Genomic DNA, 66,449 nt, shown 5'->3' on the forward strand with positions numbered 1-66,449 from the left:
TATGTTAATGTGTAACTGTTGCCACTGTCTGAGGTCTGCGGTCTGAGGTCTGAGCTCTCAGGTTTGAGGCTTGGGGTTTCTGACGGCTGCCAGTCAGTCTCAGCCTCAGCCTCAGTCTCAGCCTCAGCCTCAGTCCGGCACTTGCTGACTTCAGTTCATTTGCATAAAATGTCTTAATAAAGATTCTGATTCGATTCCTTGCCCGTGTGTGCGTGTGTGAGTGCCTTCGGCAAGGCCTAAGCAAATGGAATAATTGGCTTTTATCGCGTCCAATTTGTCGCCGCTTCCAGCACAATTTCATACGAGAAGAGTGTCCTCCCGAAAAATGGTAACACAATCAATTGTTCAGGCCCGAAATATATCAAAAGACTAATCAGAACAGCAGCATGTAGTGGCAAACATAATTCCATAAAATCCCAGTACTCTCCCAGTCTCACCCCTTCCCTTCCCTTCCCTTCCCTTCCCATCCCTTCCTTTCCCATGTATCATGACATTATACCAGGGCTCGGCACCCATACAGTGCAGTACGCTTGTGTGTGTAGCTAAAACACGAAGATGCCTACGCCGAAACCGGTTTCTTACTTTACACTGGGCGAAACAAGCTGCAATTATTTCGTGTTGAAACTTTCAAGAGAAACACAAATTTTAAGCAAAACAATAAAAATTTTAAAGAATATATGACAAAAATGAATACAATTATTAAACACAACTGCACGTAACATAATCGCGTATTATGCATTGCGCATTGTCATCTATAATTTGGAAAAATAAAAAGTTTTGTTGTTACTTCTCATTGAGCATGTTTTCTTACAGTGTGGCATTCAATAGTTGCGTAGCGTGATCTTGCTTTGTCGACGGCTGATCAGCAACTGATGCCATTTTCGTTCTGTATCTGGTGTGAAAACGAGACAAAAAGTGCCGAAGTCGCATTGCCGAAGCCATACGAAGCTCTGCTGCTTTTTTATGCTGTCGGTGTACCGGCAGCGCAGCAGCAGCGCAATTTTACGCACCCCAGGGATAGGGCCGTGCCGAGCCCTGCATTATACACATGTTTCTGTGTGTATGTGGCTCCGTGGCTCCGTGGCCTTCCCCGGAGTGCAGTTCATTATGATTCCCTGCCACAAATGAGCACCAAAAAATTAAATTGCAGTTTTGGTTACGACTGTGGAGCTATGCTTCGCGGATAATTTACTGCACAGTCAACCGGTGGACACATTGTCCTGCGCAGCATTCGAGTAATTTCACCTTTTTCCCATTTCCCATTTCCCGTTGTTTTCCTTTTATTTCGCATGGCAAATTCTGGTCGATGCAAACATTTCCAATTACCGAACATTACTGCCGCCCCGATTTAAGGCACAAATATTTATTGCCAAGTTATGTTCTGCACTTTTCGGTTACACACACACACACACACACACACACACACACACACACACACATGTGTGGGCAATTAAAGCTTATTGTTGACTTTCTGCACTGGTGGCTCCAAAAATTGTCGTGTGGGTGGAATGAACGCCGATGCAAAGGCGTTTCGGGGCGCCGCAACACTGCACCTCTTCTGTCTGCACTGTCCTTCCCTGCTGCTGGTTCTCTATCCGTGTCTTTGTCTTCATTGTGGTGAGTATACCCTTGCAGAGGCATTCCAAGCAAGGCAGAACTGTCTCTTGCTCAAGCAAATATTTACTCTAATATGTGTCTGAGTGAGACACTCGTGGGGACTATGTTTATATCGATGTGTGGAAGTATCTGACGAATAGTTGAGCCAAAGTTGAGCTTCCTCTCAGTGAAATAATTGCTCTGGCGGAGTATGTGCGGCTTCGGTGAGTGGAGATTTTTGATGCGCCGCTCCTGCTTGCTGGCCAGTTGGTTCAGCTGCCTGCGTGTGGCACTGCAAAGGTTGCCGGACAAGCGCTGCATACGAAATGCGTTGCAGCCGTGGCTAAGGGCTAAGGGCTATCGGGCAGGCGGTTGGTTGTGGTTTTTGTTTTGTTTTGGGGTGCCTGGCCAAGCGGATGGTCGTTGTTACTACTACTGTTTCTACTACTCTGGCATTTCGCTCACGTAACATTCGTATAACTTTCCATGTATCTGCATTCGCACCTAGCCCTCTGCTAACCCCTGCCTGCCAGCCCGCTCCATTCATCTCACCACCTTTGGGGCACCACGCACAGAAGTATCTGTGGTGCAGTACTATTAGGGCGGCCATTGTTTGCCAGTTAGCCGTGAGTACCTCAGATTGGGATCAGAAGGGAAGGGTGGGAGTGCATGCTGCTGCTGTCAACTTATCTCATTACAAACGATACTTCCACATTCCTTTTCATTTGTTTCCCTTCCGATTTGTACTCTACATAATGTATAATGTGCATACATACTATGTACATATGTACATACATATGTATCGGCGGGAGAGACGCCGATAGAGTTTCAAAAAGTTGCAAAAGGGAGCCGAATGTCGCGACATCGCCCCCTTTGGCTTTGTATTTAATTACATATTACTTGTAACAATAAACTTAGCCCCTACATTTATGTATGTGTATGTATACCGTGGCATATTTTTAGGCGCAATTTTGGAACATGTAAAAATCATGTAGAATCATGTAAATGAACTGTCTTCAGTGTAGTTGTGGGCATGGACCTTGCTTTCTTCGTGTCAGTTCGTGTTGGTGCTGCTAAAATCAATGAAAATCTTTGTGTTGAAAACTTTAAACAAGAATTGAACGTATTTCCATAGGATTCAGATTGCCTGTCAATCTGCCGTGCGGGAGGCTCTTCAACATCTTCCCGCCCGTTGCCGTTGGTTGCCCATCATTTAAGTGACTAAACATTCGCCGTGCTCGTCGAGAAATACGAGCATAAGCCCCATGGCTGTTTTCCACCTTACTGTGGAGAATGAGGAAAATTATTAACAAAATGTATAAACGCATAAAAAAAGGAGGGGACTGCCGCCTATAGGGAGACGGCGAAACAAGAATATTTCCTTGCTTATATTGAATTGGAAGCTTTCGACAATGACGGCAACGGAAGGATTTCCCCCTACCCCCCCACGGATGTCTGCGCGTGACTTTGTCTTAGCATTACCCAGGCCACATGCCGCATGCCGCATGCCGCATGCCCCAATGCCGTCAACAGTCCAGGGCAGAGTCCTGCCACGTGTTTATTTTGCCAACATGTGGCAAAATTATTTCCGCTCAAAAATCCACTTCCGGCAACCTCCTCTATTCATACCACACTTTCTCTCTCTCCCTCCCCTCCCGTCCCTCTCTCGCCGTCTCTCTCTGCCTTGCCATCGTCCCCTCTCTATCCCCGTACACCCGCCGACTGTAATTTTTTGTTTTGTTTCTGCTTATCCGCTCTTTGTTTTTAGGAAATTGAAAAAAAAGCGAAATCTTTTTTGTTTTCAAAGCGTTTAAGGGATTGCACTGCTACACGCTGACTCTTCCAGCGACGGCATAATGCCGACCACGCACACATTGACGAACGAGCGACATTCTGTCGGGAAGATGGTGCCAAGATGGAAACAAACAGCGCCAGTAAGGTATCGCGTCGGTGTTTAGCCTTTCGTGTGGCTCAAAAGGGCATCGGCATGAAGTAAATCACAGACTTCCAGTGGGGGAGTGAAGGGGCCTGCAAGTGACATGCGGCGGATTCGGTGGAGAACAAATCAACTTTTCCAAAAATGTCAGCGAGAGTACATAAATAAAAGACCAGCACAGAGAGGAAAGGGCATTGCCTCATGCCCGTCAGCATTGTCTCGAAAAATTGAATCAAGTTTTCCTTTGAAAAAATACGCGCCTCATCTTTCTCTGTGTGTGGTGTGTGTGTGTGTGTGTGTGTGTGTGTGTGTGTGCGTGTGCTCACCTGTTGACTATTCCTACCACTTCCTGGACCAATGGTTGCCCTCTCAATCACTGGGGCCCCCAGAGTTCAAGAGTTCACGTTTAGCGTTCAGCGTTCAGCGTTCAGCGTTCGAGCGTTTCGAGGATTCCTGTTCCCTTCTTCCCTTCCATTGTTGTGGAGGAGCTGCGCCTTGGGAAGCAACACCACCCCCGCACAGGCCAACTACCCTGCCAATGGCATTGGCTTCAACCGCCACAAGCACCAGTCCAACCAGCACCTCCCTCTCATCCACCCCCAGCCTTATGTTTGTCCTGGCCCCAGACAAGCTAGAGACAAAAGACATTCCCATTTGGCTTGCCGCTGCCATTAATTAGCCAACGGCGTCGGGCGGGGGCTACCTTGCAGTTGGGGCATGGCAGCAGCTGTTTCGAAAAGTGTACCCATCTTGTTCCCACACATTTGCCCCTCAAAGTGTGCCCTTGGAGTCGTGTCGTTGAAAGTTGCTTCGACAGTTTTGTTCCCATTGAGGCAACTGTGCCACAATCTGTTCTGTTCCCATACATTTCGACGAATTCCATTCTGCCCTGTTCCCAGGCATAGCTCTTCCCACCCCAGTGTGCCCAAACTCTTCCCACACATCAACTGTGCCCAGTATTTAACGTATTTCTCTTAACCGCTCTCTTAAGCTTTTTAGCTGGGAACAGTTGTACATTTCTTTGTATGGGAACAGCATAAAACTGACAACAAAACAGATTGGGGTGGGCACAGCTTATGTGGAACAGTTACCCAAATGGGCACGGAACAGTTGTAGGGAACAGTTGAAGGCAACACCTTTGAGGGGAAAACATCTGTGAACAGAAGTTTGTGTACAGTTTTTGGAGTTCACTTTTGTGTGGGAAGCGATCCGGGTGAGGTGAGATTCAATCGGTTTTCCGGGTTAAAAAAAACGCTCGAAAATATGACAGAAGACTTTCAGAAGCTGGGAGTAAAAGGGGCTCCGGGAACACAGGGCCTTAGAAGTTACCAGAATCCTCATGCTCCATAAACCTGACTAATCCTCGAAATGCATGGGAAATGGCTCGAGCGCTTCTTCCCGCGAAGAGTAACCAATTCCGCGGTTAAACCCTTAGGAGGGTGTGGTGGTGACACACACGCTTCGGGATGGATCGCCAGAGCACCGCCAAATAAATTCGTAATTGAGTGAGACTAGAGAGAGTGCTGCTCTTTGTTGTCTCTCGTGCCTCTGTCTCTAATTTGCTGATGATTTCGCAGGCCTTATCACTCAACTTATCGACGTGTTATCTCTGGCATAGCGCCGTCATTTCCCCTGGGGAAAACCTCGCCCTCGAACCACACTCCTTATCGGGCCTCGTCATGCGCCGACAATGCGCCACAAGCCCACCCCCCGGTGGCTCTGCGCCACTTAAAGTGTTAACTAAAAACATTTCATAAACATTGTACATGAAGTGGATTGTAATTGTTTTTCCTCGCTAGCATTTAAACTCCCCCAAATGGGATTAAATTTGCTCTTCTATTTATTATTTGTATTTATTTTTCGCTGTTGTGGCTTCGTCGCAGGTTTTTATCTGAGTGGATGCATTAATGGTTCGACCACTGAATTAATGCAATCAAACAACACTACTCGACAAAATCCATCTTTTTTTGCCATCAGAGAACCAGACACACTTCTTCTGAAAGATTTGGGGCATTGTTTAATTGTTAAATGAATTATGGCAGAACTTAAAAAAAACGAGAAGGGACGTGTGAGACGCTTCTTACGCGTCACAACTTTTATACCCGGCACTCAGTACTACATCTGCAACTTAGCGGTTATTTGTCAAATTTTAAATTTTTTCTTCATCTGTCATCTACATCTACAACACTTCTCACACCAACACGCTCCTTTAGCTCGCCCCCCTTCCCTAGACCCACACACTGCAGACTCACGGCAGAGGCAGAGCCAGCGGCAGAGGCAGAGCCAGCGGCAGAGGCAGAGCCAGCGGCAGACGGCCAATGTGCTGCTATAAGCTGCGGGACAGGGTGGGTTTGGCCACTGAAAATTTCTTCATTGTGGCTATAATAATGATCCAATTGGATCCCAATTTGGTGATCTGATAGATATGGTCATTCCCTACGGAATGGCGTTTTTAGTTTTCTGCTATCTTAAAAATTGTAGATTTGGGAAGGGGGCGTGGCTCTTTTTTGAAATACACTTGTAACAGTGTGAGCACACAGAAGTATGGATGCAAAATTTGGTGGCTCTAGCTCTTATGGTCTCTGAGATCCAGGCGCTCATAAGGACGGACGGACGGACGGACGGACGGACGGACAGACGGACAGACAGACATGGCTCAATCGACTCGGCTATTGATGCTGATCAAGAATATATATACTTTATGGGGTCGGAGACGTTTCCTTCTGTGCGTTACATACATTCACTTTGTGCACAAATACAATATACCCTATTTACTCTTCGAGTGCCGGGTATAAATAGTGTTCAGAGGTTCGTTTTTGCACATAACTTAACATCTGGTTGTTGGCCGTTGTAGAAATCTGATAAATGCATCTGTAAAGGACACATACCCCAACGCTTTTAGAAAAAGTTGGTTTGTCTGGAAGCGTAAATAAAAAGTGAAGTTTGTCGAGTAGTGTAGGTTCAGCCTGCATTGTCCAGCCAGCCGGCTGTGCATGGGCACATGCGATTGCACAAGAATTTTGTTGAAATATATTTAGTATCTACAAATGTTTGAGTTAGGCAGCTAAAAAAGCTCCAAGGAAATAATCACACAACTTATTTAGCTTTTCTAGTTTTGTACTTTTTATTTACATTTTACATTTTTTGTTTGTTTTTTTTTGTATAATTTGTATGTATAATTGATATAAGGCTTTCTTTTGGAATATAATAACAATTGTTTGGTGGGTACAACATCAAGGACTATGCCTGAGGCTGGTTAAGGATACATTGAAGGTAAATTGATATACTTTTGTGGCAGCTGTCGCCGCAGTCGCTTAGGCCCGCCAGCCCCATGGGCTGTCATGTCCATGAAGGGGAACGGATCCACGATGAAGAGCGTTCCTATAATGGGGGCCATGCTCGAAGTGTGGGACGGGTCCACGAGGCTGACCATGGCCAGGATTTGGAATGGATCCACGATGGGGACCCGGACCGGGACCATGCCCGTGACCGTGCCCGTGCCCTTTGCCATGTTTCTGATGTTTCTTGTCCATGTCCTTGGCGTTCTCTTTCCCGCCTGAGCGCGATCCAGAGCGGGACCGGGAGCGAGAACCCTTTCGTTCCTCCTTCTTTTTGTCACAGCGCGAACGGGAACGGGAACGAGAAGGGGAACGAGAAAGACTACGCCTGCGTCCACGGCATTCAGGAGGTGGACCAAAGCTGGGAGACCGCGGGGGACCATAGGCTGGTGCTCCTTCAAAGCCGACAGCTGGAGGCCCTCCATAGCGTCCATGAAAATGCCAAGCGAAATCGGGTCCAAGATTGAGTCCAAAATTAGGTCCGTGGTGAAATCCATGACGACCGTGGTGGGGTCCACGATGTGGGCCGTGGTGGGGCCTGTGATGAGGGCCGTGGTGGGGTCCACGATGAGGGCCGTGGTGGGGCCCGTGATGAGGGCCGTGGTGAGGTCCGTGGTGGGGTCCGTGATGAGGACCGTGGTGGGGTCCATGAATCCGTTCTCCACGACTCTTTCTGCGGCACTTATTCTTCTTTCCCTTCTTTTCGGTGTCCGAGTGCCCGCTGGAGCTAGAGCTGGAGCGGTGGCCATGACGGCTCCTGCGACGCGATCCCTTGCGTCCGCGTCCGCGCCCGCACTGGATCAGTTCCGGCTCGCTGTCTGAACTAGAACTCGAGCTGGAGCTTGAGCTGGAACTGGAGCTGGAGCTCGATCGGGCTACTCGACGGTCATGTGAACCAAATTGGTGGCCATGTCCGTGTCCGTGTCCGCGTCGCTGATGCTCTCCGTGCTGATGTCTACAATCTCCACGGAATGGTGGTCTAGAGATCGATCGCCCCCTTCTTGCCGCGCTGTGTTCCAGGGCCCACGGCAGGCCCGCCGACCGAAAAAACCGGCACTGCTCGGCCCAAGGTGCTAGCCAGGCGGCACGGCGATCGAATCCGGACGGACAGGCGGCTGCCCAGTCACGTGGCCCGAAGCCATGAGGACCAAAGTGCTGGGGTCCGAAATGGTGGGGTCCAAAATGATGGTGCCCGAAGTGATGGGGTCCGAAATGACGGCCACCGTGGCCATGACGACGATTACCATGTCCGTGTCCGTGTCCGTGTCCGTGTCCATGGCCGTGGCGTCCATGAGAGCGACTGCGAGATCGGGAACGATCGCGTCCATGGTGGCGATGATGGGGGCCTCCGTGAGGGCCATGAGGGCCATGAGGCCATCCGCCTCCCCAGTGCTTGCGTCCCCAGCCATACGCATAATAGTGCGGCGCGTCCTCCGAGCCGGAGCTGGAGCTGCTCGAGGAGCTGGAGCTCGAGCTGGAGCTGGAGCTCGTCGAGCTGATGCTGTCGGAGCGAGGACGGCTGGTGGTGGGCACCTCCGCGTCGTCGAGTTCCACGTCAGGCTGCTCACCGAGGGCTGCACCTTCGGACTTCCTGCGCTTCTTCTCCTGCTTCTTGGCCTTCTTCTTGTCCTTCTTCTTGTCCTTCTTGTTCTGCTTCTTGGACTTCTTCGGCTGGGACTTGGCACCCTCTGCGGCCTCCTCCTCGGCCAGCAGGACCATAGCCTGCTCCAGCATGCGCTGCACCTTCGAGACCTTCCTGATGGCCTGGCTGAAGAGCGTGTCCGATTGATGCCGATGCTTCTTGGCCTTGGACTGCTTCGAGCCCTGGGCCTGCTGCGAGGACTGCGGCAGCTCCTCGTCGAACTCGATGTCGCAGTCGAGCAGCTCCACGGACTGTGGCTGCTGCCCCTGCTGGCCCTGTGGCTCCTGCAGTTTCCCTAATTCACTCATGTTGCTGTCTCCCTTGCACCAATCAGATGTACCTCAAGGTTTCAGTTATAGGTATGTGTGTGTGTGTGTTGTTTTGGCTTTGTTTTGGCTTTGCTTTGGCTTTGCTTTCGCTGTCGTCGCAAGCTTCGAACTGGTAATGAATGCTTGCCGGCCGGCATCTTTTATACTCTCCCAGAAAGCTGCCGCTGACAGGCCGCAGAGAGCCGTCAAAGCGCTGGAGCGTGTAGCATTGCTAACTGCGTAGCAGACAGCAGCAGCAGCAAGCGGTGAGAGGGGGGAGAGAGAGAGAGAGAGAGAGAGAGAGAGAGAGAGAGAGCGATAAAAATAGCCGACGGCGTCGGTGAATACCCCCTGAGCACACACCGCTCCCCCCCTGGTTCCATCACCCGATTGCAAGTTTCGCTATCAGCTACGTGGATTTGGCGTCGTCGTTCCCATTCCCATTCCCATTCCCGTTCCCGGTACACGGACGCACCCACACAACCTCGACACGACAAAAAAGCCACAAGGCCAACGGCGAAGCCAAAGCCACTCTCTGGTCGGGCCTCTTTTCGCAACGTGATGAAATTCCCCCACCAAACTATCATCAAGCGGATGAGTGCAATTGGCAGCGAAAGAATTACGCAAAACCATGAAAATATATTAACGTACAATATTAGTCATCAATATGGGGTGGACGGGAAGTCAAAGCTGTAAGGATCGCTCCTCTGGAGTTTCCCAGACCCAAGTGAGAGCTCCTTAAGAGAAATATTTGTCTCGGCATCGTACATACATCATAACTAAATAATATCAATCAAAGAATATGCACATTATATGTACACAAAAGCGAAAATATGTAGGGAAATATCATTAGAGGGTGGGGCCAAGGATCATTGGGCATCGTCATACAGGGTTGGCATATTGTTTGAGGATGGCTGGGATCATTCATATTAATCAACATAAAGCTCCGTGATCCCTCTGTACAAGAGATCACTCATGCGTTTACTTGATTTAATGCAGAATCAAGAGAAATGCTCCATGATCCCTATTTGTTATATGGATCACTCATGCATTTGCTTGACTACACATACATTTGAATACGTATATAAGTTCTGTAAGACAGGATCAAGAAAAATGCTCCATGATCCCTCCATCCAGGCGATCATTCATGCATTTAATGGATCGCAAAGTCTTCATAAGTTCATTAAAGGGTTTGTTCACGTTTTATGTGTTCATATTTCAATGATCTGATCACACACTGATTAGTTAATTGGTAGTCACTCAATTACTTCATAATTGGCTTTGCGTTCGTTTCACACATCAGTATTCGAATAAGTTGAAATTGAATTCTTGATCAGTAGACATCAGCCACAACATTTCTTAAGGATTCCACATTAAGATTCATTTTCACAGATCAATTAAAATATCTACACTAGCAGCTGTAGCAGCGATCTACATATAATGCGTAGAAATCTCATTGATTGATTTCCAAATCTTTTCACAACAAAAGAAACGTATTCATTAGCTTTAGATATGTATCTCAGCATCTCTCAGGAATAAACAGTACACAAGTGGTATGGAGATATTGCAGAGATATGTATTTTATTATTAGCACAAATATCGACACAATGGAGCGATCTTCTCTCCTATATACTGCAAAGATCACTTGTTCACATTGATGTAGCGATCACACAATCGGTACTGGGCAACACAAAACTTAAGTCTACTCGGACAAACAACTTCTTCCACTTAAATATGCGAATTTCATCATATCTCAAAATACATCTTGGCTGTTTTTGTGTATCACTCATAACATCTACACACATATCATGCATATGTATTAATGAAACACCTTCATATGGGGTAAGGGTCTGGGGGCCAACTTCAACACAGAAAACATAAAAAAAAGGCAACCACTGGGACTTGTTTGTGGGGCGACTTTAACTTTGGCGCACGGCAGCTTCACGACTGATCATCAGTCGAGCTCGAGAGAGGGAAACGAGAGTGTAATTTCTTTGCGTGAAACAGGCATGTCCGGTTTCATCATGATCGGGGGGTTGGGGATCATGGGCAAGGGACAAGGCAGGGGAGTGCAGGGGTTGAGATCAAACACAAAATTATTCATTTATTTTTTGCAAATTTCCATGAAATCTGCTTTGTATTTATAATATGTAGAGCGTTTATATGAATCTCTGGCACTGGGCACTGGTCTTTCTTTTCTTCAATAGACTTTTGTTCTATTTCATCAGAATTTTTCTTTGTTACTTTTGCATTCTCTTTTTTCTGCTTTATTTTTTTTGAACACGTCGCCAAATTGAAATAAAAACTGTACTCGGGTGGGGAGCAGCTGCTCTGGAGCGGGAGGTATCGTCAAATGAAAAATCAAACACCCCCGACGGGGACAGGGTCCAAAAAGCCCCACGTAAGCCCCAAGTTGAGTGCAAGCTCGCCGGTTGAGCTAATGAGCCTCAATAAAAGCTGAGAGAAATAGCCACAGCGCTGAGAGAGTTGTGCCATCCCTCTCCGTGTTCAAGCTTCCGAATGATAAAGTCACGCCAGAGCGAAAGCTCTGCGAGAGAAAATGAATGCCACCGATATGGAGAGAATGAGAGATTCTTCATTGGCACACTTTGGTTCACATTTATAGGACCAAATGTACATACATACATAAGACAAGTTGGCCTAACTTCAGCAAATACTCTGTAAAATGTCTATTTTCAGGAATTTTGAGGTGATCTTAATTTTCCTTTGTTGATTGATGCTTGCACTCCATAAAGTAAAAGTAAAAGGCCGAAATGTAACGGTAAGGAACTGTACATATTTATTTATACATATCATTGAAATAATGGCCATGAAACAGAAAGAACTTTCAGTATCTTTAATGCATAGTATTATTGATTCGGAGATTATGAATTACATATATCAAGGGAATATTTTAGCACCTTCACGAGAAAGGTTCGAGAGAAAATTAAAGCAAGTGGGTTACTCGACAGCCCAACCGCAGAATTATTTTTATTTCACTCAATACAAAATCTTTATTACGAGCATACACACACACATACATATGTACATATGTATGTACATACATATACAAATAAATGATTCCCAAAAATGTTTCACTCCCGTTTCTCTGCTCTTAAATTGTGTTCTTATGTTATGTTGCACCCTTTAGTACGGCCATTTCCTAGATGCCACAGATGACCTTCAGATTGGGCAGGTTCTGGGTGTTGCGGCAGTAGCGCTGCCAGCCATTCCAGTGACGAAACCCGTCCGTAGTCTGAATCCTCCTGGCACAGACGGCCGCCTCGCGCAGGCTCTCATCGAGCAGCTCTGCAAAAGGCAAAGAAGAGAAGAAAATACAAAAGGAAGGAGCGTCAGGGAAACAGTGCGAAATTGTTCGATTCGTTATCACCGAATGACAGACTGTCACTCCAGACCTTCGCACTTGACGTTGCAGATGCCACCGCGTCTGCCCTCCTGGCAGTATCGACTGTTGATCTGGAACAGGCCCAGGCTTCGGGATCCATTGGGGTTCGTGGTGGTACGAGTCGTCTCCAGTTCGCTCTCGTGCTCCAGCAGACAGATCCCTGTGTGGTGGGACAACATGCCATAGAATGGTCGTATCCGCCAAAGCTCTCTTGAGCCAATCAATACCAAATTCTACTCACAGTTGGACAGGAGGCTACGCTCGAACCCGTGCTGGTCGAGCAGCTTGCGGGCCAGCTCACAGCGGAGATACCGCTTGGCCAGTGCCCCGGGACCACACAGCACACCCAGAACCAGAACCAGATAGAACAATGCAAGCGCCGCTGCTCTCATCGTGCGACTGACTCAGAGCTCCAGCTCTGACTTAGCTCTGGCTTTGGCTCTGTTGAGTGTGGCATCTGATTGCGAGTGTGAACCTGGCCACCTCCGGGTCGGTATGGGGCAGATGCTGGATGCCCGATAAGCGGCTCCGCTTTGTTGTCGTTTCCAATCTTATGCAATGAAAGGGGGGGGCGGGCACTCCAACGCACTCCAGCGCACTCCGCACTCAAAGGCAGTCTACAATCTACGATCAAGATCGATCAAGATCGGGATTTCCTAGAATTTATTTTACACTCAGATTCATATTTCACACAATGGGAATATCTCCAACGAGTACATGAAGTGTAGAGTGTTATTCCGGTTATACCTGGTTATGCATGCTTCGTTCATTCATTAATAGATATGTATGTACATACATAGATACATGCATACATACATATGTATCGTTCATTTACCATTCCTCTGAATTCCACTTCCACAACATTTTGTTCTTAAGTGCAATTTGGGAACAATGGCTACCCTCGCCTGGCTCTGATATTTGCCGCACATCATGCGTACTTTTTTGTCTGTGGAATACTTTTCAGTCTGCCTTCGAAATGGCAGCGGCAACACAACAAATGCATCTCAAATCGTTTCTCTCTTTATTATACATACGAGTCCATGGAAGGTTAGGTATTACTTTAATTGTAATTAAATCGATAGTTAACCCTATGTGTAATATAAATGGTGTGTTGTATAATTAATTATGCAGTTTCCCTATCGTAAAAGTCTCTCTCGTTGCCGCCTCTCGAGTTCCACCGATCTTGCAACTAGCTCTGGCGCTGCGACACACTGTAAGTAATATTACTCCGGAATTGTAAATATCTACGATTGTGTATATGTGTGCATGCATGTATTTATATGTTGTGTAAAGTATGTATTTTGTATGTTGTATATATGTATGTATATAGCCCATTACATATAGAGTATATAAGTATTGTATTCAGTGTTGTATATACCGCGATACAAGTTACATTTATTGGCAGAAGCGAGCAATTGGTTGTTGTTTCACATTCGTATTTCGTATTGCAATAGATCCCCCTCATCCCCCTCCACACCCCAACCCAGCCAAGCCAATAGTCATAGTTTCCCCATGGGTTTTGTTTCGATTGTTTTCCCTATGCTCTCTTCAATTCCTCATAGGCTTTTGTTTTTTCGTGGCTCCACGCGGCACTCTGACTTTTGACTTCTCTCGGGGCAATGCTCTTGGATGATGATTGGACCACAGACAAAAGTTAACCAACTACCTTAGAACTAATAAACATTGCAATTTTTCTTAGTCAACCTCCTCCGTTTCTTTCACATCTTTTTTCAATTTTTTGTTCAATTGTGTATCCTTTTTTTGTTGGTTTTGAGTATAAAATATATATCATTATGATCTATTCCTATAAGCAAGGAGAGTGGTTCTTCTACCAATCCACTCTCACTGGAGAACGTTTTCAATGCATTTCTACTAAAGCTGTTTCCCCCCACCACCCCTCAAACGCCAAAAAAAACAAATGGGACAAACGGGATCTCGACATGGTTAAACCTTCGTGGATCGGGGATCTATAACAAATGCATTTGGCGTGTGTGTCGGTTGGTCTTCGCCATACTCTGGCCCTCAAGTGTTCATTTCCTTGCCTACTTCTCCATTTCTGTTATTTTTGTGTCTTTCTCCTAAAATAATCGTTCTCTCTCTCTCTCTCTCTCTCCCTCGTTATGTCTGGCTACCCCCTATTTTCAAAAAATGCAATGTTTCAATACAAAACAAAACAAATAAAATAAAAGCTTGGAGGGAGAGAGAGAGATAGAGCTACATAAAAAATAACAGGATGCATAATTTCTTTTCTTTCGTTTCCTTTCCCCTCCGTAGTGCCTAATAGTAGTTCTCGTTGTCCCTTGGGCTAGTCCCAGTTCCAGTCTCCTCCCCCTTAGTAGATGCGCTCGTAAAAGAGCAGATAGGCCTGGGCCTTGAGCGCTGCGTCCTCGCTAACCTCATGGACACGCGAATCGGATACGTAATACCATTTCCCTGGCGGCGCCTGGACATTGGCAGCCTCCTCCTCCTGCTGCTCGTGCTGGCCCCCATGGCCGGTTGCGCCATTGGGATTGGTATTAAACTCTTCCGAGGTAGATGAATTGCTGCTGGAGTTGCTGGTGAAGTCGTCGCTGTCGTTCATCGAGTTTAAGTGCAGGTCGCGCGCCTTCTCCTTGGCCAATAGCTCCTCCAGCTTCTTCAGCTGATCGTCGTCCTGGTCGAGCTCGGCCTTGCTGCCGTGCGGCAGAAACTTCCAGCGTTTGTCGTCTGGCGTCACCTTGGGCCGCACCTTCACGTAGGCGGTGTAGTGGCCGCCGTACATGCCACCCGAGTGCTCCACCACCCCGTACAGGGCGTACAGGAGCTTCTTCTGTTTACGATCAATATTGGGCAGATTCTTCACCTTGGAGCCGCAGAAGGCGGCAATATCCAGCATGTTCGGATAGCTAACCGGACGTGTCAGCTTTCTGAAGATGCAGCGCGGCCCCAGCTGGAAGCGCTTCAAGTGGAGGATGAGCACGGCCGGCGGGCTGGACACCAGAAGCTGCTTGGTGGCGTTTGTGTTGACCGACTTGGCCTTCGGATCGTTGCCATTCAGTCGCTGGGTGCAGCTGTCGCATCCCACCTTGTTCTGGCCCGTCATCAGTTCGACGGCGGTGAAGTTGTTGAGGCAGGACTGCACGGAGCACTCTCCGTCCTCGCACTGGTACCGCGGCGCTATCGTGGTGCTCCAGTCCGAATAGCTGTACGTTCGCACACGCTTGGCGCGTGCTGCTGCTGCTGCTGATGCTGCTGCAGCTGCCGCTACCCCTGCCGCCGCTGCTGTTGCTGCGACTCCTTCGGCTGTGGCCGAAGCTGCAGCTGCAGATGCCGCTGTGGCCTCCAAGTTGAATTCACTTAAAGCCAGCTGGGTAGCTACCTCCTGCAGCTGGAACGTGGCATTTGTATCCGCATTGGCTTCACCGGCCACTTCGCGGACGACTGCACTCGTTGGAAGGTCTAATTCAATCGAGATTTGGCGTATGGTGGAGGCTCCTTCCTCGCTCACGCCCGCTGTGACTATGTCCGCAGAGGCTTGGCTCTCCTCCTCCTCCTTCGCCTTCTGCTGCTCTGTACCGCAAGCCTCGTTATTGTTGACGGTGGTGGTGCCGCCGGGCAATGGACTGGTGGCTATGCCAGAGTCTGTGGAATGTGGAAGGGGAATAAGTGGATAAAGGATAGGGGTTTCCCCCCCCCACCACCCTCAGAGCTTAGCTTACCGTTCTCATCCTCTTCGAGGGAGTCCTTGTCCATGTTCTCGGGCGTGTCGTCCCGCTTCTCGCCCAGTGGCTGGGCATTCCCGTTGGTGTCGGTGAAGAATCTGCTGCTGCTGTTGCTGTTGCTCCCTCCCTGAGCAGATGATGCGGATGAGGAGCCGCCGGTAGCCCCACGGACCTTAGGCCTGTCCCCGGGTGTTGCCGTTTCCTCCATCAAATTATCCTCGACATCGGCGTCCGAGTTCTCCGATGTGGTGGAGCTCGATGACATTAGCTCCTCCTTGGGCGGATTCTGACCATCGCTGGTTGTCTGGCCATCGCCGTCGCCTCCCCCCGTCGACGTCACTCTTCCTGTGCCGTCAACCAGCTCATTGTTTTCATCGGCATCGGCATCCGCCAGGCTTCCCGTTCCATTTCCGTTCAGCTTGAGGGTGAGCTTCTGAGCCTGCTTGTAGCGATTATGTTTGGCCGCCCGCTTGGCCTTGCGCTCGCGCTCCTTCTCCTTCTTCACCTGCGACTTGGACGGACCGACTGGTTCCTGCTGATTGGCGTGCAGGTAGAACGAGGAGGAGGAGGAAGCCGCCGAGAACGGGTTGCCATCCTCGGCCGTCGTGAACTTAGTGTTTATCTTGGTCGGGGACTGCGACTGGTTCTGCGTTTGTGTCTGTGACTGGCCGACGATGGGGAAGGGCGAGCTCTCGGGGCTGGGCCTGCGCCGCTGTGGTGGCTGTGGCTTTTCGACGGCAACGGGCAGAGACATGTCCAAGAAGTACTCGTGCCGCGACGAGACGCTGTGGCATTCCTGACAAGTCAGCGTCGAGACGAGGAAGCCGCGGAAGACCTGTTCTGGTCGCAGGATGCGGTCACCGGCCTGGTTGCCATACATCTTGCACTTCTGCCGCATCTCCTCCGACACACTGTGTATGTCCTGGTCCTTGTAGCCGAGGTTCTGCAGAATGACGCGCTGATAGCGCTTGAGATCCTCGTTTCGCACACTCTCCAGCAGCTGCCGCAGCAGCTCGTGGGCGTCATGCTGGTCCCCGCCCGTGAACTGCGGGCACTTGGCGCACAGCCTGTCGAAGAGCTTGCTGGGGGTAAAGACACCACCACCCGCCTGCAACTCTTCGAGGGCATTGGCCAGTGCCGAGGTGAGGCCGCCCCAGGAGGAGAGGGTGCCTCGGATGATCGGCAGCTCGGTGGGGCCCTTGCCCTTGAAGTCGAACGTCCCTCCGGGCAGCTCGAATCTGTGGAAGTGATGGGAAGGTATTGTAATTAGCCATATAATTGATCCAACTGCTCCTCGCCCTTTGGCCCACTTACTCTTCTCCTGGCTCCGACAGCTCCCGGAGCACACTGAGCAGGAACGGTGTCTGGGCGAGGCACTGCATCACGGCATTGAAGAAGCAAGTGTTGCCCAAATTAGTCAGTCCACGGACACGCGGTAGTCGCTCAAGTTCGCTCCTGGGTAAGCCCGAGCTACTTTGATTACTGCCGGCGGCGGCGCCAGAGTCGATCCTCTTGGCCATGCCCGGAACAGGGCTGCTGGCGGTGGCTCCTGGAGGTGGCGGCAGAGGTATGGCTGTTAGGTTGCTTGTGAGGCTGTTCCCACCGCTTCGGCCGGTGCTGTTGCTGTTGCTGTTGCTCTCCTCGAAGGAGCCACCCGTAATGGGCACAATGGGCTTAAGCATCTGTAGGGCCGATGTAAGTTTCAGTTCGATGTCGGTGATGGAGGGCGGACTGGAAGTGGCCCCAACAGTGGCCTCTACGGGTGGATCGGCGGGCGGCTTCTGGGCCAGGCGCTTCACCAGCTCGACGCACTCGAGCAGGTTCTTGCGGGAGTTGGGGATGACCTTGTTGTCGCAGTCATAGCACCATATCTCAAAGAATCTAGTGTTCATGGCCAACGCATGCGAGTCCGAGTGTGGTGTCTGCAAGAGAACAAGAGTCAAGAGTGTCCAGCAGAAGCTGCAGAAACTGAAGGCAGGCGGCCATGCTCTTCTCTTACCTTGTAGTGCTGGAGGGCGTGCTGTTTGCGTGACCGCCCGCACAGCTGGGTGCCGCACTTGAGGCACAGCCATAGCGTGCTGTCGACCTCGAAGTCGCAGGCCACATCTCCGCCGGAGCCAGATGCAGCGCCCTGGCTCTGGCTCTGACTGACTTTTTGGCACTGCGAGCAGTCGTACACCAGACCAGTGGTTTTCAGTTGACGCCGCAATCGGGCCGCATCCACCGATTTCTTGATGTGCTGACAGCAGCTGGACATGGGACTATTCGCACCCAAACCGCCAACTCCTGCAGCTCCTCCTGAGCCGCTGGCGCCTGCTGTCTGGCCGTGGCTATCCTCCTGGCCCGAGTCCGTTGAACTGGCATTGTCGTGGTTGTCCATCTGACGCTTCTTCCCCATGGCGAGCAACTGCTTCGCTCTAGCCCCCTTTTTGGCGCGCTCTGTAAGGGAGTAGGGAGAATGGGTTAACGTTTGATTAGATATGCGCTTTCCTCGATGGGGTCTTTGTTGTAGCGGGAGCTTGCTGTTTTCATTGTTTTCATTGAACATTCCCCATTTTGTCGACATTCTGCTCTGATATGATCTGACACTTTCATGTCACATATCAATTCAACTTTTAACTTTTCAGTGTGCTGTGTTTTAAGTTTTGATTAGGGTATCATGGCCGTCGTGACGGAATCTTTCGTCACACGTTGTCTTTGAGGTTAAGTTCATTTGCCCGCTGCTGCTGCTGTTGCTGCCATATTGCGCACACGCCCCCCTTTCCGACCCACGGTGGACGGACGCTTTGTTGTCTGGCCCGAAGAGAGGCTCCGCCAGGCGGAGGGACACTCAATTCAACCTAATTCCTGCACAATTCGTACGCACACTCCACACGGCCCACAGCCGCGCGTCGCTGCCAGCCGAGGCAGTGGCAGAGCAGAGGCCAAACTCTGCACCAGCACAAGCCGAGAAGCATTGCTTTAAGAAATCTATTATACTTTTTGTTTCGCTGAACGCTTTGGATTTTGGCCGCACTTTTTCCACTGCTTTGCTTTGTTATGGTTTACCTTGAGTTAGTCGATGCAAAATGCGTTGCACATTAAGCCTTCCTATATGTATAGTTGCTTGGTTGGTATGTCTCTGTGTGTATTCTGCGTGTCAATTATCTTATACCGTCTGGCCTTTAGAAATATACCGAAATAAACCTGCTCATTTTCAGAATATACTGAAAATGGCACAACGTGAGAGTGGTATTTATTTTGCTGTTGGCCTATATTTGCGTCAATCAGGTATAAATGGCATGCGCAACTGCTATCGATAACAATACTTGAGTATTTTTTGCAGTATTTCACAATACCATTCGAATTGCGATGGCTGTTCTTCCGCGAATGGTTTTCGACTGGATTTATATCGTGGCAGCTGCTTGTACCTAATAAATCACGTTGAGTTCTAACAGTTTTGGTAATTATTTTCATACTATTTACTACGAGTTTTCTTTTTAACAATCTTTGGTACATCGAATAAATAAGTAACTTAAGCACAACAAAAAACTAAACTCGTTAAACTTAAGAAATATAAATTGTTTGTTTCACCACTTACGCGAGTACCCTCATTGTCTTTTTTAAAGAGGTCCTGGATTCATATTTTAAAGCCCAGTAGGAAACAAATTGAAACAAATTACTTTTCAGCAATGCGACAGTTCAATGAACGTTTTGACAGGCTTCCAGTCTGTGCTGCGATCTGCTACTTGTCAAGCAAGGCAGGCCATGCTTTACACAAGCCCCAAGGATTTCATTCAAAGAAAGTAAAGCCTCTCGTGCTCCAAGGACTCCTGTGCGGCCTGATGTGCATTTGCTGATCGTACCACCAACGTTAGTGGGCCATCGCGTAGCTTCTCGATCAAGGGCATTATCGAACTATCGCATCGATCGCGATAACGTGCCACCCACCTATATAGCAGAGCATTCAAAGACCAAGAAATCCAAAGAAAAAGTAAGGTGTGCGTTGAACATAGTGCGTGAATGAAGACCGTGAGGGATACTTGATGTCTGCGGTAGTGCCGTCAGTTTATTCAATGCGAAGAGCACTTTCCGTGGACAGCGACTATGAAGCCGAGGAAGAGGCGTCCGCGTCCGCATCGACATCCGCATCAGCGTCCGCCCTGCGTGTGCAGCTAGACCGCGTTTTGCGAAACACCAACGGCAATGCCAGCAACAACCACATGCTGTATGGAGCCAGCGATAGCTACAGCTGTGCCAGCGAATCGATGTGGAATCACGAGGCGGCTGTGGCGCAGGCCTTTGCATCCGCCGCTTCTGCTGCGGGCTCTGGCTCTGGCACTGCCACTTGTACGGGAATGTCGCCCATGATGTCGCGGAATGCCAACATGCCTCCGGAAATGGCATTCGCTGCCACAAAGTGTTTGCGAAGGGGGTATCCCTGCAAAGGTGAGTCCCATGCCCTCACGTATTGTCTTTCGAGTGTGTCCATTAATCTGCTCCCGCAGGCGAGCGCGATCAAATTGCCAACAAGCAGGCGGGCAACAGCAACAGCAGTAACCACCATGGGGGAGGAAATTCCGATGACCTGCGTCTCACCAAGATCATACGTCGCCTGCACACGGAGACTAATAGCGCGGCAGCGCTCGAGCTGTGCAGCAAGTTGGCTGTGGCCGTCCGTACGCCCCTGAACATGGCATATATGGCGCGCTCCTTCGATCTTGTGCTCGAGAGCATGCTGATGCTGTACAAGCACTGCGCCCCGCCCGTCCTCGAGGAGTGCAGCAAGACCCTCGGCCTGATGGGCTACCTCAATCGCCTGGCCTATCCCATCTACGAGGAGTTCATTGTGAAGAACTATCGCACCTGCAAGCGCATGCAGCACTACCTGATAGTCGCCCTGAGAACCACACTAAGGTGCGAGCACATCATCGATCGATCGATCCTTATCGATTTAACTGAACAACCAATTGCTTCTCTTCCATTATGTTCCACACAGCCTTGACACGAGCTGCGATCTGCACTTGTATTCCGAGAAGATGATGCTGATGCTTAAGGATTTTCTGGAGAGCGCGGAGAGTGCCGACAGCTTCATGGATGTCAGCAGCGCCATTGTGCAGTTCTCGCACAGCTATCGCCATCCCTTCGAGTGCCACTTCACCGACGTGGTGGACATCATCATCGGCTGGCAGCTGGAGCAGGGACAGCCGAAGCGCCTAAGGTCCCACTGCGCCCAGGTGCTCGAACAGCTGACGCCATACTTTAGCAAACAGATCGACTTCAGCTACGGCCTGCTGGCCCAGTTTGTCGAGGACATTACGGTGCTCGAGGACGAGCACGAGCAGGAGAACGACCGCCAGCGGACGGGAAGCTGGTCGGAGCGGCTGGGCGCATTTGTGGGCGCCTTTAATACGCTGCTCAAGTGCGCCGTCCGCATGCAGATATTCCAGGGCCATCCCGACTGCGAGTCGATTGTCAAGGTGGCCGTCGATCACATCACCAGAATCATGCCAAGTGTCCTCCTCCACCCAGATGCGGATGCAGACGCCCTGATCAACATCAACGAGCTGCTGTCCATCTGTCTGCTTCACAACTGCGGCGGCACCCTGCCGTCCGAGCACCTGGAGAAGGTGCTGCTCGGCCAGTTCGAGTCGATGGACCACCTCAGCGAGCCCCAGCGCCAGAGTGCACTCTATCTGCTGCTCTGCACGGTGCGTCGTCTGCGTGTCCGCCTGCCCGCCAGCCTGGTGCAGTTGATCTTTCAGTCGGGCCCCGACGGTCACCCCTATGTGGCCGCGGTGCGTCGCCAGACGGGCGGTGCGGCATACAAGATGCTGCTACGCACCTGCCAGGAGACGCTGCTCATCAAGAACGTGCCTCTGCTGCAGCAGGCGTATGGGCATCTGGTGAAGGACATCGATGTCTGCATCCAGGAGCTGCGAGAGCCAACCCCCAGCCAAACCCCTTTGGGCTGCGATGAGGCCGAAATAATGCTCATCTTCCATTTGGCCGCACTGGCGGCCCTCGCCAAGCAGACGTCCGCCATCATTGGGCTGTACGCCTGCCAGCCGTCGATCCTGAGACTGCTGATCTGCAACTGCCGCGCCCAGGACGTGGGCCTCTGGGCCAAGCATCCGACCACGCATCAAGCGCTCCTCGGCCTGCTAGTCGTCCACTGCCAGGCGAACCACAACTTCCGCACCAACTCCACGCTCTTCCGCGAGCCCGATCCCTCCAAGGAGAACATCTCGCCGACGGCGCACAGCTTCGAGTGCATCCTCCGCTTCCTGGACAACATCCTCACGAAGGCCGGCCGCCTGGCCACCGAAAACCTCAAGCAGTTGCTGCAATGGACCCAGCTGCTGCTGTCCGAGTGCCGGGAGCAGGCGCCGCTGCTGCTGGAGCAGGAGCACTTCATGGCCATCTGCCACAGCATTGGCGGTGTCGCCGCCAAGTGGCGTCCCCTCGAGAGTGCCGCCTGCATGCAGGCAGTGCTCGACTTTGGCCCCGAGGCCCTACGCTCCAAACAGGACCTGGTCGTCCTGTATCGCGAGACGGCACTGCAGCAGCTGCAGGTTCTCACGACCAGCGGGCACGCCCCCTATGCCCAGATCTACGCCCACCTGCCGCTGCACATGACGCTGTTCGAGTCGGGGCTGCAGGGCCGTCGGGTGTGCGTTTGGCAGCAGAAGATGAGCCAGTGCAGCGCCGTGCGGGACAACGTGTTCCAGCAGTTTGTGGAGCACCTGCAGCGGCCGGAGCAGGAGCAGCTGACGCACTGCCTGCGTGAACTGTTCGTCCGCAGCTACCAGGTGGCGCCGCCCGATGAGCGGCAGGAGAAGCTGTCACAGTGCACGCGCCGCTGCCAGCGCCTGGCCGCCGCCTGGCTGCAGTTCGAGGCGGCCCGCTACTGCGTCGATCAGCGGCTGCGCACGACGCTCGGCAAGCCGCAGGAGACGTTCCTGGGCTTCGAGGCGGTCATCATGCGTCATGCCCGCCTTCTCAGCGGCTGCGCCAAGGAGGCGGAACGCTCCTCCCTCGGCGGCCTCTCGTTGGAGCAGCTCACGGCCATCCAGGTGAACCTGTCCATGCTGCTGGGCTTCCTCGATGCCCTCGAGAAGCTCATCTACAATGCGGCCGAGGGCAGCGCCTTCGCCCTGCGACCACCCGAGAAGCCGGTGGCCGCCTTCTTTCGCCTGAACAATCCCACCTGCACGTCGTGGTTCAATCGCATCCGCATCGGCGTCGTCATCATAGCCATGCACATCCATCAGCCAGAGCTGGTCATACGCTATGCCCAAGTGAGTGTCGCTGTCGCCATTATCCAGCGGTTTTAATTCCTATTCCATTCCCATTCTTTCAGCAAATTCTGATGACGACAAAGACGCAGGATGCCACGTACAGCCAGGCGCTGGTGTATCTCGCTTGGGCCTGGATCAGCTGCCAGGAAGCGGACTCGCTACGAGGCCTGTACGTGTGGGCGCGAGCCAAGTGCAGCAGTGGGGGCAAGTCCTACCAGTGGCTGCAGCATGCGGCAGAGCAGGCGGCCGGACGCAGAGAGGCTGCGTTAAGCGGCTACCAGAGCGTGCTGGCCGCTGAGGGCGAGGGGCAGGAGCTAGAGCCGCACACGCATCAGTTTGTGCTCGCCCAGATGATGCAGTGTCTCCAGGACACGGGCCAGTGGTCGCTGCTGGTGGACATAAAGCAGCACAAGCTGCTCCGGCCCGAGGACAAGGAGCTCAACCCCTTCCTGCAGTGCCGCAACGTGGATGTAACTGCACTGGAGCGGCTGCTCGCACGAAACGAAAACTGCTCCAGCGCCAACAACTCCGAGGAGCTCGACCTGGCCCTGCAGCAGCTCAGCCTGTGGCCAAGCCACTGGGAGAGCGGTGCGAGCCACAGTCACAGTCACAGCCTCAGCCACGGCCATGCCAGCTTCTCCAATTTCCATGTGCGCCGCCGGCTGGAGGACATAATGCTGCAGAAGACGCTGGTGGAGCAGCAGCCGATACGCCTGCCCGAGAGCCAGGCCTGCCACCTGATGGACCTCCATTGGCGCGAGAGCCTGCTGAATCCCAGCAGCGACAAGCGTGCCTGCCGCGAGCTCATCCTCCTCAAGCACATTGTCCAGGGGCTCGCCAGTGGACAGGAGCTCAGCCTGCTGCCGCTGATAGAGGAGCGGCGGCGTCCCACGAACATCTCCAGCGACATTCTGATCCGCTGCCTGGCCTGGACGCAGCTCCTGCGCCAGCACTGCGCCCCCGGCAGCTGGGAGACCCTCTGCCTCGATGCAGCGGCCGCAGCCCGTGACGAGGGCAACCTGCAGACATGCCAGTCGCTGCTCACCCAGTACTATGGCCAGCCGCTGGAGGAGATCACCCTCAGTGGCAGCGACATCCTGGACACGCAGAACGCGGAGGTGCTGCGCAGCCACAGCGAACTGGCCAAGTGCCTGCACCTCCAGCAGACGCAAACGCCGTGCAGCAGCTCGGATCTGGGGCCAGCCATCAATGTGTGCGCCTCCCTGTGCCTGAGCCTGCACCGGAGGGGCAGCCACACCCACCAGGATATGGGCGCGGGCCTGCTGCTGACCCTCTCGGAGTGGATAAGCGCGCGAAGCAGCTGCAATGGGAATGCCATGGCCCTGGCCCCTAATCTCCAGTCGCCCGCCATCGACCAGCTGCTGGAGGAGCTGCCCGAATGCCCGCTGACGCGCGGTTCCAGCTCCACCCAACTGGTGGCCATTCCCCAGGGGGAGCGTCTGGTGGCTCGCCTCATCCATGCCAGCCTCGAGCAGCGGCCCAACTGCGAGGAGGCGCTGATCGCGTACGGCAACTGGTCCTATCGCTGGGGCAAGAAGATCGTCGACAGCGGCAGTGTGCTCTCCCAGTCGGACGTGGCTGCCCTCAGTCGTGCGCTGGACCGGCAGACGCCGCTGGAGAGCGAACGCCTCAACGAGCTGCTGCAGGCGCTCAGCATGGAGCAGCCGCCCGCCGGTTGCGTCGAGGTGTGCCCCGAGGCGGCGAAGATACGCGACGACGAGGCCTCCAAGAGCTGCCTGCGTCGGCTGAGCCTGCTGGAGTGCCAGCCGGACAGTGTGCTGGACGAGATCCTGCGCATCTGGCGACAGGCCATTGCCAACACGTACGACTTCTACAAGGATGCGGCTCGCTCCTACTTCCAGTATCTCAGCATCAAGGCGGGAGCGTGCCAGGGAACGGGGGCATCCGGTGCCGGCTTGAGCAGCTGCCAGAAGGGGGATGCCAGACTCCAGGTGGACGACAGCAATCTGGTGACCACAACGCTGCGCCTACTGCGGCTGATTGTGAAGCATGCCAGCGGGCTGCAGGACGTCCTCGAGCAGGGACTCCGCACCACGCCCATTGCCCCCTGGAAGGTGATCATACCGCAGCTGTTCAGCCGCCTCTACCATCACGAGCCCTACGTCCGGAAGAGCGTGTGCGCTCTGCTGTGCCGCCTCGCCGAGAGTCGCCCCCAGCTGGTGATCTTTCCCGCCGTCGTTGGTGCCAATCGGGAGAAGCAGCAGCAGCAGGAGAAGGACAAAGACAAAGATAAGGAGAAGGCGAAGGAGAAGGCGAAGGAAAAGGATGAGCCAAAGGATAAGAAAAACTCGTGCTATGGCTACCTGCTGGGCGCCCTGTCCAAGCAGGCACCCGAGGCCGTGCAGCATGTCCAGCTGATGGTCGAGGAGCTGCGGAGGGTGTGCCTGCTGTGGGACGAGTACTGGATACACTCGCTGGCGCACATCTACAACACCTATGTGGGGCGCGTGAATGCCTTTGCCACGGAATTCAAGCCGGACGACCACGAGGGCAAGAACAACCGCTTCAATAGCTGGCGGCCGCAGCTGCTGCTCGACTTGGAGGCCCTTGTGGCGTTCACAGCCCGTGCGCCGGAGACCAGCTACGAGCGGAGCTTCCGCAAGCGATTCGATGTGCACATCAAGTCCACGCTGGAGGTGCTGCGAACGCGACGCTACCCGGAGGCCTGGGAGAAGCTCAAGCAGCTGTATCACACGCTGCAGGCGAACATGATCCGAGGCACGGCCATGACCCTCAAGATGCAGACAGTCAGCCCCGTGCTGTGCGGCATCGGCCGCATGCGCATCTCCATGCCCGGCCTGGACGAGCAGGAAAGCTACGGCGGCGACCAGGAACCCGATCAGGTGCACATCGAGAGTGTCGAGGGCACAGTGTGCATTCTGCCCACAAAGACAAAGCCCAAGAAGGTGGCCTTCTACGGGAGCAACGGGCAGCGGTACACGTTCCTCTTCAAGGGTCTGGAGGATCTGCATCTGGACGAGCGCATCATGCAGTTTCTGTCCATCTCGAACGCCATTATGGCCTGCCGCAGCGACCAGCCCCGCCCCGGCGGTGCGACCACCTATTATCGCGCCCACCACTACTCGGTGATCCCGCTGGGACCACAGTCGGGCCTCATCAGCTGGGTGGATGGCGTCACGCCGCTCTTCGCCCTCTACAAGAAGTGGCAGCAGCGCCAGCCGGCCCCGTCCCCAGGCGGTGGCGGTGGCGGTGCCCCCTCGCATCGCTTCACAGACCTCTTCTACAACAAACTGACGCCGCTGCTGGCCAAGAGCGGGCTCAGCGTGAACGATCCGCGCCGCCAGTGGCCAATTGCCGCCCTGCGGCAGGTCCTCGGCGAACTGTCGGATGAGACGCCCAGCGATCTGCTCGCCCGAGAGCTGTGGTGCCAGTCGGGAAATGCCGCCGAGTGGCGCCAGTCCGTGCGCCGCTACTCTGCCTGCATGTCCGTCATGTCGATGATCGGCTATGTCATCGGCTTGGGGGATCGCCATCTGGACAATGTGCTCATCAACCTCGGCAGCGGCGACATCGTTCACATCGACTACAACGTCTGCTTCGAAAAGGGCCGCACGCTACGCATACCCGAGAAGGTGCCCTTCCGCCTCACACAGAATTTGATCAATGCCCTCGGCATCACTGGCATCGAGGTAAGTTTTATTCTTACCCTTATCTATAATTGTCCACTAGAACTTTCGACCATTTTGGGGCATACTCCCTTTTCTCCTGCACCACTCTTGCGGCATATCTTCCTCAAATGTGTCACAACAGTAGATAGACATTCAGTTCGAATCATGTACGATTCCCATTGTAAAGCGCTTCCCTAATGAGGATAAGTCTTTGAAGTCAGACTTTGCAGAGCTTCAGTCTTCGGATCTCTATCTTAGACATTCTATGGTAGATATTGGGATACCTTTCCCATTTTATAGATCAGTTATGTTGATCCAAAAAAACAACAACAACTTTGAGCGAGACTCAAGAGGAGCATTCTCGGGCATTCTCGGGCATTCTCGGGCATTCTCGGGCATTCTCTTCTTTGTTTTTCGCTTGTGCGTGGCTGGCTGGTGCGGGTTGCCCATACAAAATGGCAGAGCAATGGCAGCAGCTAGGAGCAGGTGCGTTCCATACTAGATATGAGAACTTCATAGAAGTTCCTAAGTTATGAGTTCAAGATCCTCTTCGGTTGATCTTCAAGTTAAGATCCAAATATGAATTTATTTGCTCGGGTGCTTTATTGAGAAAGTTCACTGAGTGGCCGGGTGGGTGGAGGGAGGGGACTGAGACGGAGACTGAGTGGGCTTGGACTTACAGTCGGTTTTGATGGCCGTGTGGTAGGCAGCCGACGATGAGGCGGAGGAGCAGGCCGCCTCCATCTCCCCATCGATACGATGCTTGCTGTACGGCGGCAGATGATCGGCCTCCTCGTCGCCAGCGCCGTCGACGTGGCAGAAGCGCGTCGACTTGCAGCAGAGGGTCTGGGCGAAGGCGCGCCGGAAGCCGGAGTTCTTCCACGAGTAGATGATCGGATTGAGAGCAGAGTTGGCGATGGCCAGCGAGAAGGTGGTCTTGTAGATCATCGAGCTGCTGCGGCAGATGCTAAAGAGCTGGGCGATTGCGACGCAGAAGTACGGCAGCCAGCAGAGCGTGAAGCAGCCCATGATGAAGACCACAATCTGGACGCTCTTCCAGTCCGGATGCAGCAGGCCCCTGCTGCTGCTGTCCGTGTTGTAGACCACGCATGTGGCATGCCGCAGCCGCTGCGCCTGCTTGGAGGCCTCGCGCATTATCCGCCAGTAGACCATCAACATGCAGATCCAAATGATTACGAATCCGGGCGTAATAACCCCAGCCACGTACCCCGGGGACAGGACCTCGTCGAACTCGCAGGCCTGCGCCAGAGTCCAGCGGTTCCAGAACACCGGCATCAGTGCCACCAGGGCGCCCGCACACCAATTGGATGTGATGATGGCATACGCCACACGACGCGTCATGTATCTGCCATAAGCAATGAGAAATGAATGAATTCGAATTGAAGGAAGAGATGGCAAGAGTGTGATCGGAGCGTGTGAGCCGAGCCGTACCTTCTGTAGTGCAGCGCATAGACCACGGCTATGTACCGGTCGACGGCTATCGAGATGAGCGTCAGCATGGAGACGCAGCAGGCGCAGATGAACAGGAAGAAGCGCAGCAGGCAGGGTCCCCGCATGGCGCCCAGGTCGGAGCCCATGTAGAACACCAGGTGGTAGGGCAGGGCCAGGCCCACGCAAAAGTCGGATATCGCCAGCGAGAGGATGAACAGATTGGAGATGACGGAGCGCAGGTTGCGGCATGTGCGAACGGCGACAATTGTGAGCACATTCCCGCCCAGAATGAGCACAAAGAGCAGCGCATTGATGGCCAGCCAGAGCAGATGGACCGCACTCAGGCCGGAGGATTGGAGTCCTGCTGCTGCTGCTGCTGCTGCGCCTAGCTCTGCTCCTGCTCCTGCTCCTGCTCCTGCTGTATGATCATTCTCCTCCTGCATGAGCGAATCGTTCCATTTGGTGGCATTCTGTACGGCATTCCACATGATCGGATATGATTCCCCCACAAGGGCCATGAGGCGGCCGCAAAACAGAACACAGAAAATGCCCCGAAATTACGTTTACGAGAGCAGATCCAAACGCACGCGACGCCAGTGGGCAACCATCTGGCAGTGGGCCAGCAGATAGAACAGAAACCGCGTACGTCCATGGGGCAAGGACTTCGGTTCTTCGGGTGCTTCGTGTCGCTATTCAGTGCAGATATTCGTGGGCGTCGTTTGTTGTTGACGTTCCGCTGGCTCTGGCTGACTCTGACTCTGACTCTGACTATGGCCAGTGGCTGTCGCGGTGTCACCATCGTCATCGCTGATGATGATGAGCATCATTAATACACAACATCATCATCATCAGTATTGTGCACTGATAACGACAGAACGACAGAGATCCGCAGCGTGAGAACCGCAATCCGTCGATAAGCCCCCGGGCCAGAGCATAGAACATCAGGGAACAGCAGTCGAAAAGCCACCGAAAGCCATGGAGCTGCAATGGGCGATGGGCGATGGGAATGGGCAAATAACAGCAACAGATCCGCCGCTGGGGGGTTTCACAGATTAGCCTTTGGGTCTCTGGGTCGTCGTCGGTCCCCAAAAAAACAAAACAAAAATAGAACGATAAAGTTTTTCGGGGTTCTTCAATGTGCTCCAGCTCCGGTGATACAATCCCCAAAATAACTGAGCACTCGCACCGGGTTGATGGTTAGATTTGTATGTTTGTCTCCCCAGCAGTTGACAAGTTCGTATCCCTGTCAATATCTAGTGATATCTATGCGCATTAGCTCTGTCGAGTCTGTCGCACCCACTGGGCCTTTTGCATGTGGCCCACACCGTGTTGTCGTGTGGCTAATTTGCAGATGGATATTCCTCCCCCCGCTCGTACCTCTCGTACCGCTCGTACATATATCTATACGTACAGCAGCTCCCCTCGGTTGACTTAAAAACTGCATGAACATATTGCGAGATATGAGAAAGATCCAAGATCAATCGCAAACGAGAAGGGACGTGTGAGACGCTTCTTACGCGTCACAACTTTTATACCCGGCACTCAGTACTACATCTGCACTTTACCTTTACCTTTCATCTGTCATCTACATCAACAACACTGCTCACGCCAACACGCTCCTTAAGCTCGCCACCCTCTCCTATAGACACACACTGCAGAGTCGCGGCAGAGGCAGAGGCAGAGCTGTGTCAGGCAGAGGCCATAAACAGCGCGAAGCGGAGTGTGAATGCTGCGGGACGGGGTGGGTTTGGCCACTGAAAATTTCTTCATTGTGGCTATAATATTAGTTTCCTGCTATCTGCAAAATTGTAGATTTGGGAGGTTTTCGCCCTTTTGCGGAGGCGGAAGGGGGCGTGGCTCTTTTTTGAAATACACTTGTAACAGTGTGAGCATACAGAAGTCTGGATGCAAAATTTGGTGGCTCTAGCTCTTATAGTCTCTGAGTACTAGGCGCTCATCAGGACGGACAGACGGACAGACGGACAGACAGACAGACAGACATAGACTCGGCTATTGATGCTGATAAAGAATATATATACTTTATGGGGTCGGAAACGTTTCCTTCTGTGCGTTACATACATTCACTTTGTGCACAAATACAATATACCCTATTTACTCTTAGAGTACCGGGTATAAAAAGGGAAAATGCGTGTCACGCATCATGCAGCCGTGCAGCAGCGCCACTCGGTCGCTGACTTTCCCCCTAAGTATACGCCCATGATCCCAGAATGACGGATGATTTGATCACCTCGAACCCTCGAACCCTCGAATCTGCAAGGAGATCGAACCCATCTATTATTTCAAGTACAATGTGCACATGGATGTAGGCATAGAGTACAAATGTTTCAAGTATCTGCGATAGGTAGATGGGTGCAGAGATACACAGCCAGATAGATACGGGGGCCATGTGGGGCAATCAAGAAAGAATCAACCGAGAATGAGGCATGCCATGAGGCTAGCGGGCGGTGGCGGTGGCGGTGGCGGTGGCTGGGGCTGGGGCTCATGCGGGAGCGGCACATGTGGCCACAAAATCTGAACAATAGATACAACAGATATAGATATAGATACATGTAGACTCCCTGAAAGGCGAGAACGCGATTCGTGGCGGAGCTTATCGCATGAATTACGGGCCAATCTGCAATTGTAAATAGCGATTAGAATCCCAGTCGTGGTCCTCCGCTGGCGGAGAGGCCCACAGCGGGAGAGGAAGGGAGGAGCTCCCTTCCATGTAGAACATGGTTATGGTATGGTTCGATGGCTGATGGTTCTGGTTTATAGGATACCACCCATAAATACATATATCTGAACCGATTGTCGCGGTTGTGTTTTATCCGCTTTGGATACAGTTTTATGATCTACTCGTACTCGCTTCATTGGTCTGCATTTATGGGGTGTGGGTGTGGGTGTGGGTGTGGCGGCGGGGGCGGTCATTAAGCAATATTAATTATGGTTGTGTCATCATCCATTGCAGGGCGCCTTTCGTCTGGGCTGTGAGTACGTGCTGAAGGTGATGCGGAAGGAGCGCGAGACCCTGCTGACCCTGCTCGAGGCCTTTGTCTACGATCCCCTGGTGGACTGGACGCTCAATGACGATGCCCAGACACAGCGTCGCTCCATCAATCCGAAGCAGCCGGAGAACGGTGGCGCCAAGTGCCACAAGAACAAGGACAAGGCCCAGAGGCATCGCGCCCCTGACTGGGAGGCCAAGCGTCCGCTTTTCACCGAGAAGCTCGCCCAATTGCACAAGTTTTGGTCCACCAATGAGTGAGTAATCCGCCCATGGGTCGATTGATTTATGATCTAACTTCCTCGTCTTTTCCTTTTAGGGATGAAATCCTACTGCAGCTGCAGGAAGTGGCCCAGGAGCTGGGCAACTTGGAGGCGGCGCAAGCGCAGCGCCTGGCCGCAGAGAGGGAGCTCGAGGAGCTGAACGAGCGCAGCGCCTTGGTGGCGGAGATTAAATCCCTGGGGCCGGCCATGAAGAGCCACAGCTTCAACACGGCCCCGCTGCGTCTGCAGCAGACGCGCAAACACTTGACCGCTCTCATGGAGCTGACGGTGGAGCGGCGGGCGGACTTTGCGTTCGTCCAGTGCCTCCTCGCCAGCTACAGCCTGTGCCTGCAGCCGTACCACCTCTCGCAGCTGCACGCCCAGCTGCAGTCGCTGCACCCAGTGGAGGGCAGCTGGCACGAGGAGCACCTCGCCCTGGCAGATGTACTCCAGATGTACGTGCCCGGAGCTCTGCTCGCCGGCATCGAGAGCACGCGCACGCAGGTGGACTCACTGCTGGTTGGCATCAACGAGGTGGCTCGCCACTGCGCGGATCTTATGCAGCAGTATGCGGCCGTTATGGCCTTCTATCCGAACCAGTGCCACCGGCAGAACCTCATGGTGCGCTTCCACGACAGCTATGCGGCCTACCTGCAGCTGGAGGGGGCCGTCGATTTGGCGGCCAACAGCCCCTCCATCAGCACGCAGAGCGTGACGAATCTGGCCGAGACGCTGGAGGTGGTTTGGCTGCATCTCGGCTGCCAGCTACACGACTCCGCCCAGCGGTTGTCCGTCAAGCAGGTGCAGATCCTCAGTCTCGTGTCGCCGACGTCAACGGCCACCTTCCTTCAGCGGATTCAGCAGTCCGACTGCAGCCTGTTGCTGCTCAACTCTTGCCTGATGCGCACCCTGGACATGGCCAGCGCCTCCTTCCGCTCCTACGAGGCGCAGGCCCTCGACGAGCAGGACAAAGAGCTGCTGCAGCATCAGCTGCGCTACATCCACGTGATTCGGTCCATGTGCCATGGTGTAATGGGTGCCAGAGGCACCAGCGGCGGCGACAATGACCAGCAGGAGCAGGACCTGTATCTTGGCCAGCTGGAGACCCTGCTGGCAGCCCTCATGCAGCTGCAGCGCCTGTTCGCGTACGACCTGCCCGCGAGCATATTCCGGCAGCTGCTGCTGCAGCCCAATCTCGATCAGCTGGAGGAGCTCTCCAAGCTGGGGTCGAAGAGGCTGCAGCAGCTCTACAGCGACTCTCTGGAGCTGGCCGAACAGCGGCCCAAGGAGACCAGCGAGCAGCAGCGATTCATGCTCTCCCTGCAGCCGATCCACCAGCAGTTCCAGCTGGTTGCCACTTTGCTCGATGATATGCGAAGGTGCTTGAAGCAGCGGATCGAAGACATCAGTGCCACCCATGCCCAGCAATACCTGGTACGCCCTACCCTCCCGCCATTCACCTGAACTCCTGAATTAGTTATTCGAACTAATTTGTATTTCTGTTCTTTTTTGCAACAGGAACTTGTCCTCTTTAAGGAACACAACCTGGAGCTGAGCGACAACTGCTTCTTCCGCGTGATCCACCAGACCTTGGGGGCCAGCAGCAGCTGCGATGTGCGCGAGATGGCGCGACCCATGGGCACCCTGGTGCACTGCATACAGAAGAAGTGCCTGGAAGGATTGCTGCCCCTGGTGGCCCATGATTACTACAAGGGCTACGGCTCCACCTGCAAGCCGCCAGAGAACACCTTTACGTCGCTGGATGTGGAGAAGGCCGATCATTTGTGCGGTGGCCTCTTCATGGCGCTGCAGACGGATGCGGGGCTGATGCAGCAGGAGCAGGAGGTGGCCTTGATCAGCCAGCAGATTGAACTCCACTCGCTGGTGGGCTCCGCCCAGTTCTGGGGCTACTCAGAGGCCCTCGGAGCGCAGCTGCGTGGCGGCCCGCATATCATTTGCCGCCGCAAGCTGGTGTCGGACATTGGCCAGAGCTGGGGCGAAATGGTGCGGACCGTTGATGGGCTGGAGCAGCTGCTGCTCGGCCTGGACGCACAGCTGGGGCAGCTGGAGGCGCTGCGGAGTAACTGGAACCGCAACCACATCGACAGCATGCTGCGCAATGTGCAGGAGCAGCGCCGACAGGTGGCAGACCAAGTGGCCCTCGTCCGTCAGCTAAGCGAGGGAGCCAGTGCCGTCTGCCACTTGGAGCAGGTCGTGGCAGATGCGGTGGGATCCGGATTGGAGATCCAAACCTTGCACAACCATCTGGAGCAATGGCTGGGCGCGTTCGGCAATTGGAAGGCGAGCTGTGCCAGCGTCAGTGGTGTGGAGCAGGCAGTGGTCGAGTTGCTGGACCCCGAGGATGGCATCGACGACTACTGGCTGCAGAATGTGCACGGCCTGATCGAGGAGCAGACGTGCAAGGTGCAGCGCGAGTTTGCCATACTTTCCGGAGAGCAGCAGGCCAAGCTGCGGTTCATCTGCACCCTGCTCAAGGAGACGCAGGTAAGTCTCGAGCCCTGTGCTCTAGTCTCTCTTCTGATTATCTGATTCTCCGATTCCCCACAGCGTCTGCTGGAGCATGCTCCGCGCTTCTTTGTGGGCAACTTTTGTTCCAATGCGAAGGCCATGGGGCACGGGGGCAAGGGTGTGCCCGCGGATGTGCAGCAGCTGTGTGACCATCTGCGCGACAGCCAGCTGCTGTTGCAGAGCTTCCTCGAGCACCTAACTGCCCTGCGCAAGGACCTTTGCGCGGAGCGGCACATCCTGCCGACGGAGCTGGTCGCCGGCTGGCGGAGTGAGCTGCAGCAGATCCAGGCCATGGCCGGCCAGGAGGCCAGCGAATACTTTAAGCGGATCAAGGAGCTGCTGCTGCAGGTCGCCGACTCTGACTCCCTCACTTACGACACCTTTACGCACACCAAGGGTACGCGCTGTTCCCACGAATCCCTGTCCAAAACTAAAGCTATTCTCCCTCTCTTGCATTCACCCCCCTAAAGGAGCCGCAAATCTACACGAACAGAAGCGCAATGCCTATGGCGTGTCCGTCTGGAAGAAGATACGCATGAAGCTGGAGGGCCGCGACCCGGACGGCAGCCAGCGGAGCAGCATTGCCGAGCAGGTGGACCATGTGATCAGCGACGCCACCAATCCGGACAATCTGGCCGTCCTCTACGAGGGTTGGACGCCTTGGGTCTAGGGCCCGCCAGGATAAACGGCCGCAATTTGGCCTTACTGACATACAACAAACGCACTCCCCAAAGCAGGGGGCAGACGACTACATTCAACATTTGAGCGGTAACTCTTTTGGCCTTCTGGCCTGACCTGGCCTGGCCGGGACGGGACAGGTTGGGCATCCTCCAGCCTGTAGCCTATAGCCAGTAGCCAGTACCCAGAAGCCAATAGCCAGGGAAGACTCCCCCAGTGCCATGGCGGACAGGATGACACAAGCGACACAAAGCGAATTGTGTTGATTCGATACCAGAAACAGGACTCCTCGACAGCTTATCCCCGTTCAAATGGACGGTTAAGGGGGAGGGGCGTACAAGCAGGACACATTTTCTGCCCCACCAATGGGCAGAACGACTCAAGAACCACCCGATCCGATGCAAATCGATCTGTGCTGGATCTAGACACGTTTAATATTCGTTATTCTCGTTGCGGAAATTTTTAAATTGTTTTGTTTTAAGCTGATTTTATGCCAACCAACCCGACCCCTTCCCCAGCGTCTACCCCTGTTCGCTCTGAAATCTTATATTTTAATGAAAAGAAAAAGTGTAATCAATATTATAGCTACCCTCCCATATATATATTCACCCCTCGCCCATCTCCTATACAGATCATCCGACTTGCTCTTCCTGACTGTCTGTCCAACTCCTACTCCCACATACGGGACACGTAAGCCATAGATTTAGGCAGGGACCGTAAGCCGTAAGCCGTAAGCCAAAAGTAGAAACGTCTAGGATGTAGGATCTGCTCTTAATGACCTCACAATGAAAAAGAGAGGGATGGCAGTACTTTGTTTGTTAATACATCTCTATAGATATCTACAGATATCCGTGCCATGGCATAGTTACAGATCTTCGTTATTCGGTCTCTATGGGAGTCGTGTATTTAATAACAGCACACTCGAAACGTGCCTGCTTTGCAGTTTTCCTTTAATTCTGAGATGGGTTTTTATCAGTAGATTCACAAATCCGATCGGTGCAATGAGAATGTACAACAACTAAGTGATTCCGGATTGTCGAAGGAATGTCACGTGATAATCGACGACTGAATTGTATTGTTATTTATATACCCTTGCAGCTCCACAATCTGTAAACTTGTCTCCGAAGTATGTGTTTGCCAATACTATTTACGTTTTATAATCGCTTCACTTAGATATAGTTTAGTTGTTGATCAAATTGATATATTAGCGCTTGCACACTTGCATTTATTTTTAATGCAAGTTGTATGTTAGCGAGATTTTAGTGTGGGTAGCTTATGTAGTTTATGTACATAAACCGAAATCAATATAATACTTCTCCTTCTGCAAGGGTATACAAAAACAATCCCTTATTTTCGTTAAGATTCGCCCCAGCCTCTTGGTGTTTTTTAAAAAAATATTTGTTTGATTTTTCTGTTAAGCTGAAAAAGTACATATATATACATATATATATACCACAACTATATTGTTATTCTGATTGACTATTTACGGTCCCTGGTTTAAGGCGTATATATGGTTGGGCTCGGTTTGATTCGGATTGTGTGCCTCCCTTCCTGATTTTATTTTAGTTAAAATATTGAATAAAGATTAAATATGATATATGATTTGTGTGCGTTATAATCTGTGTGTGTGGTGTGGGTGCGTGAGGAGTTTGCAGTAAAAGACTTCTTCTGTATATATAGTATATATATAATCACTCGTTTATTATCTAGATTTCTTCTCGGTTTTTTGTTTTGTTTATTTTTTTGTCATTTTACGTGGTAACCGCGAGAGTCATCGACTTGGTTTAATCGATAAACCGAGCATAGATTCAAGTTAACCTCCTGACGCTCTCGATTGGGGTGTAAAAAGTTGAAAGATTCCCTTCTCTTGTGATTTTGGGTTTTCTATGATCAAGACAAAATGTGATTGGCATACAATTACTACACTTATTCGGTATTTTACAAACAATTATCAAATGTAAACCAATAATTTGCCAATCTTCAATCGCTAGTACCTTATGTTGATCGTTTTCTTTTGGTTTTAATTTCTTTTGTTTGAATATCCATTTCTACCTTTTCGGAGAGGATCGGTGTTCCTCAATCCTCAATCGTTCAATGCAACGCTATAGTTATACAGTTACAATTATTTTTTATACATATACATTCATATATATATACATATAGTGTATATATATAGATATATATACATATCTGTACAATACATTAAAGTATATCATTTACAAAATAGTTCTTACGAGCGAGAGCGGCCGCCGCTTGCTGCTAAGGAAACTTTTGCTGATCATTCATCATCTGCATGATCAAAGTGATCCGTGTGGATGAGCAATAATAAAAAGTATAAATGTTTATATAATTTGTTGTTGGTAATACATCCATTCCAAAATATAAAAAAAAACAGTATTGTAAATTGTAATCGTAATAAACGCACAGCTTGAACGCCTACGACTACTACCGGATTTCGGCGGATATCGGATATGGCTGGAGGCGAAGGCCTCCTCTCAACCCAGCTACGACCTCGTGTTTGACCAGAATTCTCACATTTCACAAACGGGGAACAAAGTGGGTGAAAAATATTTAAAATATTATCGCGCCTATCTTATTTTCTTATTAAAATGTTCGTACCTCTTATTTTGTTTAAAACAAAAACACAATCAATATGTAGATAACAAACAGGAATATACAGGAATAAAATATTATAAAAAATCGTATAAACTAGCGATAATCTAATCTATAAAACGCTGACGCACAAATTAAAATTTTTGGGATTGTTTTGAACATATCTTGAAACATCTTTTAAATCGCCTCAAAAGTTCTGTGTGGAAGTTTTCATTTTACATTTTTAGTTTTCGTTTGCTTAGTTTGAAAGTTCTGTGTGGAAGTTTAACATTTACATTTAAGATTTTCGCATTTTTGCGGCTTCTTTTTTTTCTTTTTGTTTGTTGTTTTTTTTTTTTGGTTGCTTTGCTTTTTTATCTAACGTTTCCTTCCCTCTTCTCCATTCTTATTTTTCCTAATTTTGCATATAATATTTATGTTTTTTTTATTTGTATTATATGTGTGGGTTGTTGTTGTGTGTTGGGAGTTTTGCTCCTTGCGGTTTTTTGTGGTGTTCTTGGTTTCATTTTTGTTGGTTTGTTTTTTAGTTCTTTAAACCTAGTGTTTTAGTTCTGTTTTAAAATAATAAATACATACACACAGACATACACATATACATAAACATATAGTACTCGTACAATTACATTTACAATTACAGCATTATCGTTATAGTTACAAAATATAAAATTTAACATCACATTGGTTGACATTCTTTTGTTGGTTGGTTGGTTGCTTCGCTTAACATTTCCATCATTCCATCATTATCTTTCATTATCCTTCGATCTTTCGATCTTGCGATCTCGCGATCCCGCGATCCCTCCTCCTCGCATCTATCCATCGACGTTGTGGCATTCTTTCCTTGTTGTGGTTGTTGTTGTTGTGGTTGGTGTTTTTATTTGTATTTGTGTTTGTGGGTTGGTTGGTTTCTCGTTTCTATATCATCATAAAATATGCATTCCTAATGCCAGTTTAGCATTTTGTAAATTAATTTCTTTCAATTGATTTGTGTGAGTGTGTGGGTGTGTGGGGTCTGTATGTGTGTTTCAGCAGTCAATCGGGTCGTTACGGCAACGCAGGGGGAGAGGGCCGGCAAGTCAATTCATCCGATATATGTAGCTCTATAAAGGGAAGCCCCTCCACTTTAATGTCTACACGGAAAAGAAAATCAATATAGTATCTAGTTATTATGCAGATTTCAAAATCTAAAACCATACTTTTGGCCAAACTGTAGCCTGGGGAGCTCCTGACCCACGCACCTCTTGGCACCTGGCAACTGGCACTTGGCGTCTGACACGGATACGGTGCTGCTGCCAGTAGTTCTCGTTCTTGTTCTCGCCTCTTCCTACCGCCTCCGTACTTTCCCGATCTCATACATAACGAACAACTCAACGAGCAAACATCAACAGCAAACACTGCAATATAAACAAAAGATATTCGAATTAGATATCATAGCCATATGTCTGGGAGTACCGATACTATTAAGCGCAGCTGCAGCTGCTAGCTCTGATTAATGGCCCCAAGTACTATAATTCAACACTCTCCATTTACAATCAGTTACCCCCGCCATGACATTTGTCAATGCGGATAATTGCATGTTCGGATTTTGTACGTAGCCTCCAATTGCATTGCTACATACAGTCATGTGAAAAATAATGAGGAGACTTGGCCTTACTTCAGCAAATGCTCTGTTTCACATGACTGTATACTTACTATTAATTATTGTGAGACACACAGCGAATATCTCAACAAATATCTCGAGTAATGATAGGTACCCAAACCAAAAATCTTTTTAACTTTTTGTACAACCCGTTGAGGGTATTTGTATGTGAATCTCTAATAAATCCCATAACCGATTGGTAATAGCCCAAAATTTCTCAATGTTTTGCTGGCTACTTACCTTATGAGGATTACTAATCTCCTGGATGTTCGGGACAGGAGCGATTCACCTCAAACCAACGATCGATGCATCTGAAAACACAGAAAGCAGATTGCATTGGATATAACTACTGCTGTAATACAAAGGCCTTCCTCCTGAGGCAGGTACTCCTCCTCACCCTTTGTGATAGATGCAGAGACACGGCAGTCGTGCGATTGTGTCCCCTGGACTCAAGTCCTCCAGACAGATGACGCACTCGCCCTTGGCGTCCGACAAAAGATCCTCTGCAGGAGCGTAGGAGAATCAAGACATTAGAAAACGAGGCAAAGGATGAGAAGGGAGGTGAGACTACCGTTATATGAGAGACGTGGTTTCGTGAGGCACATCACCAGGTGGCATTCAATGTCGTCGGGGAGCACGAACTTGTTGCAAACAGGGCACTTGATACCTGCGGAAGGGAATCACACATGAGTCACAGATGCAGCAGCGGAGATGCGGCAGCTGGAGGACATACCATTGAAGGACCAGATGTGTGACGGAAGCGATGTGGCTGTGTACACGCGTCCGATCCCATTTGCAGAAGTGGCAGAGGCGGCCAGGGCGATGCTCTCGGCGATGGTTCCACCAGTGAGTCCCATATCCTAAGGAGACCATATCCAAATATCCGATTGATGAGTGGATCGGAATGCTGTGCAGTGCGCCGATTTACTCACCCGTATGGAGTCACCCAAGGTGCGTCTTTGGGGCATGTAGGATTGCGTCGAGGTGCCATTGTTGTTGGCAGCAGCGGAGAAGCTGTTGTTGCTATTCGCCGGGTTCGCCGACACGGACACAGCAACGCCGGCGTGTGGTGGGTGTGTATTGTGAGTGTGTGCGTGTGGGCTGCTGCCGGACGAGGTGATGGATCCCTGTTGCTGCTGCTGCTGCTGGATGTCCGGCACCGAGCTGAGGCTGCGCGCCCTCTGCCTGTCTATGGAAGTGGAGTTCTGGTTGTGGTACACCTGGAGTCCCGGCAGCGTGCGCAACAAATTAAATCCCTGGCCGCCATCACCGCCGACGACATGGCGACTGCCGACGACACCCGAGTCCGCACCTTGTGGAGATGTGTCAGCGGCTCCCGTGGAGCTGCTCGAGAATGTTCTTGAGCGCGGGCTCTGCTGGCCACTGGTCGCCGGTGTGCTCGCCTTTTGACCCATAGGGAACCCCTCCTGCTCCGGCTACTGCTGCTGCTGCTCCTCCTCCTCCGCCTCTCCTCTAGCCGCTACCGCTACAGTCCCCGGCTCCTCCTTTGATTTCGATTTCTGGGCTCCTTTGATGCCTGGTGCCTGTGTGACGCACTTGCGCCGGACAGTTCCGGCCACTCCCCCTACCGCCGGCGAGCGCTGCGCTGCTCCTTTGTCTGCTTGCGACTCCTTTGACGGGGCGCCGAGCTGGAGCAGGAGCTGGCTGGGTGGGCTGGGTGGTGGTGGGCAGTCGAAAGCCAGCAGACAACAATAGCACTGCCGTGTGTGTGTGTTTGTGTGTGTTTTGGGCTGCGGTGATAATGAATGCCCGTCGGTTGGTCGGTCTGTCCACTCCGTCCGGATAGATGATATCTGCGAGTGTGTGTGTGCGTGGGTTCTTTCGTATATATGAGTGTCTATGCGAGGGGGAGAGCGGCGAGCTAGCGAAGGGTGCTGGCTGGCGAGTGTGCGTGCACTGGTGTGTGTGTGCGAGTGTGCAAAAGTGCGGGCAGGCGTCGGGATCGGGGAAGGCGTTAATCGGTCGGTACCTGGGGTTCGGTTCGGTGCGTAGTTGATTGTTATTGTTGCTCTTGCTGTTGATGCTGTCCTGTGGATCGAATGCCAAAAACTCGAGGTGACTGCGCTTAATCCGCGTTGACTGCACTCTTAATTTAAATGACCGTTCAGCCTGCGCTGTGTTTTTCGTTTCGTTTTATGTGTACTCTTTGTATTAATTTTATAAAATAGAGGTGCCCGACAATCGATGTTTTGTGTGTGAGATGTGAACTGAACCAGCTGTATCGATACCTGCAATATTTTTACGTACTGCTCAACGATAGGTCGATGGGTCACATGGACAAAATATTGCCTACCCGAATGTTGTCACTTCTGCTCACCTAATTTAATTTGAAACATGAAGTTATTTACCTATTTACCTACCTCTTTATTTGCCCGGCCAAGCCACGGCAGTGCACCACTTCTCACTTATCGATAGGTGGACAGCCCAGCTGGCAGCCGCAGCCATCGATAGTTGAGGGTCCTCACCTATGAGTTGGAAATACAATTTTGTTGTATTATGTGTTATTGAAATCAACCAACTGTGCCAGAAAACAATTGGGACTTGCATGTGCTTCTTGGTTAGTGGGCCCGTCAGACCGATCCCTGCGAGACCCCCCGCACCCTAGCCACCACCGTCCCCGAGAGCAGAAAAAACCATAATTGTACGCGCCTCCTGCAACGTCGTCAATAAGGGGGCAAAAAATATTGATATTTGGGGTATTTGATTTTGATTGCAGTTGCAGTTCAGAATCAAGCGCGCAGCGAGATGAGTTGGTTCGAGAAGGCCAAGACGGTGCTCATCGAGGCCCTCGACATCCAGGATGACGACAGGGACAAGGGCGCCGAGAAGGATGGCGCCGCTTCGGGGTCGGGCGGTGGAAGCGCAGGGTCATCGGATACGGGCGCCGCGAGCTCTGGCGGCGCCCCCGCCTCGCAGACGACAGCCTCGGACACGCCCACGTTCTTCGACAATCCCCATGCCAACGAGATGGTTACCATTCCACCCAGAGCCAGCGATCCGGCCGTAACCACGCCCACACCCACATCCACATCCGCTGCAACGGGCATGGGCAATCTCTATGCCAAGCGACAATCAGCCACATCGGACTCGGTCGATCTTCTGTCCTCACCATCGCCCACTTCGCCCGAGGGCGACGCCGCCTCCGCCATGGAGAACTCGGAATCCTCGCTGGAGCTCATCACGGCCACGACGGCCAGCGAGATGGAGATGTCGCCGGACACAGAGCCCTCGCTGCCCGACAGCATCGTGATCATAGCCAGCAACGAGACCTCCGACAATGCCGAAGGAGATGGCGAAGACGACGACGACGAGGGAACCCAGCTGGAGCGGCGCCTGGAAGACCATCTGAATGGTGAGTACTGCAGCAAACATAACGAACAGAGCGGATACATTGCCTGCCGATTCACCTCATAGATTCCACCAAGACCATGAAGGCCCTGGTGTTCAGCGACACCCAGGCGGCCTCCAATGTGACGGGCGCCGACTCGGACTCCACGCAGAGCTTCGAGGATATCCAAATGCAGATGAGCCACAAGGAAAAGGCCGGTGGGCCGGGACAAGGACTAGGACGCGAGGGCGTCGATGCCGAAGGCGAGGGCAAGGCAGAGGTGGTTGACCAGAGCTACTCGTCCACCTCCTCGGACATTGAGATCATCTCCAACCCGAACGGGGACTCGAGCACCAACAGCACAACGACGCGCACGAGTCCGCAAAAGTTCAAGGAGCTGGGCAGCAGCCGGTCCGGGTCCATGGCTGGGACAGGAACAGGCACAGGGCTGGCTGGACAGGTGCTCAAGCCCAAGGGGCACCATCGCGAGCCCTCGGAGATATCCCTGCTGTCGGAGGACTCGCAGTCGGAGCTAGATAAGCTGGTGAATCGCATTAGCGAGCTGAACCAGGTGATTGAAGCTCGGGAGCAGCGCCTGCTGCAGTCGGAGCGCCAGAACGCCGAGCTGCTGGAGCGCAACCAGGAGCTGCGCGCCTCCGTAGAGGCGGCGGCGAACAGCGCCAACAGTCCGGATGCCGCGGAGGCCGTGCAGCGGCTGTCGGCGCTGGAGAAAAAGTTCCAGACGAGCATCCGGGAGCGGGACGCGCTGCGCATCCAGATCAAGAGCCTCAAGGATGAGCTGCTCAACAAGATACCCAAGGACGAGCTGGCCGAGTGCAACGAGATGATCGCAGCACTACAGTCGGAGGGCGAGAAGCTCTCCAAGGAAATTCTGCAGCAGTCCATCATCATCAAGAAGCTGCGCGCCAAGGAGAAGACCTCGGACACGCTTCTCAAAAAGAACGGCGAGCAAATCTCGCTGCTGTCCAGCGAATCGGAGCGGCTCAAGAAGTCCCTGGCCGCCAAGGAGGAGATGGAGCGATCGCAAATCGAGGCGGTGGGTCGGATGACCAACGAGAAGCGACGCGTCGATGAGGAGAACGCCGAGTGCCGCAGCCGCGTCGAGGATCTGCAGTCGAAGCTGTCAGCCCTCCAGTCCAGCTTCGACGGCGTCAAGGGCGATCTGGTGAAGCGGACGCGCGTGGAGCAGGACAGCCTCAGGGCCGAGAACCAGGAGTACGTCCAGCAGCTGGCTGACATGCGGGAGAAGCTGCGCCACGCCGAGCACAGTCTGGCCAAGCGGGAGCAGCAGCTGCGGGAGGAGAACCGTCAGCTGCTGCGACGCTTAGAGTCCGCCGAACTGCGAGCGGAGAGCTCCACTCAGGAGCTGAGCGTCACCACCACACCGCTCATCCGCCAGATCGAGTCGCTGCAGAAAACCCTCAACCAGCGCACCGCCTCCTGGAACAAGGAGGAGCAGCTCCTGCTCCAGAGGGCCGACGATGCCCAGCTGCAGCTGCGCTCGGTGCAGCAGCTCGAGTCCGTGCAGAACGAGAAGCAGGAGCTGCTGCGCACGCGCTGCGGTCTCCTCGAGGCGAAACTCTCCAGCGCCCTGGCGGAGGCGGAGAGTGCCAGGATGTCCCTGCGGCAGCTGGAGCACGATGCCAGCCTTAAGGAGAACGCACACAGCAGGTCTGTCAGCAGTCTTCTGTATTATATCTATTTTGTTTATCCATTTCGATCCACAGGCAATTGGCCACGCTGCAGGCGCAGCTGGAGGTGCAACAGCAAAGGATTGAGGGCCTTGAGGAGCAGCAGAGCCAGCAGCGCCAGCAGCAGCTGAACGCCAAAGCAGATGCCGAGGCCGAAGCAGTGGCTGAGGCTGTGCAGGAGGCCTTGCACCAGCAGCCAATGCCCAGCCTGCTTACCGTGGAGGCCGTCAAGGCCAGCAGCGAGATGCAGCCGCAGAAAGTGCCCGTTCAGCCTCCCTACTCTACGCTTCGGCAGCACTCGCCTCCGCTCAGTCTGGCCGACGACAGCGGATCCACGGAGGAGGCGATGATGGGCGGCATCATTGACTGGCAGACGGTAAGCCTAGGCCAGCCACTGGGACAGCTGTGCGATGACTCATTGGCTTCGTATCCACAGGACGATCTGGACTGCGCCTCCAACTCGGGCCGCAACCAGTCGGGCATCATCCAGGGCGTCCACCTGAGCTTCATGGCGGGCAACACCACCACGCTGGAGCACCTGCAGTCGCTGCTGAAGCAGCGCGACGGCGAGCTCACGCACCTCCAATGGGAGCTGTCGCGCCTGCAGGCCGAGCGTGGTGTACTCGACGGAGAGATATCCCATTTGACGATTGAACTGGAGACGGTGAGTCTTGGGTCGCTGGAGTCTACCAGAGATGTGGTTCACAGAAAGGGCGTATCCATCCACAGATGAAGGAGAAGATGCAGTCATACGAGGCCATGGAGAAGTGCTACGAGGACCTGCAGCATCGCTACGATGCCCTGCTCCAGATGTACGGCGAGAAGGTGGAGCGCACCGAGGAGCTGGAACTGGATCTGGTCGAGCTGAAGTCGGCCTACAAGCTGCAGATCGACGAGCTGCTGGCCAACCCACCCCCGAACCTGCAGCGGCCAACGAAGCAGACCTGATTGCCGGAACGCAGAAGCATCTACTGTGCCTCGTTGCCCAATCTGACATGCCTGAGGCGAACCTGAGTCCCCAATCTCATTCTCCAATCTACAAGCCCGATGGGCCATTACTTATCCAAACTATACACTGGCTAACGTCGGAGGAGTGAGAACATGGCATAAGGGGACTGGAGTCTCTTTTCATTCCCTTTGCTTCAGATAACAGATCCCAGGGCTGCCCATGTACTATATCATGATATTCCAAGACTCCACAGTTTACCACCCAAGTTATATGATGTGTCCTGCTGCTGATGTGTCTGTTTCTTCTGTAAATGAATATTATTTCACTAACCCTCTTCGCTCCTCTTCCACGTCCCCTAGTTATATTATGAATTGACCGATTGTGATAATTTAATTTATATTTAAACATAAAAGTTATCGTGTCTATGACTATGTACAAAAGCTGTTTCCGTTCTCCGTCGATCAGTTAAACGGGCTGGGGACACAGCGGACACAGCGCTCGATCGGACACAACGCATGGAGCGGCTACAGTTCCTTCAGAGCATTCGTGCTCCTTCTCCCTGTAGGATACCCTTCACCGCTTCGGTTAGAGGAAACACTGGCTTGTTGTCCCCCGACGTGTCCGACGTAGCCAGGAAACGGCAAGAGTTCTTTAGATCATCAGTGTTCAGCGAGAAGACCATGACGCCGCCCAAGTTCAGCGACTTGATGTAGTTTGTCTTGCAGGCGATGCTCGTTTGGTTCTCGTACGATATCCACTCCTGCAGGCCGCTCACATACGGCGAGCATGTCTCCGTGTCGTAGAAATAGAGCGGCTTCAGGTATCTGGCGGCACATTCGCAGGTCTGCGAGAGCGTGGTGAAGCCGTAATGGCCGCACTTTCCATAGCCCGAGGCGGGTGCCCCAATCCGATGATTCAATGGACTGACCAAACTGTTCCGAAACGAAACAAAAAAACATAAGAGAATGAGAGAGAGAATCAGATCATCCAGGGGCTGGGAGCACCTACGTGAAGGAGTGGCCATAAGTGGGAAGCCCGACGACCAGACGCTGAGGCTCCAGGCCGTTCTGCAGCCACCAGTGGACCGTGTAGTTGATGTTGAACGTGGCCATGATGGACATGTCGGTGGCGTGGGCGTACAGGGGGGCGTTGAGGCCGGTGAAGGGCGTGTCCTCACGGTAGAAGTGAAAGTCGTAGGCCATCAGGTTGACATAGTCCGCGTATAGATTGATTTGGCGCGGGTCGTAGGCGTAGAAGGCGATGCCCTCGGGGGCGGCCACGGCCAGCGAGAGGAGGGCATTTGGGCGGCGCTCGCGGCGCCACTCCTGCCGGATCTCGTAGAGCAGCTGGGAGAGATGCTGCCGCTCCTTCTCGTAGGCACTGGGGAATTCCCAGTCGAGATCGATGCCATCCAGGGCGGGGTACAGCCGCAGCAGGGCTTTGAGGGAGCGCAGGAACTGCTTGCGCATCGCATGGTTCGCCACCATGCGGGCAAACTGGCTTCCACTGTCGGCGCCGCCAATCCAGAGCAGCAGCTTCACCTGCGGGTGGGCAGCCCGGAATGCCAGCGTCTCGTTCTGCAGTACCTGCCGCAGTCGGGGGCCCAGCCACAGCGTGGCATTGTCCAGGCTGGCCAACCCGATGTTGATGTGCGTGCACAGGTCCCCGGGCACGTCCAGCAGTCTCAGGGCATCCGCATCCGAGGTTGAGTAATAGCAAACCAATCGTTTGGGCACCGCCCTTGGCTCCTCTTCTGCTGCCCAGCTCACCGCCCCCTTCTGCTGGCCCATGCACACCACTACAGCGATGGCGATTACCGTAATTAGCGACAACAGGGCACTGCAACAGATTAAAGTTCGCGGAAATCGGTTCTGCGACGCGGGGTCGTCACCGATCCAGTTGGCAGTCATGGCTATCGGTTTCCCCGGAACGGTGTCCTCGATTTTGCTGTAGTGCACCATAATCTCCTTGTTCTGGCTGCTAACATTGGGGTTTCTTATCAAAAATAAACCTTTGTTTTGCTTTTCAAATGAACAAAAACAAACTCTTCACTGCAGTGAACCTTAACCCACGTAGCCCACCACTGAAAAGTAAACAACTTGAGGTAAGCCGCGGAAAATAATACTACTTGTAAATTTCCCTTATTTATAGACCAAACTTTTCTTGAACAAAAGTTACCACTAAAACATACATCTTTCACCTAAAAGTCTTTAAGTATCACCACTTTCGTGGGTATAATTCTCAATGGGTCCCAATGGGTTAATGCAACTTATTTGTTCATGGTCAGAAATGGGTTCCGCGATTTTGATATTTGCCTTTGTGTTGCCAAAGACAATATAATATCAAGATAAGTACGATAAATACACTAATGGTTCTGCATGCTTGCTTCAGTACTGCAATTCGAATGTGTGAGAGTTACTTGTCTTTTAGTGTTCTGTCTTTGGCGTTACTAGGACCCAGCTGGGACCCTCGGTGCTGCATAATGCATAATGCAGAAAAATGCATACATTTTCTACAACATTTGTGCCTAATTTAAAGAAATCTCTTTTAGTGTAATTATACCCGGTACTCGAAGAGTAAATAGGGTATATTGTATTTGTGCGGATAACGGTTGTATGTAACGCACAGAAGGAAACGTTTCCGACCCCATAAAGTATATATATTCTTGATCAGCATCAATAGCCGAGTCGATTGAGCCATGTCTGTCTGTCCGTCTGTCCGTCCGTCCGTCCGTCCGTCTGTCCGTCCGTCTTGTTTGTCGGCTAGTTCTCAGAGACTATAAGAGCTAGAGCCACCAAATTTTGGCACCAGACTGCTGTATGCTCACACTGAAACCAGTGTATTTCAAAAATGAGCCCCGCCCCCTTCCGCCCCCGCAAAAGGGCGAAAAAGTTCACAGTGGCGTCCCAACACAGATCGGCCAATTCTCGAACTACGTTGTTTTAGTTCCAGAAATGACCGTCTTCATCGCGTGGGCGCCACTGTGCAAAGAGGTGACTGTCAAATTTTGACAAAAATAACAGGAGAGATTTGTTTTGTTGTTTTCTCCTTTATTTGTAGTCCTTCCAGGATGTGCCACGCCCCTCGTGATCGTCACAGTGTCCTGGATCCTTTGCGACCAGTTCGGGTGCAAGGACATTAAGGATAATGCCATTTTCACGTTGTTTTTTCTTCTGTAATATTTACCTCCTTCTTAAACACTGCTGTCCCAAATATGAATGCCTTCAACTTCAAATGCTTAAACCAACGAGCTTGATGACGCACTTATACTGAAATGTATATTCTTCATTTGTTTATTTTAATCCCCAAGCGTAGCACAATTTTAAAGTCGAAATTTGAGCGTTGCTTAAGGAAAGGAATCAAAAACTGGACATGTTTCGCATGGTTCACCTTTCGCGGTGGCAGCCACACAGACACATGCACGCGTAGGCGCCGCTTGACACACGTGTTCGCAGCTCAAATTTTCAAGAAACTTCTGTCTTCGGGATTATAGTTATTCCAACTTCCAATATCAGTTCAGATCGCTTTTTATTGAGTGTAGAAATCCGTGTTTCACTTGAGCGGTAAAAGAAGAACTCACACAAACGCAATCCCGCTCAAGCTCGCTGGCGGTCGTTTTTGTGCTTCGATAGTGAGTGGCGCTCTGGCGACGGATGCGCGCAACAGCACGATTGATCCGATAGTCCAGTCATTGCACGTAACAGCACCAGCCAGAGTACGGTTGGCGGTTAAATTGAAATTTGACTTTTGATAACATAATATGGGAACCTGTATGGGAATACTCATTGAAGAGTCGGAAAATGTTGATTTCTCCCTTAAATATTTCCACCAACTTTGTTTTATTTGAATTTATTTTGTAATAAATTCTCTGTGCAACATGTCTGTTACAGTTTTACAGTTTAAGTACACTTTCGTTCATGCCCTCGCACACGTACATAAGTATGTATGAATGCAAATAAAAGGCCAAGTAGTATTAGTAATAATTTATTTCATGCATAATAAACGTTTGTATGCTTTGGGTTTCAAGTATTTAGTTGTTAGTTTTGCTGCTGTTGTTGCCTGCGCACTAGAAATAATTGATTTAAGTTTCGTTGTTGTATATTTTATTTTATTTATTTATTTTTATATGTTTATATGTATATGATGCTTAAATCTTGGTATTTGTTGTTGTGTGTGTGTTTAGCTTAAACAAACAGACATACAAAAGAAATAAAAACATACGCTACATATGTACATACATACATACATACATACTCGTACATATGTACATACATACATACATAAGTATGTACGTGAAATGCTTTGGTTATTGCTGTAAGAAGTCGCCTAAGTTAATTATACAATAAATGTACGCATGTTGCATGTATGTATATCTATGTAGTATATGTATGTGTGTGTATTTGCGTATGTGTGTGTGCATGTGTGCCGGGTTGGGGTTGTGTGTGAATGAGTTTCATTAAATAGACTACAGCTACCAACTTCTAACTGCTAATCACTACTACTAAGACACAAAAAAAAAACACAAATACATGCTGCTGCCCCATCCATACATGGAGGGGGCATTGTCTTAACTAATTGACTAACATTTAGACGAGCATCCTTAGTCAGCCCTTAGTCTACAGTTTTAAGCCACGCTGCGGTTCTCAAGGCCCCCCTTCAAAATTCAATTTACAATTCTCTTTTGTGTTAAGTATTATTTAAATATAAGATCTAATATGTTGTGTGTGTGTGTGTGTTTGTGTGTGTGTGTGTGTGTGTTTGTGTGTGTGTGTGTGTGGTTGTATTTGTAGTAGTATCGCCTCTGGTTTTGTCTTCTTTGCCTTCAAGTCTTTTCGTTTGTTTCATCATGTCATGTAAAAATGTTTCGTTGTTTCATTGCAGCTAATCAATCAATCCATCAATCAATCAATCAATCAATCATTACTTATCCTCTAAGCTCTTATCAGAATACAAAAAAAAATAGAATAAAATAAACCTCTTGGTCCTACACTCGAGCTTTTTGCTTTAGTTTTTGTTTGTTTTGATTTCTGTTTGCAACTTGTCTGCCCACATCCTTCGGTTGGACCGCTTAACTGAACAATGGAATGCCACAAAAAAACATTTAAATTTAATTACTACAAAAAAAAAGAGCGCACGAACATTCTTTAAGAGTATATCGATTACAGATGCTATTATTATTAGTTTATGCATTATATTAATTGTTATTTGAAACTATTTAAGCTTTGGTATACGTAAGGCGGTAAATGGTTTGCTGCTGCTGCTGCTGCTGCTGCTGCTGCTGCTGTTTCCTCTTCTGGTGTTTCACTGTATGCTAAGTAATTTTGTTATTGCTTACTGCTTGGTGGGACTCCACCCTCCACCCTCCACCGTCCACCCTCCTCCAATCTACTTGTTCTCCACTCCCAGGAGCTTGGCCGCCTCGTCGGCGGAGGAGAGCAGCTTGTTCAGGATGCCCTGGTCGCTGATGCCCAGCAGGTTGCCAATCAGATCGGAGCTGGCCACCGAGGCGGCCACTGATGGCGGCGTCGCCGCCTCCCCGATATTCTCCTTGTGCTCCCCCAGCCGGCTGGCCACTCGCCACTCGCTCGACTTGTCCAGCAGCTCGTGCAGCTTCGGCAGGCGCAGACCCAGCTTGCCGTTCGTATTGTTGTTGTTGTTGTTGTGTTGTTGTTGTTGTTCTGGCAGCTGTTGTTGTTGTTGGGGGTGGCTGACGTGGGAGTGGGTCCCGGGGTGGGTGGCGGAGTGGCGACCTGCTCGTCGTCGGAGCAGTCGGACCCCGGATTGTCGCCGTTGTGGGCGCGTCCGCTGTGCTTCTTCATGTGGCGCAGCATGCTGTGCTTCAGGGTGAACTTCCGCAGGCAAATCTCGCACTGGAACGGCCGCTCGCCGGAGTGGGTGCGCATGTGGCGGCGCAGGTCCTCGGTGGACCAGAAGCGGCGCAGGCAGAAGGCGCAGATCACCTTGCGGTTGCTGTAGTCCGGATACTTGCCAGAGCCCCCGCGCGCCCCTCCGCCACTCGCCTCATCGTCGGAGCCGGCACCCGGAGTGCTCTGCTGCTGCTGGTTGGACTCGCTCGGACGGGCGGTGCCTGCCTCCGGCTCGATGGCTCCCTTGGCCAGGAGCAGGGCGAAGTCGTGGGCGTGCGACTGCTTGATGTGCTCGAGGCAGTGCAGCCGCTCGGCGAACGAGCCCTCGCACAGGTGGCACTTGTACGGCAGATCTCCGCCGGCGCCAGCATCGCCCGAGGCCGAGGCCGAGGCAGAGGCAGAGGCCGCAGCGGCGGCGGCTGCAGCGGCATTCATTTGTGCCGCCAGCTTCTGGATGAGCAGCAGGCGCTCCTTTTCGCGCTCCCGCTCCAGCTCCCGCTCGCGCTCCAGCTCCAGCTCCAGCTGCTTCTCGCGCTCCCGCTCCAGCTCCCGCTCCCGCTCGCGCTCGCGCTCCCGCTCCGCCTCCTGCCGGCGACGCTGCTCCTCCAGCTCGATCTCCTCGACGGACTTGGGCACGGGAATCGGCTCGCTGACGTCCTCGGTGGGCACGTAGACGGACATGGCGGACTCGACGTTGCCGTGCTTGCGCAGCAGGTGGCGGTCGCAGTTGCTCTTGGTGGTGAAGAGCAGGGGGCAGTGGGAGCACTTGAAGGGCTTCTGGCCGGTGTGGGTGAGGATGTGGCGGCGCAGCGAGCTGCTCCAGGGGAACATGCGCTGGCAGTAGGGGCAGGAGACGCGGTTGGGCGCCAGGCTGTAGGCGGACTTCTTCTTGGGCTCGCTGCCGGAGCTGCTGCTGGTGACGTCCTCCGTGCCGGAGTTGTTGCTCTCGCTGGCGCTGCCGGAGGCCACGAGGCCCTCCTCGTCGCTCTGCTCCATGTGGTTGGCCACGTCGCTGGGCCGGAAGTAGCTGTTGAAGCTCATCTGGCTGCTGGTGGCGTTGTCCACCAGCTTGGCCACCGGCACCAGATCCTGCGACTCGTCCTTGAACGGCGAGCTGGCCACCTCCTTCAGCGACTTGGCCACCGACTCGGCCTGGGCGATCATCGACTTCATCGTGGGATTCGGTGGACTCGGCTCTGGCATGGCATTGATCTCGATGGGCGATGCCGCGGGGGAGGGCGAGGTCGAGGGCGTGGCCGTGGCCGTGGGCGTCGCCGACTTGCCCGCCTTGATGGCCTGCTCGAGGATGGTGTCGGCCATCTTCTTGGCCGCCTCAGGGGCTGGCGATGCCGACTGCTCCAGGGGCTTCTTGGGCAGCTCCTGCTCCTCCTCTTTCGGCTCGTCCTGCGCCTGCTCCGACTCATCCATTGGCTCTGGCTCCTCTGGCTCCTCGTCCTCGTGCTCGTCCTCCTCCTCCTCCTCTTCGTCGTCGTCCTCGAACTCCTCCACATCCCCCTCGCCATCCTCATCCTCATCCTCGTCAATGATCAGCTTGGGCTCATCATCATCGATGGCGCTCGCCGTTGCCTGGCCAACCCCATTGTGGATGCCATTCGCCAGATGCGACGAGCCGGACGACTGGGCGTGGGAGTGGGACTGCGAGTGGGAGTGGGACTGCGAGTGGGCGTGGGACTGCGCGTGGGAGTGGGGGTGCAAGTGCGAGGGTGGTGGTGGTGGGCCGTAGCCAAAGTGCTGCAGGAGGGGATTGGCCCCGGCCACGCTGCTGGAGCCATGGGCCAGCGCCTGCTGCAGCAGGTCCGTGTTCTTGTGCGCCTTCAGCTGCTGCGCCAGGATGGCGTACTTCACCTGCTCCGAGATGGGGGCATGGCCGTGCACATGGCCCGCCCCCGAGCCGCCCTGGCTCATGGCTGCCGCTGCGGCAGCGGCCGCGGCCACAGCTGCGGCGGCATTGGAGGCGCCGCGTCCGCGCATCACGTGGTGTCCGCTGCGCTGCCGCTGGGCATAGAACTGGGGGTGCTGCTGCTTCACGTGCCGCTCCATGTTGGAGCGCAGGGTGAAGCGCGCGGAGCAGTGCTCGCAGGCGAAGGGCCGCTCGGTGCGGTAGCGGCGCTGCTTCTGCTTGGGCATCAGCACTCCGTTCTTGATGACCATCTTGACGGGGCCGCCGGGCGGCACGGGCACACCCACGCCCACGCCCACCGGCATCGGCAGCGGCATGCTGCCCATGCGCGACGGTGGACTCAGCTGCGGCGGCTGCTTCTCGGCACTGCCCTGGGGCGGCGGCGGGGCCATGAACCCAAAGAACGGGAAGCCCGGCGTCTGTGACTGGAACATGAGGTTGCGGAATAGCTGCTGCATGTACTGGGAGGCGGCATCGCCTGCTCCAGCTCCAGCTCCTCCTCCAGCTGCTGCTCCTCCTCCTGCTGCTGCTCCTCCAAAGAACTGCTGCTGGGCGAGCAGGAGATGCTGCTGCTGCTGCTCCAGGACGGCGGACAGTTCCGGCACCGTTGAGGGTGTCGCTGTGGCCGAGGCGCAAGCAGAACCGGAGGCGGAGGCGGTTGGCTTCTTGCTGAGATCCAGCACATCCATGCTAAAGTCCAGGGCTGTGCCGCTGCCGCTGCCGCTGCCGCCTGTGGGTGGAGGCTGCTTCTTGTCCACCAGCTGGTCGAGGCTCTTCACCTGGATCTTGGATGGGGGCCCGGCGACTGCAGCGCTTCCTGCGGCTACAGCTGTGGGCTCTCCCAGGAGCATGTGCTTCAGCTGGGAGCCGCCCTCGGCGATCGGCACGGTGGGTGGTGGTGGTGGTGGCGGCGGCGGTGGTGGCGAGACGGAGCGGAAGCTCAGATCGGCCAGATCGTCGCCGAGGCCTAGCCGCGACTTGCTGTCCTCGCAGCTGGCGTCCTCTGCCGGATGGTAGACGATGGCCCGCTTCACATCCTCGCGACTGGTCTTGCCGTGCCGGTTGCGCAGGTGCCGCTCGCAGTTGGCCTTCGTGGTGAAGGCGTAGTTGCAGACGGCGCACTCGTAGGGCCGATCCCCGTTGTGGGTGCGCATGTGGCGCACGAGGGCGGCCTTGTCGCAGACGGCGTAGGGGCACATGTTGCAGCGGAAGGGGCCGGAGGGGCCGACGGAGCCGAGATGCACCCGGTTGTGGCCCTTGAGGGCGCGCAGGTTGGGGAAAACGGCGGCGCAGAGCTTGCAGGGGAACTCGCCGCGCAGCTTCATGCGCCGGAACTCGGAGGTGAAGACGTCCTGGGCCTCCTCCTCCTGGTCGCGCCCGTCGAGGCTGTACTGGCTGGAGCAGGGCGTGTTCACCGACTGCTCGAAGTTGCGCAGGAAGCTGGAGGTGCAGCTGGAGCTGGTCATGTTCAGGATGCTCTGGATGTCAGCCAGATCCTTGCTGTCCGCCGGCTCGTGCTTGATGGGCGACGGCGGCGCCGAGGTGGATGCCCCGGCGGCAGCTGCGGCTGCGGCAGCGGCAGCGGCGGCTGCCTTGCCCTTGAGGTACAGCTGCTGGAAAAACTCCTGCTCCGCCTCCCGCTCGGTCCTGGCCTCGTCCTCGTCCTCCTCCTCATTCTCATTCTCCCCTTCGCCGTGGTGCAGCGGGGAGCTGCTGGCGCCCAGCAGCGGCGGCAGATCCACGCCCACCAGGCCGCGGCAGCAGTGCGCCTGCAGCTGGCGGTGGCTGGCGAAGATCACCTCGCACTCGCGGCACTTGGCGGGTATGTCCGAGTGGCGGGCATCCAGGTGGGCGCACAGCCCCGGCAGCGTGTCGAAGTCGGAGGCGCCGCACGCGGGGCAGCTCAGCAGGGGCATGGCCGGGGCGGGGGAGCTGGAGCGGGAGCGCGAGGCAGCCCGCGAGGATGCGTTGACTCCGGCCAGGAGGGTGGCCACATCCGGGGTGCTCGTAATGGATAGCGGCATGGCCATATCCTCATCGGTGTCTGGATCGGGATGCTCCTCCTTCATCCTCGGCTGCTGCTGCTGCTGCTGCTGCTGCTCCTCCAGATGCTCCTCCTCCTCCTCCTCCGCTCCTGCCTGGCAGCCATCGTCGATGATGTTGTTGTTGTTGATGGTGGTCTTGGGGCGACGCTGCTTGATCTGCTGCAGCTCCTTGTGGTTGTTGTTCGCTTTGTGAGGATTGTTGTTGTTGTTGTTGTTGGTGGTGTTGGTGTGGGCGTTACTGCTCCCATGGCTGTGGGCATGGCTGTGTGCACTGGACACATCCGTGGAGCAGCTGGCATCACTCTCGTAGCTCTCCGCACGTCCCGTATGCCCACCCAGCGACAGCTGCGACTGCGACTGCGACTGTTGCTGCTGCTGCTGCTGCTGCTGTGAGAGGCGTCGCTGCTGCTGCGACTGCGACTGTGACTGCGACTGCGACTGCGACAGAGAGGCGCTCTGCTGCGTCGTCGACTGGTGCTGCTTGTGGGTGCGCATGTGGCGGTGCATGTTGCCGTTGGTGGTGAAGGTCAGGTGGCAGTAGCGGCAGTTGAACGGACGCTCGCCAGTGTGCACCAGCACGTGTCTGTCCAGCGACGAGGCCGAAGAGAGCACCTGCAACGGGACACCAAGTGGTAGGCAAAAGTGAGGTTAAGAACGGCGCCAACAAGGAAATTATAGGAAGAGGAAAGAGAGACAGAGAAACAGAGAGAGAGCGAAAAAGAATAATGGAATCGCTTTGTGCGGGACTTACCTTGGAGCAGATGCGACACGTGTAGTTCTCGGTGTCGCCGTTGGCGTAGTTGTGGCACCTGATGTGGTTGGTGAACTCGTGGGGCGTGGCCGAGACCACCTCGCAGATGGGGCAGAGGTACTTCATGTGCTCGTCGCCGGCCCCGATGCCGGACTCGCCGCTGGACAGGCTCAGGCCCTCCGGCGAAGAGGCGCCCGAGCTGCCGCTGCCGCTGGCGCTGCCGCTGCCACTACCGCTGCTATTACTGCTGCTGCTGCTGGAGGCATTCGACGCCTGCTGCGCTGCAGCAGAGACGGCGGCCGCGGCTGCATGACTGCTGCTGTAGCTGCTGGCGTCCACGAATCCGGACTCCGAGAGGTCGCCGTTAGCGGCAGCGGCGCTGCGGTTCAGTCGGAACTTCTTGCGCAGCGAGCTGGCGTCGCCGGCACTGTAGTCCATCACGATGCTGGCGCTGGCCGCCGCCGAGGAGGGCGCATTGCGTCGCTGCTTGTGGCGCGGCCGCTGCACAGCCACCGTCTCCTCCAGTGCACGTGGCCCCTCCTCCTCCTCCTCGTCGTCGCTAAGCAGATCCTGCTGCTGCTGCTGCTGATGCTGTTGCTGGTGCTGTCGCAGCTTGCGCTTGCGCGACGATGTCGGGGCCGTGTCGTGTGGCGTCGATGTGGGCTGTGGGCCGCTGCTGCTGCTCAGCTTCTTTGGTGTGCGGCCGAGGTCGAGATGCTCCAGCGAGGACTCCGATGTGGTGGACTCGCGGCGCTGACGCTCCATCGCTGACTGCGTGGCGGCGGCGCTGACCGTGGCCGTGCTGTGTGGCTGCTGGGTTGGCTGCTGCGGTTGCTGTTGCTGTGCTGCTGCCAACATTTTGCTGGTTTTTACTCGGCTGATTGCTGCGATTGCTGAGATCGGAGTGGGTTCTAGTCGATTTGGGTCTCGACTTTCAGTGGTGCTGGAAAGTGAAGCAAAAAACGTAAAGAAAGGTTAGACAAATGTCAGAAAGGACAGAAAAGCGCAGCCAGGGCTGCAACGTAAGGCAACAGCATTGCCAGCCCAAAGAAAACAAATCTTTCAACATTCCCAGAACTTTCCTGACGCTGCGCTTAGACGATGGGTCTGAATCGCAGATTCATGTGTACGTGGGATGCTCACAATGCCCTCAGCTATGATCCACGATTCCTGCCAAATGATTCAACGTGTGAGCAAAGCGTGATTCCACACATACAACATGAAAGCTCGACGCGATTCAGACTCAGCGTCCAAACGCACCTTAAGAAAAACACTTTGAAGCAAAACAGACTCCTCGCCATTCGGAGTGCGGACCCGTACCCATCTCCATTTCTTCGCGAAGTGCAAGGCACAGCTGATCCGAACCCAGCCACTTGTGTAAAAGATACTCGAAAACGACTGCAATCAGCCTGCCAGTTCATTTGTGCAACGGTAAATGCAGCAACAGAGAGAGAGCAAGAGAGAGCGGGAGCGGGAGCAGAAGAGAGAGACATCTGGCAAAAGCTTTCAAGGTGGAATCGATTGGCTTATCCAGCTTTTGCCGCTGCTGTACTGCATTTTTGCATAGGCAAATGCAAAGTGTGGGTGCATGCTCATTAGCATTTCGCACCCCCCAACCCCCCTGTGCTATCCATGCTAATGCTGCCGCACACATCAGAGGAAATTTCTTTGTGGAAATCCTTACTCGACCGAAATTTAGGCGATAACGAGAGAGCGAGCGAGCGAGCGAGCGAGCCAAATTGTGTCCATTGTCCATTGGCTTTCGGTTCGGTTTGGCCTCACATTTTGGTTGGCTGATTTCAGTTTCGCCCGTGAGTCATCCGTCCCCCCACACATGAAAAGTCATTCAGATAAAGATAAAGCCCTCTCTCTGCTCTCTCTTGCTAATCACTACCTCTGTCCTTGAGGGGGAGGTAATACAAATTGCACATTTGTCAATGAAATATTTCCTTCACCTCCCCCGACTCTCTTTCAGCTCAAAAATATCGTGCCAATCGAACCCAGCCCAAAGTGCCGCTGAGGTGCAGCATGTGACACCTCCTCGCTGATTACACAGATCGTCAATCTACATTAGCCTCATGCCTACGAGGGTTCATCCCTCGCTGCCTGAGAGGAGTCAAAGTTCAAAGGGTTTTCTTTGCGAGATCAGATGATGAGGAGGATGATGAGCGTCCCCGTAATTGAAGGCACAACTCTTGACCCAAATAAACTGACCCGTAATGGGAGTTGAAATGCCAAAAATTAGGGAACATTCGACCTCTGGTTGTAGGGGAACTTTCGACCGGTATATAACGGGATTGTAGGTTAAAATAAATGCGACTATTTTGGGTTTGTTGAACATTTTAAATATATGTATGTATGTTCATTGGTTGAAAGATGGTTTGGCTTATTGTATGGCAACTTTTTGAGCAGAATATTGGGCTGAAATAATATACCCAATCTGCTGTTTTTTCGTACCGATATTATGTGTTTTACATTTTAAAATTAAAGGCAGAGTTTTCCAGCGATTTCTTGCAATTCTTAAGTGAAAACAAATCGAAGTGGAAAAGTTGAAGCTTCTTGGATTTGGAGTCTTGCTACCCATTTCACGGAAATGTTCAATCCAATGGAATGAAATAAAATGAGTGTCAATGGAATTTGCAATTGTCAAATTGAGAAGATTTAATCAGAAGTTCCCCACGGGGAACAAACAACATTCAATCGGAGACAATCAAAGCTCTGTACTGGAGACTCCCTTCCATTTTCGAACTCTCCGACGTCCCACCAAAAGAGGGACAAGTTAATCCTGTCGATAATCCACATTGGTCAGGGGGCTCGCCACCTCCAAACATTCATTTCCACACTCACACACAACAAAAAAAAAACCAACAAAAAATATATTTCACATTTCACAAAAAAAAAAAAGTTTTACCTTTGCTGATTATTTTCGTAGTTGCGGCGGCATTTCCCGCTTTGGGCCTAGACTGGAACGGCAGCGGGAACGGGGGTACACGCCACTCTTTTAGATCTTTTCTTTTTTTAACACTAATCTCTAGATTCCGATTTCGATTTAGTTTTGGTTTCGGTTTCGGTTTCGGTTTTGTATGCACTTTTTTGTTTTGTTTATTTTGGGTGTCACTTTCGTGTGCTTTCGATCCGTTGATGGATCTAATCACAGTTCTTTGGTTGAAAAAAAATCACTGACTTTTCGATGGATATTCGGAGATGATATCCAATATTTGGATTTTCGTTGAACGCAAAAAAAAACTATATTTGATGCACCAAGAAGTGTTTGCTTGTTGTTTTTGTTTATTTTTTGGCTGCAGTTTCCTTCTGGCACTTTGCGTTGTGTATTTTGATGTATCTTTTAGCTGCTTCTGTATCTCTGGTACTTTGGTACTATTTTTTAGAGGCGCTCTGCAGATGCTTTCGCGTTGACGCGCACACGAGTTCTGAGCGCAGCCGCAGCGCAAACCGTTCGGCAGAGGCAGATGAAGCTCGACTGTATAGATGTTGTATCTACGGAGTTGTATTTATAAAAGCGTACGAGCAGCGTGAGAGCAGAGCAGGGCAGAGCAGCGTCAAAGCAGAGCAGCAGCAGCAGCAGCAGCAGCAGCAACAGAAGCAGCAGCACCACCTGAAAAGAGAGCCAGCCTGCCGTGTCGTCCGTCGCGTTCGTTCGTTCGGCAGTTTGTTATCTGAGCGAGAGCGGACTCAATGGCTGCCTTTGGCTCTTCGTCTTTTTCCTCTCTTTCTGCTGTTTGTGCGTGTGTGCGTGGCGGCTGCTGCTGCTACTCGTGTCGTTGGTGGTGGCGGCTCTTTTGCGCCCTGGTATTGGTTAGATAAAAGTGCAGAGACTGCGCTGCAGCTACCGCTGCTGCTGCTGCTGCTGCTGCGGCTTCCTTCGACGTTCAAGATTTAGAGAGCAGAGCAAGCCACGCAGCTCAGCAGCAGAACAGCAGAATCAATTCTTGGTCGGATTTTCTTTCGTTTCTGTTTTTTTTTTTTTTTTTTTATTTGGCTGCAAATGGGATTACGCACACACACACACACGCACACGGAAATACTACAATTCGTGCGTTCGTTAGTGTGTTAGAGCAGGAGAGCAGCAGCTCCCCCAGCTCCTGTGGCATCTGATGGGGTGGGGTGGGCGTATGTGTATCTTTTTGGACTGCACCCAGTAGGATTAAGGAGCAGCACACACACACACACATATACACACACTGATACATTGTTCTCGTGTATCTTTTTCCGTTGTTTGGATGCATTTTAGATTTTTGGGTAGAAATCCCGTTGCCATTGGCTACATTTACCATGTTTGTTGCTCTCTCACTCTCTGTCTCTTCCACTCCCTCTACTTTTATCTTAGCTAATGGAACAGAACCCAATAGATACACACAAACAGACCAATTTATGTACATGTAGATACATTTCCAATAGATTGATCTTTGGTCTTCCCTGTTGGTCACTTATGCACTTCCTGGTGCCAGTTCCTCAACCTTAACCTCAAGCTTCTACAGAACGGAAGTCCCTTTTCTGGGTGCGTCATCATCATCATCATCATCATCATCATCATCATCATCATCATCATCATCATCATCATCATCTTGAACATCATCGTTGTCGTTGTCGTTCTCGTCGTCGTCGTCGTCGTCGTCGCCGTCGCCGTCGTCGTCATCGTTACAGTTGACCGCCTCAAAGGTGCGCGCGGAGAGGTCAGTGTCAGCTGCTCCGAAAATTGTAAAATGTAAATTGGATTACAAGTATAAACGAAGCAGCAACGACGGCAACCCTTTGTGCCCCCATCCCATCCCTGACTTCACTCTCCCTGGCTTTCCTTTTCCTCCGCTACATCTCCGCTCTCCTTTTGGTTTCTTGCTGGCCACAGTGATCGATCCTTCGATCAATTGCTGTGTCCCAATCGATAGCCCTCGATAATGTTCAAAAGCAAAACAATTGTCACAGCCCCACCACAGAAAGCGAAGACCAAGAAGCGAAAATGAAAGCAAAATAAGAAATGTACACCAACAGCAGTATCGAAAATATTGTGCAAAAAATGCAGCAAGAGTTCAATACACTTCACACACACACAAATGTAGACACACGCGCCCCCACGCACACACCCACACGCGCAGGGGGTGTGCATGTATGGGTACACTCTCCCACACAAACACGTGCAACGTGCCGTTTGTATACAATTTAATAATATTTACGTTTAATTTATAATGAACTTGAAATACTCATGGCACAGTGGAGCCATCGCCATTTCCCAAGCGAATTCCATATCTCCCCAACAGCATGTGGTGGGAAAAGTAGAATATCTTTGAGATGATTATTCAGTTCAAAGAAACTTAGTTCATGATCCGAATCCCTTCCGTCGAATGGTCTTAAAATATTATTCGATTTGGGTTACAATATTTGCAATATTTTGATTAATTTTTGACTATTTGTATTTGATGGGTTAAAAAAGGCATTTGTAAATGTAGAAGATGTCTTACAAGCAGTCGTGGATGCTCCCCCGATGATCGTTCACCTGCCTACAATTTCCCAATGCGACAGTTGCCACTGTGCCTGGGGGCTTTGTCTGAGCATTTTGCGTGGGTGGCATCGGCGGAGGTGGTGCTCGTAGGCGAGAGCGACAGCGACAGCGACAGCGGTGGTGGCAGTGGCAGTGGAATCGGCGCTAAATGGTAACTGTAAACGTGTTGGCAATGCGTGTTAAGTAAACATTAAAGCCAACAGCAACAGCAACAAAAGGCAAGAGCAACAATTGCATTTTTTCCATATGCAAACAGCTGGGAAATCGTTTCAATTTCTGTCGCCGTTGCCATCGCCATCGCCGTCGCCGTCTTCCTCGCTCGCAGCCAATTTTCCTCGCCCTCAGCCATTTTTCGCTCCCTTGCTAATTTTCCTCCGCCCCCATCCTCAACCCATTTCCCGCCACCTCTCTAAGTCACTGTTTCTGTTTCAATTTCAATTTCCCTTTTCAATGGCGCCCGTTCAATGGAGACCGAAAGTGCTAAGGAGCTCCAAAGAGAGTGGCAGAGTGTGATGGAGAGAGAGGTGTGGCAGGTGGTGAGTGGTGGTAGCGGTGGTGGCGGTGGGGGGGCGTTTCAGACGCAACATTAAAATTTAATTGCCCAACATTTAGTTAACATTTCATTTAGCATAAAACAAATGGCAAAGACAAAAGCTCCCACGCTTTGCTTTTGCTTTTCTGCTCTTTGCTTTGCTCAACTTTGACTGCTCTCCCATCCTCTCTCTCTCTCTCTCTCTCTCTTTTGTCTATAGCTCTCGTCGCATGGCGTTGACGCTTTGACGCTGTTGTTGCTGTTGCTGTTGCTGTAGCTGCAAGCAATGCCTGAAATTCACTTTCGTTTTAATACTCTCTCTCAGAGCGCGAGTCCCACGATTCTGACTAAAAGCTTGAGCGGCCCGTTATGCACACATCAATTACCAAGCAAAAGCACAAGAGATTGCCCATAGGCTGTGATTTTATTTGCTCGCTGATTTTGCTAGGGTATCAACTGCATCGGATTACCATGCGGGTGTGCCTTCGGCTGATGTTTTCAATTATAAATGAAAACAACAAAAAGAGTAAAGCAATAATTGTTTTAATTCGCACTCCTTTCGGCTGTCTATGCTTTGCTTAATGTATTTAATAGGTGTTATTGTTGATGTGATTTGCCATTCGAGTGTGTGTGTGTGTGTGTGTGTGGCGACATGTCAAGGTGGCTGGGCACGCACCACCCCTCAGCACCCACACACACAGCCTTTCCAGCTGATAATTATTATTGAAAGGGCGCGCGAGTCGCATTTTGTTTTACGGTTTTCGTTTTGTTTTATATTCCCCCCTAACGGACAAGCGAGCAATAACTGTGACCGGCCAAAAGGCACCGTTTAATAATAACAACACACAAACGAAGAACCAAAAGAAGAGAACGCAAAGCAAAAAGAGAAGAAGTCAAAAAGAATACGGAACAAGTACCCTGCAAATGGAAGCTTAATGCAATTCCCCAATATGTAATGGATCAACTTTAAATATTCCGATTCTTAGGAAAAAGTTCCTTATGTTAATCAGGATCTATAAATATACTTGTGTAGATCGGTGTTGAAATTTCACCCGAAGCTGATTGTGGATTATGTTCCGTCAGCAATCGCAGCGATCAATGTCTAGGGGCAGGGCAGGCAGCGGTGGGCAGCGGCGGGCAGTCCCCCCGAGGGGTATCTAGGCACTTGTGGCCAAACAAATGCCGTTAGCTGATGCCATGCGTCACCTTAAAGTTTGTTATTTTGGTGAAATTCCCCGTCCGCACGGAATCGCCTGTGCGCGGGTGTAATGTGCGACATAATACTCGTGTCCCCCCCTCCCGCACCACTCAACCAATAGAACCAAAGACGCAGAACACTTGAGAATTGAGAATTGATGCAGATGAGAAATTTCTGGGCTCTGATATCCGCATTTTCCGCTTAAAGTGTGGCAAAACTGCAGCCTTGAAGCTTTCCAGCTAATCGTGGGGAATGTGTGGCTGGGCAATTCTATGAAAAAACATTTTCTCCCTTGCTACTTTCTACTTGCCACTTGCCATTCATGATGAGAGAGAGAGGGAGGGACTGCTGGCAGGTCTCGGCACAGGAGCTAAGCTCATTAGAAACCAATTGACTTTGCAGGATCATCGACACCCAGACCAGAGTCTGGCCATCATTTGCCCATTGTCCATTGAGTAACCGTAGGAGATTGTGTGTGTGTTTCCGTGTTTCCGTGTGTCTGTGTGTGTCTCTAGTCACTGACTGCACTCCGATCTGTCGATCTGTCGATCTGTCGATCAGCGATTAGCGCACGCGCCGCTGCCCGAGCCGGAACACGAACCCTGGACCCCGCAGCAGGTACCAGAACCAGAACTAACATCATCAACGCGAGTGAGCCTCGTCAAGGGTTTTATGATGCGAGCATTGAGCGCGACGCGTCGCCCGTCGCCCGTCGCCCGCCGCCCCGACGGGACTCTGTGACTAGAAGGGAATGTATGGGAATGGGATTGGAATGAAAGTTGTTGGTTATATCACTAGATCATGCCGTACGCGTAGAATTGATTGCTCCGTGATGAATAACTCACTTCTAACTCACTCGAAATGACTGCGAGTGCTCTGCTTTGCGGTGGGGGCTGTCTCGATAAGGTGGCAGAGGTGACGCCCGACCCGATTTGTTCACCGACCATCGACCGGCGATATCTGCGTTTATTTTGGGGGTTTTCCAGCGTGCCAAAGACCTCGTGCAGCCACCTTAGCCACATACATTGACTCTGACTCCGTACCCGCCAATCCAAGCCAATCACAAATCCGCACTGAGTGCACGCCGCCTCACCTCTCACTCGATCGAATCTACGCGAATCTATCGATTGTGCGGGTTGTGCGACATCATCATGGTCAGTGGGTTTCGGGTGCTGTGCGCGCTCCACATTCGCTGTGTGTCGGTATCGTATCTGGGCGTGAATCAGACGAAAAGTACAACAAGTACAACAAGCAGCACGACCACCACAGCGCCTCTTCTGCGGCGTCATCGTCATCATCAGTAACGTTCATTGAATATCGACCGTACCGTACGGTACCGTACCAAAGCCCAGCCCATCCATCCATCCAGCCAGCGCAGCGCTCGTAAATGATAAGCAGCTGGAACTGGAACTGGAACTGGAAGTGGGACTACAACCCCACACAAACACAGTCGTAGAAGAGTGCGAGTGCGGAGTATAAACCCCCATAAAGACGTAGTCGTAGTCGTAGTCGTAGTCGCAGGCGTAGCCGCAGTCGGGGCGAGGGGTGAGATAGGAGCCGTGGATGTCGACGGGCTGCTTCGCTCGAAATCATTGTCGAACACACTCACTACCAAGTTCTGCTAACTCGATTGTGGTTTCACATTATCTCGGATCTTTCGGAATTTCGTGAAAAGTATCGGTTGTGTTGTGTTCTGTTCTGTAGCAGTGGCACTGACAGGGGGACTGGATGGGGGCTGGGGGCTGGGGGGATGTCCAAAAAAGCGCTTTGCAAGATCTGTCGGCACTTAGTCAGCGGCCGGGACGGGCAAGCAAAGGTGTGCGCCACAAAAAGAAAGATAAACGAGCGAGGCTGTTTGGGTTTTCTTGGGTTAGAAGGGAAGGGCAAGGCACACGGCACACGGCAGGGGTTGCACTCCCTCCATTCGGGTCATGGCACAGAAACACCCAACAGAGAAGCAACCCACGATGCCGATTCTTGGCTCAAAGCTTGCAGCAATGAATGATCTCAGAAAATAATTTATTATCGGCACAAAGTTTAGCCGTTGAGTTCTTGGGAAGTATCCATAATAATCAAAGCAATATTCGCACATTTTCGTGGAAAAGTTATCTTTACTATCTGCGTGGAAATGAAAGCCAGCGAAGATCTTCCAGCTGGGCTACAAAATATCCGTGAAAATGAGTCACAGAACTGCCGTCTGCTGTCTTCCCATCCACTTTCATTGTGGCCTTGGCCTTGGCCAATCTTTCCAAATGTTTCCCACAGTTTCGGCTGACTGAAATCAAATGTCATGGATACACAGAGAAGAGGTATGTACATACATATGTACATATGTACATATCTCTTATCAGGTTCATAATAAAACCACCAAGCGGCGGCGTCAATTGCAAGATTTATCACAAGAGCAAGAGCAACGATCGCATGGCATTTGGGAGTCTGTTCCATAGCCCATACCCTCGACTCAGACTCGTGTTGCTTGGGGGGCCAAAAGACATTGCTCATTAGGTTTTTGGGGAGGTGCGAGGGGTTGTAGTTGTTGTTGTTGCTGCTGCTGCTGCTTTTGTCACCAGCCAACGCTGGTGATCGGAGATCTGGAGACTGGCGGTGGTGCTTCGCCTCGCTGTTGATATTTACTCAAGTGTAATTGCGAATTGTAAATGCGACAACACAGATGCTCTCGTAATTGTGATTGTGTGAAGATGATGATGAATTATGAACATCACGGCTATGGAGATGCGATGCGATGGTCTTGAAAGCGCAGCTTCAGCCTTAGCTTCAGCTTCTGTGGCTTTGGATTTGTCTTTGATCGGTAGACTGATGCCTGATGCTTCTTCTCTTGGATCTTAATGAGTGATGTCTTCATCTCGGTGTCGTTTCCGTCTCTCTAGTTTCTGTCTCTGTGTGTGTGTGTGTGTGTGTGTCTGTATCTGGCCGCTCTGCTTGCCTTGCGCTATTTGTATCTCATTTTATCTGTGAAAATAAACGTTCGAAGTTTGAGTTGTTTTCCTCTTTTCTCTTTTTCTTTTTCGACTTTATTGTTTGAACGTTGATTGTCAACTGATCGGTGTTTACCGCCATCCGAGCGCCTCGTCTCTGGGCCACTCACTTGCGTATCCCATCTCTCCCGTCTCCCGTCTCCTCGTATCTGTATCTGTATCTGTATCTGAATGTCTGTATCTTTAGCTGTCGACTGTCGCCTGTAGCTGGATGACTGAGTGGAGTTTTCGATTTCAGCCGCATCGAGATACACTTAAGCAAATAATCGCGCATATTTAGCCTCACATGTTGTATCTGCATCTGTGCCTGTGGCTGTGTCACTCTCTGTGTATCTGTTGCCTGTTGCCTGTATCTGTATCTCGCGGATACTGTGTTTTCTTTGGACGCCTTGGATTTCTTTGCTCTTTGCTTTGTTCCCTTTTCTATTATCGATTATTGCATCTCCCTCTCCCTCTCCCTCACCTCTGGCTTGCTTCACTTTTGTTTTCCCAGCGCCAACACAGACAGCAGACAGCAGACATCTCCTCCTCCTCCTCCATCTCCATCTCCATCCT

General features: G+C 52.2%; 9 protein-coding genes across 16 annotated transcripts; 2 read left to right on the forward strand and 7 right to left on the reverse strand.

Annotated features, from left to right (window-relative positions):
* Window positions 1-6,727: 6,727 nt before the first annotated feature.
* LOC117898318 (hornerin) lies at window positions 6,728-9,624 on the reverse strand. 3 transcript variants are annotated; one of them, XM_034807638.1, is made up of 5 exons: window positions 9,123-9,624; window positions 8,881-9,066; window positions 7,457-8,835; window positions 7,036-7,408; window positions 6,728-7,004 (listed from the first exon to the last, which is right to left on the reverse strand). In XM_034807638.1, the coding sequence occupies exons 1-5, from the start codon at window positions 9,405-9,407 to the stop codon at window positions 6,789-6,791; spliced, it is 2,439 nt and encodes an 812-aa protein (XP_034663529.1). In that variant the 5' UTR covers window positions 9,408-9,624; the 3' UTR covers window positions 6,728-6,788. The 3 variants fall into 3 exon arrangements, with proteins under 3 accessions (XP_034663529.1, XP_034663519.1, XP_034663538.1); XM_034807628.1 differs by having other exon boundaries at window positions 7,036-8,835; window positions 9,123-9,623; XM_034807647.1 differs by lacking the exon at window positions 9,123-9,624 and having other exon boundaries at window positions 7,036-8,835; window positions 8,881-9,073.
* A 2,350-nt stretch (window positions 9,625-11,974) lies between these two features.
* Window positions 11,975-12,652, reverse strand: LOC117890232 (lysozyme). The gene is made up of 3 exons (XM_034794973.1): window positions 12,468-12,652; window positions 12,237-12,386; window positions 11,975-12,129 (listed from the first exon to the last, which is right to left on the reverse strand). Exons 1-3 carry the CDS (start codon window positions 12,616-12,618, stop codon window positions 11,984-11,986), a joined length of 447 nt encoding a protein of 148 aa, XP_034650864.1. The 5' UTR covers window positions 12,619-12,652; the 3' UTR covers window positions 11,975-11,983.
* Window positions 12,653-13,224: 572 nt separating this feature from the next.
* Window positions 13,225-19,131, reverse strand: LOC117891203 (ubiquitin carboxyl-terminal hydrolase 16). Of its 4 annotated transcripts, XM_034796568.1 has the most exons (6): window positions 18,976-19,131; window positions 17,927-18,366; window positions 17,242-17,849; window positions 15,925-17,165; window positions 15,547-15,847; window positions 13,225-15,516 (listed from the first exon to the last, which is right to left on the reverse strand). In XM_034796568.1, the coding sequence occupies exons 2-6, from the start codon at window positions 18,323-18,325 to the stop codon at window positions 14,559-14,561; spliced, it is 3,507 nt and encodes a 1,168-aa protein (XP_034652459.1). In that variant the 5' UTR covers window positions 18,326-18,366; window positions 18,976-19,131; the 3' UTR covers window positions 13,225-14,558. The 4 variants fall into 4 exon arrangements, with proteins under 4 accessions (XP_034652459.1, XP_034652451.1, XP_034652443.1 ...); XM_034796560.1 differs by having other exon boundaries at window positions 13,225-15,835; XM_034796552.1 differs by having other exon boundaries at window positions 13,225-15,841.
* Window positions 19,132-19,584: 453 nt separating this feature from the next.
* On the forward strand, window positions 19,585-36,409 carry LOC117898346 (serine/threonine-protein kinase Smg1). Its single transcript, XM_034807682.1, has 9 exons — window positions 19,585-20,355; window positions 20,415-20,823; window positions 20,906-23,207; window positions 23,270-26,899; window positions 31,302-31,594; window positions 31,657-33,034; window positions 33,119-34,105; window positions 34,169-34,526; window positions 34,600-36,409. Exons 1-9 carry the CDS (start codon window positions 19,953-19,955, stop codon window positions 34,797-34,799), a joined length of 9,960 nt encoding a protein of 3,319 aa, XP_034663573.1. The 5' UTR covers window positions 19,585-19,952; the 3' UTR covers window positions 34,800-36,409.
* On the reverse strand, window positions 27,494-29,129 carry LOC117892056 (beta-1 adrenergic receptor). The gene is made up of 3 exons (XM_034797988.1): window positions 28,970-29,129; window positions 28,331-28,718; window positions 27,494-28,244 (listed from the first exon to the last, which is right to left on the reverse strand). The coding sequence occupies exons 1-3, from the start codon at window positions 29,127-29,129 to the stop codon at window positions 27,494-27,496; spliced, it is 1,299 nt and encodes a 432-aa protein (XP_034653879.1).
* A 1,243-nt stretch (window positions 36,410-37,652) lies between the features above and the next one.
* LOC117898388 (E3 ubiquitin-protein ligase znrf2) lies at window positions 37,653-41,268 on the reverse strand. Its single transcript, XM_034807746.1, has 7 exons — window positions 39,989-41,268; window positions 39,790-39,916; window positions 39,628-39,723; window positions 39,454-39,559; window positions 39,297-39,367; window positions 38,614-38,811; window positions 37,653-38,547 (listed from the first exon to the last, which is right to left on the reverse strand). The coding sequence occupies exons 1-5, from the start codon at window positions 40,469-40,471 to the stop codon at window positions 39,310-39,312; spliced, it is 870 nt and encodes a 289-aa protein (XP_034663637.1). The 5' UTR covers window positions 40,472-41,268; the 3' UTR covers window positions 37,653-38,547; window positions 38,614-38,811; window positions 39,297-39,309.
* A 248-nt stretch (window positions 41,269-41,516) lies between these two features.
* LOC117898364 (TATA element modulatory factor) lies at window positions 41,517-45,502 on the forward strand. 3 transcript variants are annotated; one of them, XM_034807712.1, is made up of 6 exons: window positions 41,517-41,718; window positions 41,788-42,429; window positions 42,492-44,097; window positions 44,154-44,493; window positions 44,554-44,781; window positions 44,847-45,502. In XM_034807712.1, the coding sequence occupies exons 2-6, from the start codon at window positions 41,823-41,825 to the stop codon at window positions 45,063-45,065; spliced, it is 3,000 nt and encodes a 999-aa protein (XP_034663603.1). In that variant the 5' UTR covers window positions 41,517-41,718; window positions 41,788-41,822; the 3' UTR covers window positions 45,066-45,502. The 3 variants fall into 3 exon arrangements, with proteins under 3 accessions (XP_034663603.1, XP_034663594.1, XP_034663611.1); XM_034807703.1 differs by having other exon boundaries at window positions 41,794-42,429; XM_034807720.1 differs by having other exon boundaries at window positions 41,525-41,630; window positions 41,793-42,429.
* On the reverse strand, window positions 45,446-47,136 carry LOC117898381 (chitotriosidase-1). Its single transcript, XM_034807734.1, has 2 exons — window positions 46,075-47,136; window positions 45,446-45,998 (listed from the first exon to the last, which is right to left on the reverse strand). Exons 1-2 carry the CDS (start codon window positions 47,025-47,027, stop codon window positions 45,602-45,604), a joined length of 1,350 nt encoding a protein of 449 aa, XP_034663625.1. The 5' UTR covers window positions 47,028-47,136; the 3' UTR covers window positions 45,446-45,601.
* A 2,675-nt stretch (window positions 47,137-49,811) lies between these two features.
* On the reverse strand, window positions 49,812-59,145 carry LOC117898357 (homeotic protein spalt-major). Its single transcript, XM_034807693.1, is given in 4 exon segments — window positions 49,812-50,729; window positions 50,732-55,511; window positions 55,651-56,593; window positions 58,562-59,145. Coding segments are annotated over 3 exon segments (5,916 nt in total). The 5' UTR covers window positions 56,509-56,593; window positions 58,562-59,145; the 3' UTR covers window positions 49,812-50,451.
* Between the last annotated feature and the right edge of the window lie 7,304 nt (window positions 59,146-66,449).

Source organism: Drosophila subobscura, chromosome A, assembly GCF_008121235.1.
Source record: "Drosophila subobscura isolate 14011-0131.10 chromosome A, UCBerk_Dsub_1.0, whole genome shotgun sequence".
Lineage (NCBI taxonomy): Eukaryota > Metazoa > Arthropoda > Insecta > Diptera > Drosophilidae > Drosophila > Drosophila subobscura.

Coding starts and splice junctions, on each gene's coding strand:
- LOC117898318 (XM_034807628.1), bottom strand. CDS start 9,407: ATGATAGTTTGGTGGGGGAATTTCATCACGTTGCGAAAAGAGGCCCGA. Junction 9,067..9,122: donor TTATCGCTCTCTCTCTCTCT/CTCTCTCTCTCT, acceptor GCTGCTGCTGTC/TGCTACGCAGTTAGCAATGC. Junction 7,005..7,035: donor AACATCAGAAACATGGCAAA/GGGCACGGGCAC, acceptor GGCATGGTCCCG/GTCCGGGTCCCCATCGTGGA.
- LOC117898364 (XM_034807712.1), top strand. CDS start 41,823: ATGAGTTGGTTCGAGAAGGCCAAGACGGTGCTCATCGAGGCCCTCGAC. Junction 42,430..42,491: donor CCTGGAAGACCATCTGAATG/GTGAGTACTGCA, acceptor TTCACCTCATAG/ATTCCACCAAGACCATGAAG. Junction 44,782..44,846: donor TGACGATTGAACTGGAGACG/GTGAGTCTTGGG, acceptor ATCCATCCACAG/ATGAAGGAGAAGATGCAGTC.
- LOC117898388 (XM_034807746.1), bottom strand. CDS start 40,471: ATGGGTCAAAAGGCGAGCACACCGGCGACCAGTGGCCAGCAGAGCCCG. Junction 39,917..39,988: donor CCTTGGGTGACTCCATACGG/GTGAGTAAATCG, acceptor TGGTCTCCTTAG/GATATGGGACTCACTGGTGG. Junction 39,560..39,627: donor ACCACGTCTCTCATATAACG/GTAGTCTCACCT, acceptor ACGCTCCTGCAG/AGGATCTTTTGTCGGACGCC.
- LOC117891203 (XM_034796545.1), bottom strand. CDS start 18,325: ATGGGGAAGAAGCGTCAGATGGACAACCACGACAATGCCAGTTCAACG. Junction 17,850..17,926: donor ACGCCCTCCAGCACTACAAG/GTAAGAGAAGAG, acceptor GTTCTCTTGCAG/ACACCACACTCGGACTCGCA. Junction 17,166..17,241: donor CTGTCGGAGCCAGGAGAAGA/GTAAGTGGGCCA, acceptor TCACTTCCACAG/ATTCGAGCTGCCCGGAGGGA.
- LOC117898381 (XM_034807734.1), bottom strand. CDS start 47,027: ATGGTGCACTACAGCAAAATCGAGGACACCGTTCCGGGGAAACCGATA. Junction 45,999..46,074: donor ACTTATGGCCACTCCTTCAC/GTAGGTGCTCCC, acceptor GTTTCGGAACAG/TTTGGTCAGTCCATTGAATC.
- LOC117892056 (XM_034797988.1), bottom strand. CDS start 29,129: ATGGTGACACCGCGACAGCCACTGGCCATAGTCAGAGTCAGAGTCAGA. Junction 28,719..28,969: donor TTGCCCCATGGACGTACGCG/GTTTCTGTTCTA, acceptor CAGGAGCAGAGC/TAGGCGCAGCAGCAGCAGCA. Junction 28,245..28,330: donor TATGCGCTGCACTACAGAAG/GTACGGCTCGGC, acceptor TGCTTATGGCAG/ATACATGACGCGTCGTGTGG.
- LOC117890232 (XM_034794973.1), bottom strand. CDS start 12,618: ATGAGAGCAGCGGCGCTTGCATTGTTCTATCTGGTTCTGGTTCTGGGT. Junction 12,387..12,467: donor GCGTAGCCTCCTGTCCAACT/GTGAGTAGAATT, acceptor CCCACCACACAG/GGATCTGTCTGCTGGAGCAC. Junction 12,130..12,236: donor CTGCAACGTCAAGTGCGAAG/GTCTGGAGTGAC, acceptor TGCCTTTTGCAG/AGCTGCTCGATGAGAGCCTG.
- LOC117898346 (XM_034807682.1), top strand. CDS start 19,953: ATGTCTGCGGTAGTGCCGTCAGTTTATTCAATGCGAAGAGCACTTTCC. Junction 33,035..33,118: donor CCCATGCCCAGCAATACCTG/GTACGCCCTACC, acceptor TTTTTGCAACAG/GAACTTGTCCTCTTTAAGGA. Junction 34,527..34,599: donor CACCTTTACGCACACCAAGG/GTACGCGCTGTT, acceptor ACCCCCCTAAAG/GAGCCGCAAATCTACACGAA.